Below are 70,825 nucleotides of genomic sequence, written 5' to 3' on the forward strand. Positions count from 1 at the left end.
CTTTAGGTTTAAGGTCCATAAAACCGCCTCCAGTTGTAAGATCCATAAGATATCTCCCAACATTTTCCTCTAACTGTTTTATGGTCTTAGACCTAATGTTTAGATCTTTGATCCATTTTGAGTTAACTTTTGTATAGGGTGTGAGAGATGGGTCTTCTTTCATTCTTTTGCATATGGATATCCAGTTCTCTAGGCACCATTTATTGAAGAGACTGCTCTGTCCCGGGTGAGTTGGCTTGACTGCCTTATCAAAGATCAAATGTCCATAGATGAGAGGGTCTATATCTGAGCACTCTATTCGATTCCATTGGTCGATATATCTATCTTTATGCCAATACCATGCTGTTTTGACCACTGTGGCTTCATAATATGCCTTAAAGTCAGGCAGCGCGAGACCTCCAGCTTCGTTTTTTTTCCTCAAGATGTTTTTAGCAATTCGGGGCACCCTGCCCTTCCAGATAAATTTGCTTATTGGTTTTTCTATTTCTGAAAAATAAGTTGTTGGGATTTTGATTGGTATTGCATTGAATCTGTAAATCAATTTAGGTAGGATTGACATCTTAACTATATTTAGTCTTCCAATCCATGAACACGGTATGCCCTTCCATCTATTTAGGTCTTCTGTGATTTCTTTTAGCAGTTTTTTGTAGTTTTCTTTATATAGGTTTTTTGTCTCTTTAGTTAAATTTATTCCTAGGTATTTTATTCTTTTAGTTGCAATTGTAAATGGGATTCGTTTCTTGATTTCCCCCTCAGCTTGTTCCTTACTAGTGTATAGAAATGCTACAGATTTTTGAATGTTGATCTTGTAACCTGCTACTTTGCTGTACTCATTTATTAGCTCTAGTAGTTTTGTTGTGGATTTTTCCGGGTTTTTGACGTATAGTATCATATCGTCTGCAAACAGTGATAGTTTTACTTCTTCCTTTCCAATTTTGATGCCTTGTATTTCTTTTTCTTGTCTAATTGCTCTGGCTAGAACCTCCAACACAATGTTGAATAATAGTGGTGATAGTGGACATCCTTGTCTTGTTCCTGATCTTAGGGGGAAAGTTTTCAATTTTTCCCCATTGAGGATGATATTAGCTGTGGGTTTTTCATATATTCCCTCTATCATTTTAAGGAAGTTCCCTTGTATTCCAATCTTTTGAAGTGTTTTCAACAGGAAAGGATGTTGAATCTTGTCGAATGCCTTCTCTGCATCAATTGAGATGATCATGTGATTTTTCTGCTTTGATTTGTTGATATGGTGTATTACATTAATTGATTTTCTTATGTTGAACCATCCTTGCATACCTGGGATGAATCCTACTTGGTCATGATGTATAATTCTTTTAATGTGTTGTTGGATACGATTTGCTAGAATTTTATTGAGGATTTTTGCATCTGTATTCATTAGAGAGATTGGCCTGTAGTTTTCTTTTTTTGTAATATCTTTGCCTGGTTTTGGTATGAGGGTGATGTTGGCTTCATAGAATGAATTAGGTAGTTTTCCCTCCACTTCGATTTTTTTGAAGAGTTTGAAGAGAATTGGTACTAATTCTTTCTGGAACGTTTGGTAGAATTCACATGTGAAGCCATCTGGTCCTGGACTTTTCTTTTTAGGAAGCTTTTGAATGACTAATTCAATTTCTTTACTTGTGATTGGTTTGTTGAGGTCATCTATGTCTTCTTGAGTCAAAGTTGGTTGTTCATGTCTTTCCAGGAACCCGTCCATTTCCTCTAAATTGTTGTATTTATTAGCGTAAAGTTGTTCATAGTATCCTGTTATTACCTCCTTTATTTCTGTGAGGTCAGTAGTTATGTCTCCTCTTCCATTTCTGATCTTATTTATTTGCATCCTCTCTCTTCTTCTTTTTGTCAATCTTGCTAAGGGCCCATCAATCTTATTGATTTTCTCATAGAACCAACTTCTGGCCTTATTGATTTTCTCTATTGTTTTCATGTTTTCAATTTCATTTATTTGTGCTCTAATCTTTGTTATTTCTTTCCTTTTGCTTGCTTTGGGGTTAGCTTGCTGTTCTTTCTCCAGTTCTTCCAAATGGATAGTTAATTCCTGAATTTTTGCCTTTTCTTCTTTTCTGATATAGGCATTTAGAGCAATAAATTTCCCTCTTAGCACTGCCTTTGCTGCATCCCATAAGTTTTGATATGTTGTGTTTTCATTTTCATTCACCTCGAGGTATTTGCTAATTTCTCTTGCAATTTCTTCTTTGACCCAGTCGTTGTTTAGGAGTGTGTTGTTGAGCCTCCACGTATTTGTGAATTTTCTGGCACTCTGCCTATTATTGATTTCCAACATCATTCCTTTATGGTCCGAGAAAGTGTTGTGTAAGATTTCAATCTTTTTAAATTTGTTAAGACTTGCTTTGTGACCCAGCATATGGTCTATCTTTGAGAATGATCCATGAGCACTTGAGAAAAACGTGTATCCTGCTGTTGTGGGATGTAATGTCCTATAAATGTCTATTAAGTCTAGTTCATTTATAGTAATATTCAGATTCTCTATTTCTTTGTTGATCCTCTGTCTAGATGTTCTGTCCCTTGATGAGAGTGGTGAGTTGAAGTCTCCAACTATTATGGTATATGAGTCTATTTCCTTTTTCAGTGTTTGCAGTATATTCCTCACGTATTTTGGGGCATTCTGATTCGGTGCGTAAATATTTATGATTGTTATGTCTTCTTGTTTAATTGTTCCTTTTATTAGTATATAGTGTCCTTCTTTGTCTCTTTTAACTGTTTTACATTTGAAGTCTAATTTGTTGGATATTAGTATAGCCACTCCTGCTCTTTTCTGGTTGTTATTTGCATGAAATATCTTTTCCCAACCTTTCACTTTCAACCTATGTTTATCTTTGGGTCTAAGATGTGTTTCCTGTAGACAGCATATAGAGGGATCCTGTTTTTTAATCCATTCTGCCAATCTATGTCTTTTGATTGGGGAATTCAGTCCATTGACATTTAGTGTTATTACTGTTTGGATAATATTTTCCTCTAACATTTTGCCTTTTGTATTATATATATCATATCTGATTTTCCTTCTCTCTACACTCTTTTCCATATCTCTCTCTTCTGTCTTTTTGTATCTGACTCTAGTGCTCCCTTTAGTATTTCTTGCAGAGCTGGTCTCTTGGTCACAAATTCTTTCAGTGACTTTTTGTCTGAGAATGTTTTAATTTCTCCCTCATTTTTGAAGGATAATTTTGCTGGATATAGGAGTCTTGGTTGGCAGTTTTTCTCTTTTAGTATTTTAAATATATCATCCCACTGTCTTCTAGCTTCCATGGTTTCTGCTGAGAAATCTACACAAAGTCTTATTGGGTTTCCCTTGTATGTAATGGATTGTTTTTCTCTTGCTGCTTTCAAGATCTTCTCTTTCTCTTTGACCTCTGACATTCTAACTAGTAAGTGTCTTGGAGAACGCCTATTTGGGTCTAATCTCTTTGGGGTGCGCTGCACTTCTTGGATCTGTAATTTTAGGTCTTTCATAAGAGTTGGGAAATTTTCAGTGAAAATTTCTTCCATTAGTTTTTCTCCTCCTTTTCCCTTCTCTTCTCCTTCTGGGACACCCACAACACGTATATTTGTGCGGTTCATATTGTCCTTGAGTTCCCTGATACCCTGTTCAAATTTTTCCATTCTTTTCCCGATAGTTTCTGTTTCTTTTTGGAATTCAGATGTTCCATCCTCCAAATCACTAATTCTATCTTCTGTCTCTTTAAATCTATCATTGTAGCTATCCATTATTTTTTCTATGTTTGCTACTTTATCCTTCACTTCCATAAATTCTGCGATTTGTTTTTTCAGTTTTTCTATTTCTTCTTTATGTTCAGCCCATGTCCTCTTCATGTCCTCCCTCAATTTATCGATTTCATTTTTGAAGAGGTTTTCCATTTCTGTTCGTATATTCAGGATTAGTTGTCTCAGCTCTTGTGTCTCATTTGAGCTATTGGTTTGTTCCTTTGACTGGGCCATATTCTCAATCTTTTGAGCGTGGACAGTTATCTTCTGCTGCTGGCGTCTGGGCATTTATTCAGATTTCTCTTGGTGTTGGACCCAGCAAGGTTGTAATATTTTTCTGTGAAATCTCTGGGTTCTGTTTTTCTTATCCTGCCCAGTAGGTGGCGCTCGTGGCACCCGTTTGTCTGCGGGTCCCACCAGTAAAAGGTGCTGTGGGACCTTAAACTTTGGAAAACTCTCGCCGTCCTGGGGGTTCGCTAGCCGAAGCGGCTTGAGCCGGCCCTCAGTCCGAACGCAGGGAGGGTTGCTGGTCGCCGCAGCCAGGGAAAGAGCCCGTCCGAATTTCCTAGTCAGCCCTGGGCAACAAGCGTGGCGGGAGGGCGCCAGCGGCAGCGGCCCGCCCGAGAGAGTGCACGTTCCCCGGGAGTCACGGGGTCACCGTTCTCCGCGGCCTGGGGGTTTCCGATCCAATTCTCTCAGTTGGTCCGGGGGCTGCGCGTGGTGTGGGCGCCAGTCGCCTTGGTTTCAGGGGACCACCTCTCCAATTCTCCCAGCCGGCCCGGGAAGGGGGAAGGGAGTAACTCCGGCCGCTTGCCACCCCGCCCGGTAAGGCCCGCGCGCCTCGGCGATCTCACCCGAGCTGCTTCTCTCAGCCAGCCAGCCGTTCCAGGATGGGGTACGCTGTCTTTTTTATCTCTGTTGTGGCTTTGGGCGCTTTCTGTATCGTTTCTACTCCCCTAGTAGGTGTCCTGGAGAAGAAACTAAGATCCGCGCGTCTTACTAAGCCGCCATCTTCCAGGAAGTCCCTTTCCCACAGTTTTGAAGGACAGTTTTGGTGTGTAAAGAATTCTTGGCTGGCAATGATCTCTTTCAGTATCTTAAATATCTATTACCGTTGCCTTCTTCCTCCATGGTGTCTGATGAGAAATCAGTTGCCGTTTCCTTGTATGCAGTTAGTCTCTTTTCTCATGCCACTTTCAGAATTCTCTATCTTTTGCAATTGATAGTCTGATCAGCATGTGTCTCAGAGTGGGTATATTAGGAGATATTCTGTTTGGAGTATGTTGCACTTCTTGTACATGTATATTTATGTCTCTCATAAGAGTTGGGAAATTTTCAGCCGTTATTTCCTCAAATATTCTTTCTACGTCTTTTGGCTTCCCCTTCTGCCTGTTCAAATCTGCTCTTGTATGACTTTGGTGCTTTAAAAATTTCTTCCATTGTGAATTTCATTCTCGTAATTTATGACTTTTTTATATTTTCAAATTCTTCTTTATGCTCACACAGTGTCTTCTTAATATGCTTTTCCTCATAAGCCACATTTTCCTTTATCTCCTTGAATTGATTATGAGAAGTGTTTGGACATCTTTGATTAGTTGTTCAAATTTTGTGTCTTCTCTGATGTTTTAATTTGTTCCGGCACCTGGGTCATAGCTTTCTGTTTCTTAGTATGGCTTGTAATTTTCTGTTGATGTCTAGGAATCTGATTATCTTCATGAGTTTACTCTGAAGGTCAGTCTTTCTCTCTTGCCTAGGCAATTTACTATAGACCTTTAGAATAGCCTGTGTTAACTGATCAGATTTTTTTTTAACTCTTCTTCATCTGAGTCCAGCTCTGGATATGCAGTGCAATTTTTAAGATTATACTTTTGGGATAATTGTTTCATTCCTAGAAAATAGTTTCATTTCCCTTGTTCCTTTTCTGAGAATCTTCATCTGTTCTGTTTTTTTTATTTTGCCTTTATAATTTTCTTAAAGTCCTTACATTTCCTCTAGCTGCTTTGGCCTGGAAGGGAAATTATGGGAGCAGGATCATGCCAGAGGGGACTTTCCCAAGTCAGTATATCCCAGCCAATGCACATCCAGTGACCCATGAAGTGGGAGTCAACCACCTCCAAAGACCCCGGGAGAGAGGATCAGGAATGATACCAAAAGCCTTTCTGATGGATCCCCAAAGCTGAGCTTTCCTGGCTGCCTAGCACATGGCATCCTTCAGGAAAATGTTGCGCATAGCCCGAGGAAGGATGGTGCTGTCACCTTTCACTCTGATGGGGCAGGGTTGAAACAGTGGCTGCAGCCATCCCTGTCGAGGGTGTGTTGAAACAGCAGCTCAGAGATGGGACTCAGTGATCCAAATTCAGTGATCTAAAGCTGTGATCAATACTTGGTAGTGTCTCCTCCATTCTTGGGGCATATCCCTCTGTCTGCAGTAACCAGCCAGGGACCAGACCTTGAGAGCAAGGGATGTGCACCAGCAGCCACATGGAATAAATAACTAACAGTTCTTTACAACAGTTCTCAGCCTCTTTGTCCTGCTCTTCTATGGATGCTGTGCAATGCCCCCCAGCCCCCAGAGCCTCAGAACACTTGTTTCAGACAGTTCTTGCCTTTCCTCTAGCTGTTTTAAAGGAGGAGTGAGTCCTGGACTGCCCTAGTTCACCATCTTCCCCAGAAATTCCCTCAGGATTATTTCTTCTTGATTACTTGGCCTCTTTATCACGATGAAAGGTCCCTCTTATCTGTGGCGATATTCCTTGTTCTATAATCTACTTTGTCTGGTATTAATATGGGCTCTTAACTATTCTTTCTTATTTGCTAATTTTTCTGCAACCTAATTTGATTCATGTGGACATTAAGGCAGAGTAAATCATATATGTTTCTACATATAGCTTAAGTAATATTTTATAAAATATTTCATATTTTATATTTCTGTTATCCTTTTGATTATTTGTTTGTTTTGATTTACTTTAATTTTGGCAATTGCAGCCAACTCGAAAAACATTTTTGTATTGAGAGAACACAAAGTTTTAAGTATGAAATTATTTTTATGATCATCTATGGATGATTATTGATTTTGATTTTTGTAGTAAAATTTTCTTATGAGATACCCAAACCAGTACAGAATATGTGAAGGAGTGTGACTATACTAAGGAAGTTTTTGTAACAAATGGGGTGGAGCATGGGGATCACTTCCTACATGCATGAGCAATGTGTCCGAAGCCCACCAAATTAAGGTAGGTTTGTGTATAAGTAGAAGAGATTTTTTCAGATATTTGCCCAAGAGTTAGATTTAATATGTAGCTGCTAACAACTCAAATTTACCAGAAAATACTAAATTATTTCCCACATTAGTTGTTTCAATTGCAGCTCTATAAACAGTGTCTAATACTCTTTTTTTACTCCCATCTTCTCTAAGCAAAGTATTGCCAGTTATTCATGTCTACAACTATACATGGATCTATCATCCATCCATTTATCTATCTATCTATCTATCTATCTATCTATCTATCTATCTATCTATCTATCTATCTATCTATCTATCTATCTATCTATCTATCTATCTACCTGTCTGTCTATCTATCTATCTATCCTCCATCCTCCATCCTCCATCCATCTATCCATCTTTCTACCTATTTACGCATCTTCCTGTGTACCTACTTACATATATACATACCTACCTACCTATCCAGGTACCTACACATTTTACTCCTTATAAATACATGGCTACAATGCGTCTCCTGTTGGGGGTTGCTGGACTTCTTGGATGTTTATATTTATGCATTCATTACATTTTGGAGAACTTCTCCTATTGTGTCTTTGAATTCCTTTTTCCCCTTTGTCTCTTTCTTCTCCTTCTGGAAGAAGAAATTATATATTGTTACACTCGCTAGTGTCCCATGGGTCTTTTAGGCTTTGTTCATGTTTTATCAGTCTTCTTTCTTTTTCTCTTTAGGCTGAATTATTTATATTGTCTTATCTTCAAGTTCATCCATTGTTTTCCTTCTGTCACTTCTAATCTGCTGTTGAAACCCTCTAAGGAATTTTGAATTTCAGTTATTGTGGTCTTTAATTCCAGTATTTCTGCTTGATTCTTTAAAAAATTTCTACTTTATGAGATTCTTCATGTTGTTCATTCAGTGCTTTCTTGATACCATTAGTTATTTTTCTGTGTTTTCCTTTAGCTTCTGGAGCATATTGAGGCTCGTCTGAAAAAATCTTTTTCAGGTATGTTCATAGTCTGTTTTTATTTTTTTTGCTGATGGTTTCTGAATTTTTGTTTTGTTCCTTTTGATGGCCCATCATTTTCTTTGTTTGTCTTGCATTATTATGTTGCACACTGTATATTTTAATATTTTAAAGTGTTACCTCTGGAATGTAGCCCTTTAGCTGTCTGCATCTAGAAAGTGATATGACAGCTATTTCCTCGGGTGCTAGGAGCTAACAAAACAAACAAACCAAAGCATCAAACACCTTTCACAGCTTTCGCAAACTGGCTTTTGATGCCTAGTGCTCTCTCTCTCCTCTATAGTTTTAACTTCTTATTGAGAAGATCAGTCTAAGGTATCAGCGTAGGGTCCTCACAGTCCATTACAGGAATTCAAATGCCTTCTCTATTCCTTATGCACTACACTTCTCCCACCCCAGGTGCGGTATTGTATGTCTTAAAGCCAATAATTCTTTGTCCCAGGCTGCTTTGCTTTAATTTTTTGCACTGCTTTAGTTCACCACAAGCTGCTTCTGCCTGTAGGGCAAGTTCTGGGAGGATGAACCAGAAATGAGTTTCCTGGTTCCGTCTTTCAGATCTCCACGAGATATGATGGCAGTGATACGCAGGCACCTGTGTACACACATAGGTGTTACTCTTTTCCCTCTGCAGTGGGGCCAGAGAGCCACAACAGGAGTGTAGGTGGCTCCACCCTGTGCCGGGGAAGGTGTGGGGGATGGACCAGCAGAGGCATCACAAGCTTCTGGTTTTAAAGTCTGTTTTCTTGATTCAGCACCTACACAGTTGCTGCACTCTTTAACTGTTTTCTGAAGTTTTGAGGGAGATAGCTGCTTTAGTTTGCTAAGCATTGCTGGAATGCAATACACCAGAAATGGAATGGCTTTTAAAAAGGGAATTTATTAACTCACAAGTTTACAGTTCTAAGGCCACAAAAATATCCAAACTAAGGCATCCAGAGAAAGATACTTTGACTGAAGAAAGGCCTATGTCTGTCACATGGAAAGTCATGTGACTGCCGGTCCTTTTCCCAGTTTCATAGCTTCCAGCTTCTGATGCCAGTGGTTTCCACTCTAAGTGTCTGTGGGCCTTCACTTAGCTCCTTTTGGCTTTGTGCATTTTCTTTAGTTTTATTCTGCTTGGAGTTTATTGAGCTTCTTGGATCTATGGGTGTGTACATATTTAAATTAAATTTGAGAAGATTCACCATTATTTCTTCAATGAATTTTCAATTCAGATATTGTATTTTTAGTGACTAGAAGCTCCATTGGGTTACTTTTATATCTTCTATTTCTTCATCATCCTCACGCCTTTTAGAGGCTAGCTTCCAAACTTTTTTAGAGCAAGTCCATAGCAGCCTTTATTTTAGGGCTAATTTACCCCCACTGTTAAAAGATTTCCTTCTGATGAAGCTACCCAATTCTCTATCCATATAAAGTTCTGCTCTGATTTGGGGGACATGAATTGTTCTCAGCTTTATGTAACATTGGGAATTATCCTTCCCATCCATTGCCAGTGGTTCTTTCCCTTACATTGGTGGTTTTCTCTCATACCTACATGTGCTGGTTATCAGTCAAAGACTTAAGGGTCTTAAGGAGATCCCCTTTGAGGATTTCCAACACTTTCTTTATGTGCAGTCCAGTGTTGTAGCTTTCAATTTCCAGCTTTCTTGACCTCCTTAAACTCTGGTCTCTGTGTCCTTAGCTCAGACAGACCACAGGCTATGTTTGGGTCTCCTTTCCCGCACTGCAGCTTAGATATTGCTTTCAGACAGTCAGCTGGTACCATATAGGGCCCACCTTGCTTGTTTTCCTTCCCAGTCCTATGCTGCCCAGTCATATGTTGTCCAGTGTGTAAAACTGTTCCTGAATGCAGAAGACCGCTTGCTGCTGAGAAGGAAGGTAGAAAAGGCATGTTTGTACATTATGTGGTTTAGTTATGGTGATTAATCTAAGTGTTTCATAAATTGAGATAACAGCTTTTCACAGCCCTAAGCAGATTCTTTTTGATACCAAGTTCTCGTTAATAGTCTCAAAGACTCTTGGTGTAAATTAAAATGGCTTCATTGGTTGGGCCAATCAGTATCCCCTTGGATAAACACATCTCAGCTGATTTGCTGGAATCTGTGCTTGGGTGGCAGAGAGAAAAGCATCATGGAGAGTGGGCCACTGACATGGGGCTCAGAACTATTCACCAAATCGTCCCACCAGCATTTTCTGCTGAATAGCCTAGGGGACTCAGATTAGATTCAAATGTGACCTGGGCATTTTGGGAGAGAACACCACTATGCTTCTTCCTTCCTTCCTTGTGGCTTCTGGTGGCTTTTGCTCTGCTCCTCCTTCCTTTCAGAGCATAAGAGGTGAAATCTCTTTGAGGACTGGGTAGACCAGCCCAATCAGTGAAGCTCACATGCTTTGGGAAGATGACATGGCCAACTTCCTTTATCAGATGTGCTCAGCTGGTGCCAGTTGGTTTCAAGTTTTGGAGCCTCAAGAACATTCTAAAAGGGAGCCACTGGAACTTCTGGGGGAATATGAAAAATCTTAGCAGTGACTTGGTTTCCCAAGAACCTTCTGAGTCTCCATGTTTCAAAATAATCACAGAGAAGTCAACATCATGAAAACGTCAAGCAGTGTCTCCAAAAGAATTTTCTAAAGCTTCTCTATGCTTGATAATATCCAAATGTTACTTGCAGAGTTCATGCGGATACTTTAGGTAATGATGTTATTTGTCCTAAACAGCCATTTTTTTTCTGTTGTAATTTTTATTTCTCCATGTATGGTGTCATGGTCAGGTTCATGTGTCAACTTGGCCAAGTGGTGGTACCTGTTTGTCTGGTTGGGCAAGTGCTGGCCTGTCTGCTACAGTGAGGACATTTCATAGAATTAAATCATGATCACGTCAGCTGCATCCACAGCTGATTCCATTTGTGGTCAGCCAAAGGGGAGTGTGTTCTGCAATGAGTGATGCTCAATCTAATTACTGGAAGCCTTTTAAGGAGGATTCAGAAGAGACAGGCTCTCTTCCTGCTTCGGCTGGTGAGGTGCTCCTATGGAATTCGTCCAGACCCTCCATCGGAATCGTCGGCTTCACAGCCTGCCCTGCCCTCTGTGTTCCCATGGTCACGTGAGACACTTTTATAAATTTTATATTTGTGAGTGTTCCCTGTTGATTCTGTTTCTCTAGAGAACCCTAACTAATATATATGGAAATAAAACTAGACAATTTATTGGATTGAGGGGATATGGGAAGAGAGAGAAAATAACTTATTTTATATTCTTGGTCCTGAAAAATAGCATCTCTGATATTTCTTAAGTGCTTTAAGAGTTAACACGCCATCTACACTACCTTGGCTTTCCTGCTGCGCAACCAATCATGGTGAAATACTTGAGAAAACTGTGGTCTGATGTTGAGCCCTCCCCGTAGTCATAAACACTGACACCAAGCACATTCAGCATTTTGGTCTAACGCAATTTGTCTAATGTCTTCATCATTTCATCACCACAAAGCCAAATACTAATTTGGTTCTAGTTTGGCTTTTGGATCTACCTGTGAGTGCTGGGCAAGTCTTTGCACTCCTTTTGTCGGCAGGTGTGGAATTTCTCATCAAAGAATATTAGTTAAACGTGAATACTGGCTTGTGCATTACATGGTGGAACATCTATCCTTGGGCCTTGGGTTCCAGAACCCCCATTTGTGGGACCCAGCCCCCTCAGCTGCCCTGTACACAGGTGTCGGGAGACCAGAGGGCCCCCTCCTTGGAGTCTGAGAGCTCATCAGTGTTGTTTAAACAACCAATTAAAAAGTGGAGGAGCAAGTTAGAAACAACTTTGTCAGCCCATTGCAAGGTATTGTAACTGCAGCTGGGAAACTAAGATAGGGGTCACATTGGTTGTGGGGGCAGTGAAGAAGCAGTGGCAATAAGGGGGTAGGATTGACAGTGGGGGTGCAGATGAGTGATGGACTCATGGATACCTGGCACATATTGTGGCCTGACAGCTTTGGAAGCAGAAGATGGGGAGTGTTTGGGATGGTACCCACTATTCCAGCTTGGTGAACAGATGTCTGACAGAGCAGGAGCCAGGAAGAGGAGGAAGGTCCTTGGTTTGGGGAAGACCCTCTGATAAGTCTACTGTGAACAGCTGCTGGAGCTTCATTTTCCTCCACTCTTCTCTGTAGAGTCAGATACAGTCACTCCTCCACCTGGAGAGGGAAGCATCACAGTCTTGTGGAATGGAGCATTCCCATCTAACTAACCTCAGAAGTCTGAATCTGGCCCTCCCCTATCTTCTTGTTCCTTTGTCCACAGGAAAAGGTGGACCAGGAGAAGCTGAGCGTCTTTAGCCTGTGCTTGTCCCCTTGAGGAAGCTGCCATGCCCTTTAAACTTCAAAGCTTGCCCTGGAGACTTCTGAAAGCAAATGGGGTGCTCCGTACTGCCCAAAAGGTTTTGTCTACTTTCCAGGAACTTGGACATGGGAAATGTCAATATGTGTGGCTCAGGTTAGATGGAGCAGGCCACTGAAATCACCTGCCCTGGGCAGGTAGGTACCCAGGACCAGGTGTGGATGCTTCCCCAGCACTGGGGAAAGTGTTGTCCTATTGGATAAGATAACCCACAGGACCTAGAGTTTAGAAAAGTGAGAGAAGAGTCAACAATTCTACAAATTCAGAGGGAAAACCAGAAACAAACATGGGAGACCTAAGAGAAAAGAACTCATTAAGGAAGGCAGACATGAGCCCTGTCATCCAGGAGCACTGTCATCAAGGAGGGGAAGAAGGGAATCCAAAGACAGCAATGAGCCCATCTGAGCTCAGAAAGTGTGTATGTAGAGACGGGACCGGGGACAGAAACCAGGAGAGGTGTGAATGACACAGAAGCAGCTGGGAAAGCAGTGTGAGTGTGGCGCCCAGAATAAGCCGAAGCTTGAGTGAAATGTTGTCATCAGTGAAAAGACATGAAACAAAAACTGTACTTGGATCAAATGATCAATGTGGACAGGTTGGGTTCTCTGCTGGGGGATGTTGATCTGTCACCCACCCTTGTGTTGGTCCAAGCACCTGGTTTTGTCATGCTGTAAACCACTATCCCTGGCCATACCCATCCACCTCCCCTCCTCACCGCCCCCGTGGATATGCCCAGAGGCAGGCAGGTCACCATGGCAGGGGACGGAACAGTCAGCCTGGCCTGTCGACACCCACCTGTAGGACCCATCTCCGGGCAGGGCTGCTGGCAGTGCTGGGTGGTTCAGAAGCCTGGCCATACCTTTGCCTTCCGTAGCTTTTGGTCTGGACAAGGTAGTGCCTCTGAATGTCCCTTGTCCCCAGAAGAGCCAAGAAGCCCCCCTTCTTCCTCCTAACCTGAAGGAAAAATCCGCTCAGATGTCCTCTGGGCCGAACCCTGCCCAGGGAAGCCCTTGGGCACGCTCTTCGGGCTAGGGGCATGAACTCTGCAGCATGTTTCAGTGCAGCTGCACCAGCATCTCCCAGGAAGCTGTTAAATCTCCAGCCACCTGGAGAGAGCGTGGGAGAGCCTGAGAGCGTGAATTGGAAGTGGGGCCGAGAACTGCACTGCGAACTAGTGCCCTGACAGGCTACCAGGGGAGGGACACCCAGCAATCAGGTGGCGGCAAGCCCTGGTATCTGTGCTGGTGCTGTGGCATGACCTCGCTCTGTACACCTCAGGCTTCATTTTCAAGACATGTGTCTAACTTTCCTGGGTATCATCTTGGCCAAATTGTTTGCCCACTGGCAGGAAATTTGGGTTTGGATAGAGAGCTGCTCTCTAAAATGCAAATGGTGCACTCACAGCAGCCAGCCAGTTAGACTTTGGATCCAAGGCACTGACTTCTTGGAGCTCCAAAGTAGCTTGAGGTCTCAAGGATATACCTGACAAAAGATCTGACTCATCCCTGATTTAGGTAAGGTTTTAGGCATCTACTTGATCACCTCCAGTGACAAGGAGCTCACTACTTCTCCAAGTCATTCATCTCACGTTCTGACAGCTCTAGTCATTAGAGACATCATTGTTATGTTAAGTGTAAATCAGCCTCTCTGCAACCTCTATGGAGACAGGAAGACATCTGATGCACCTCTGTAAATCTTCTCACGTCCAGGCCAAACTGGCCAGATAGACTTCTTCAAGCTGCATGCATAGACAGGTGGCTGAGGGCTCCTGCGGAAATGGAGGACCTCCTGGTTCTGGATGTCCAGGGTGGGGTCTGAGATTCTGGGTTCCTAACAGGCTCCCAGGTGCTGAGGAAGAGGCTGCTCCATGCCCTTAGCACTTAGAGCCCTGATCGTGGGACTTAGAGAGTCCACCTAGAAGTGGGAGAGGTCAGCATTCCTTGGCTCACATGGCCATGGGCAGTCCCGTCACCATCCAGTGCCCTTTTCCCTTTTCAGTGAGACTGGGCTAATGAGTGCACCTCTTTCAGTGGTTTGTTTTGAGGACTGAGGGGCTGGCACATAGGAAATGCAGTACAGGATGAGCTCTGGACACTTTGTGCTGAACAACCCCAGGACCTTTGGTCGTTCCCTCCCGTTACTCCAGAGTTATGTTCTCCCTGGGACACACCTAGATGGGCCATAAACCCAGAATAAAACCCCAGTGCATGGAACAGAAGATGATGACATGGCATTTCCCTGCAATTTTCACCATCTGCAGTCAGCTAGAAAGCGGGCCTGCTGCAATGAAGGACGTTTGACTTAATCTGCTGGTGCTTAAATGAGATTTAATTGGCTGGTGCTTAAATGAGAGAGCTCAACGTAGCACAGCCCAGGCATTCCTCATCTCAGCACTCGCAGCTCAGCCCAGACCTTTGGAGATGCAGGAAGAAATCACCCCGGGGAAAGTTGTTGGAACCCAGGGGCCTGGAGAGAAGACCAGCAGAGACCATCCTGTGCCTTCCATGTAAGAAAGAACCTCAGTGGAAAGTTAGCTGCCTTTCCATTGAAGAACTAACAGAATAAATCCCCTTTTATTAAAAGCCAACCCGTCTCTGGTGTGTTGCTTTCTGGCAGCTAGCAAACTAGAACAATAATTCTCACCATTATCCTATTAAACATAGTGGTGGAAATAGTGGTTTTTCACCCAGATAAGTGAAACATCAGTTCAGAGGTGGAAGGAGATATCTACAGAGGTTGATCTGTGAGGCTCCCTTGTCTCAGCTCTTGTCCTGACTAGAAATCCTTATGCTCACATTGGTGCATGTTTATGCGGCAAATGAGTTTCTCTAGTGTTTAATATGTGAAGGTTTTTTTATGGAATAAACCTTGTGCTGGGGGTATCTGGTTCCTTCCTAGGTGGATGCATGGAGGCCATGCTCTGCAGGAAGCCCCTGTCCCCCCAGGCTGATTCAGGCTCCATGAACACCCTTTTAGGTTAGTTAGGATGAGGGATTATAACTGCCTAATGCTCCCTTAGATTTAAACTCCTTGAGTGCAGAGACCAGGTCTTATTATCAGTGTATCTTCAGCCTGCTGTGAAGGGGCTGGTGTAGATCAGGGACTCTGCAAATGATTGTGGGAGGCGGGGAATCAGGGAGAGTGGAGAAAAAGAGGAAAGGGGGGGAATGTGCTGGTTTGACAGGATTACATGCCCTAGAGAAGCCATGTTTTAATCGTGATCTGTCTTGTGGAGGCAGCTGTTTCTTTTAATCCCTATTCAGCACTGTAGGTTGGAAGCTTGATCAGATTATCTCCATGGAGAAGTGAAATGCCCAGTTGTGCAAATTAACCTTGGATTAGAGGGAGATGTGACTCCACCCATTCCAGGTGGGTCTTGGTTAGTTTACTGGAATCCTTCAAAAGAGGAAACATTTTGGAGAGAACCATGAGATACGTCAGGGCCAGAAAAACCACGAGAGCCCATGCAGCTGGAGACTTTTGGAGATGAAGAAGGAAACCACCCCCCTGGGGGAGCTTCATGAAACAAGAAGCCTGGAGAGAAACCTAGCAGACGTTGCCATGTTCGCCATGTGCCTTTCCATTTGAGAGAGAAACCCTGAACTTCTGGAGTGACGGTCACCTCTTGTTGGTGCCTTAATTTGGACATTTTTATAGGCTTGCATTAGCTGGGATATTTTCACAGCCTTAGAACTATCAACTTACTACTTAATAAATTCCCCTTTTTGGAAGTTGTTCTGTGTCTGGTATATTGCATTCTGGAAGCTGACTTGGAAAGATAAGGGAGGAAAGGAGGAGAGAAAAAAGGGAAGAGAGGGAAGGGGGAGAAAAGAGAGGGGGGAAGATGAGAGGGAGGGGGAAGAAGAGAGAGGGAGGAGGCAGAAAGGAAGAGAAGCAGGAAGGAGGTACAAATAACCACACAACCCCCTCCTGCCCACACTCCACTCCCCAGTGACAAACAAAAGAAAGCAGAACATCGTTTTGCAAGTTTTGCAAGCGAGTTGGACTTGGCTGGGTGTTGACTATTCATTTTTGTCCTCTGGGGCTTCTCTGCCACTTAGGAGCATAGAACTCTTTGTTGCAACGGAGCTGAGGCCTCCAGCTGACTCTTGGGGGAACCAGGTGTCCAGGAAGGGAGCAGATGTGAAATGCCTGGTTCCCTCCCCTTTGCATCCACAGGGGCAAAGTGGACAGGAGCTGACCTTTACCTCCAAGTATCTCTCTTTATGTTTTTTATTTTATTTTATTTTTTGTATGCTGTATGGTGGGGGTCTCATTCTTTTTCCGTGTTAGTATCCTGTTATTGCAGCACCATTTGTTGAAGTTTTTGTTTGCTTGTTTGTTTGTTTTGGGAAGTGCATGGGCTGGGAATCAAACCTGGGTCTCCTGCATGACAGGCTACCTCTGTACCCCCTCTCTTTATGTTTTTAGCACAATCCATAGCCCTGTCTATATTGCTTCTAATAAAGAATTATGGGATAAGTCAAGCTACTTCCCCAAACTTATGTTTTCTGCTCACCAATTGTGCTGGTTTGAAGTTGTGTGTGTCCCAGTAGAACATGTTCTTCAAACTAATTCATTCTCAGGGCTGTGGACCCAGTATAAGTAGTCTTTTGGATGAGGCCACTTCAGTTAAGGTGTGACCTGCCTCATTCGGGATGGGTCTTAAATCCTATTACTAGTGTCCTTTATGAATGGAATGAACACAAAGAGAGAGAAAGGAAACCATGGATGTAAGACACTGAGATCAAGGAAACCTGGAAGAGAAGGAAAAGGCCAGCAGAGTCACTGGCAGAGGAGTCAAGGATTGTCGGCAGCCAGTTTTTGGGAAGAAAGCATCGCCTTGATGATACCTTGATTTGGACATTTTCTCACCCTCGAGTTCTAACACAATAAATTGCCTCTGTTTAAGCCAACCCATTTCATGGTACCTGCTTTGAGCAGGCTAGAAAACTAACACACCAAGGTAATATTTTTCCTGGAGCGGGGGGGACGTAATTATACAACATTGTTTCACGGAAGAACTCTTGGTTTATCAGGCAGTTCTTTCTTTGGAGTCCCAAGGAATTTTAAAATGAGGCATTAATTTTCATATTCTAGTTAAGATGAGAACAGGGTGGAGAGGATGCCTGGTGACGGGTGACAGCATTGAGAAAATAGCTCTGCTCCCTTTGTGAGTGCCAGCGAGTGACTTGTGGGAATCAGGTTCCGGCCTCGGTTCCCAGGAATCTGAACGGCACTGGGCTGGGACATCTGTGTCGTATCTGCATGATGAAATTAAGGTACGGCTGTGCTTGCTGGGGGAGACAGATCTATATAGACCCTGAATCCCAATCGTGATCCAGGATACGCCAAGAGCCGCTGTGTATGCTGTGAGTCTCCCCGTCTCCCCAGCCTCAAAACTGGACAAGGAGGATGCATTTCCTGTGGTCCTCTGGGACCCGGGCTGGGTCCCCTCGGTGGCTGGGGCTCTAGACGAGGAGGGAGGAGCTTTTAGTTCCGGTGTTTCACCCAGCATGAGAATTCAGAGACTTCTGCAAAAGTCCCCAGGGTAAGGGCGTGCCTGACCTTCCAGCTCTGCTTCCTACACGTCCTTGCAGGTCTCCCAGGCCAGGGTCTGGCCGTGGTGGCATTCTGTTGCCCGGGTTTGATTCACATACTGCCCTCCAGGTCCCAAAGGCCAGGGGCGTGGGGAGCATAACATTTTCTTTTGAGGGCAAGGCCAGGTTGCCTGCGTCATCCTTCCCAGCTAGGATGGGGTCTTCCTTATCTCTGCCTCTCCAGCAACTAGCAGAGGGCCTGGCCCCCAGGAAGCCTCAACAAGGGTTGAAAGCATGAGGGAGGCCTACTGGGATTGGGGCTGCAACAAATACCAGGGGCATCTCTGCTCAGACCTGGAAGCTTCCACGGACCGCCAGGAAGGCCCCCCATAAAGAAAAGACAGGAGTCCAGGGACAGAATCGCATCTGTAAACTTGTCTCACTTTGTAAAAGGCAGCTTCTTCTTTATCAGAATGGAGCCCCCAGAAGAGACTGTCATCACATACAGAAAAACCGTTCTATTCCAATAAACCTGTCAATAGGGCATCCTTCTGCCTTCCTCACTCTGGGGACGTCCGGGGCTAAGCCGGCTTTTGTCCGCGGTGACCTGGAAACTGGGGCTATGTTGGACATTGCTCTGTGACTCTGAGTTAGGGTCGGGAGTGGATCCTGTCTGTGCCGTGACTGTGTGTGGTTGCGTAGGGTTGTTCTGTGATAACTCTGCAGTCAACATGCCTCTGTGAGCTGGACCCCCAAGCACAGCCACTTTTGGGTGCCATGGGGCTCTTGCTCACTGCGAGGGTCTGACCTTGGGAAGGAGTGGGGTGGCTATCTTTAGGAAACAAGTACAATGGTGTCCTCTGCCACACCGATCATGGTGGCAGAGGCAGGTGTCCAGGAGAAGGTGGGGAGGGGAAGGGGAAAGCAGTGGTGGAGGGGGGGGGTAGTGTGGGAAAGGACACTGAGGGGGCATTTCATGCAAGCAGCGCCCCTACACCCCCCACCGGGTGACCTGCTCTGGAGCAGGTGGGCGGGGCCCAGGGGACCATTTGTGTGTTTTCTTCTCAAAAATCCCAAGTCCTTTTGAACTCTAGGGTTGCAAGGGCTACTATGTGGGGATGTGTACGTGTGTGTGTGTGTGTGTGTGTGTGTGTGTGAGTGTGTGTACATGTCCGTGTGCCTGCATGTGCGTGCATAAGGCAGTCTTTATTCTGGGGGAGGAGGGCAGGTAAGCTCTTCCGGATTTATTCGTGGGGAGCAGGGTGGGGGTTCGACTGCTATAATTTTCAAGAAACGCCTTCCGTGGCGAAGTCCTCTAAGTCATTGGTGGATTTGATTTCCAGATTTGGAGCGTCTCCTCCCTCTTCTTCTGGGCCATGCAGAGGCCCGTCAGGTGGCTGGCTTGCAGAGTTCTGGGCGGCATCCTCGTAGGGCCCCGGAGCCCACTGCACGGCGTCGGTGTCGCAGAGGCTCCGGTGCCCGCCACCTGCCCAGGGGATGGGAGGACCCTGCCTTAGGAAGGTGGGGGCTGAGAGCTGAGAGGAGCATCTCAGTGGCATCAGAGAGGTCACAGGCAAAGGCTGGAAGCCGGGGTACAGCGTGCAGGGTTCGCCAAGCTCGTCTTGGGAGGGTGGCTCAGGGGAGCCCCCCTCTGAGGATGGAATGGACACCTTGACGTATTTGCCCGTGTCCGGGTCATAGAAGGTCTTGATTTTCACTTGGAGTGGCAGGTCAAAGACGAAGTACTCTCCAGACTGGGGATCTTGGAGGACCTTCTGAGTGGCAGGGTAAGGGGGCAGGGGTGTGGCTGACAGGGCGCCCCCAGGCCACCTCCTGATGTGCTCGGAGAAGCCGGACACGGAGTGGCGGTGCACAAGAGGGGGCAGGGACCGGACCACGGGGAGGGTGGATGGGGGAATCTCTCGGGGGGACCGTGCCCCAAGCTCCGTCCACCCCAAGTCCTGGAGATGGGGCCTCTCCGCCCGGGGCTCGCCGCCTCTCTCTTGCACCTGGGCCGTCTTTCGTCTCTTGCTGGCCAGCTTCTTGGCTCGCCGCAGGGCCTTTTCGGTTTTGGGCGGGACTGCCGGAGGCTTGCCTGCTGCCCGCTCCTGCTGGGCATGGGGTCCTGCCTTCTCAGGGGGGCCCACCGAGCTGGTGACCATGTCTGACAGTGGGCCTCCTGGGGACAGCGCCCTGAGGTCCTCTGCCGACGCCTCGAACTGGGGGTCTCCCGCCTCCCCTTCCAGGGCGTGCGTCAGGAGCTCCCGCCTGGTGAACTTGGCAGCATCGTGGCCGGCCCAGGGGCTGGCGTGGGGAGGCTCTTCGGGCAGCCACCCCGGTTCTCGGGGGGCCTGGGGAGCATTATCCCAGATGCTGCTGGCGGCTGGGGAGCAAGCGTCACTCTCTTCCGGGGAGCTGGGGTCTGGGGAGGTTGCCATCTCTCCGGGGACCCATTTCCTCCCCGGGGGCCCTGCTCTGGGCGCAGATAAAAAGTTGCTCTGGCAGCCCTGCATCTGCTCTGCCCTGCCCGGCCCTGGCTGGTATTCCGAGTCTCCTTCCGGTAAAGCAATTGTGGGGATGGGCCTGGGACCCCTGGGCTTCCTCTCGCTTGTGGGCCACCTCTGGCCATTATTCTCCGCACCCGCCCCTCCCCCATTGCCCACCAGTGGCGGAGACTGGAAAGCCCCCGTGGTGGCTGGTTGGAGGGGCTCCCTCCTGGCTGTGCCCTCCATGTCCCCGTGGGCTGCACGCTGCAGCTGGGCACCCTGCATGCTCGCGGGCAGCAGGTGGCTGGGTGTCGGGGTGCAGGGCCTTTCCGGGCTCTCCGGGGGACAGACATGGTCGCCCAGCCTTGGTGATGCCTCTCCTTTGTGGCCCCCTCCAGGCGAGTCCTCGGATGACAGGGTCCTCAGGAGGGGCAGCATGATGGGTTTTATCACAGGGGTGGCCCGCAGGGTATTGTCTTTAATGGCAAACAGGATGAGCCTGTTCGACGTGGAGGATGGCAAGGACGGAAGGTCTTGGGTCACATCCTTGTGTCCCCCGGCCCCCGGGCCTCTGAAATCAGCTTCTTCTGCACATGCCTTCTCTTGTCGACCTACACACAGACCTTCTGCTGCTGGCAGCCTCTCCCCGCCGCCTTTCTCTTCCGCGCACGTGTGCCCGTCACTGAAGCCATCTTTTCCCAGTGCTTTCTCCTTTCCGTCCCTGTGACTGTCGCCAGCGCTCACGATCATCCTCCTGGGTTCCCGCTGGCTCTCAGCAAACCACGGCTTCTGCTGATCGTCGAACGAGGCGAAGGATTGATCCGAAGAGCTGGTGCTGGACTTGGCCTTCATCTTGAGGCTCGGCGTGAAATCAGACTGGCTGTCGCTGTAGAACACGTCTTCCTCCTCCGGGGAGAGGGGCCCCGGCGAGACCCTCTGCTCGCGGCTCTGGTTCTGAAGTCCGCCTGCCTTGTGCCCCGGCTCTGTCTCTTGGGAGACGGACCTAGAGAACCCGTTCTCCAGCTGGGGTCCGGCTGACGCCTTCAGCGTCTCCGCGGGCTTCCCAGACGCAGGCTCCGGGCCGCAGATCTGCAGGGAGAGACGCTTCCGGAGACAGTGGCGGCCCGAGTCGGGACGCCAGCCTGAGCTGGGGGGACTGACCCCCGAGAATCCCTCGGCATTGTCCGCATAACTGTTCGATTCGGTGGGGTTCCCATTGACAATGCAGGGGGCTGCGGTGGCAGCTGGAGGCGAGCTCGGCGTACGGTGGTTACCCGCAGGGGACGAGCTGGAGTCCCCTCTAGGGTCCTTCTGGATACCAGCCCATGACCCAGGAGGGGCCCCGGCAGGTTTCTCCTCTGTGATCTCATGCGGAGGGCTTTCCTCCAGCCCGTTGGGCAAGGCGACCCCATTGCTAACCATCTCCTGTTTGTCCTCAGCCTTCCCCCTGGTTATCTCGTCAAGGCCTTTCGAGAGAGGCAAGGGGCTGTACGTGCTTTTAACGCACCTTCGCACGTCCTTGAGGTTGAACAGCAGGCCGAGGGCCTTGGATTTGTAGCTGTCTCGTGAGTGGCACTCGCTCAACTCCTTCTCCTGGTACCCATTGGGCTGTCCTGGGGGGGAAGGGGCCAGCTCCGCCACCTGGCTGTCCGGCGAGTCCAGGACAGGCTGGGGAGGTATGACGGGCGTCAGGAGCTTGCTGATGCTAAAAGGAGGGTCGCAACGCTCCTTGGAGCCCTCGGGCGTGGCAAGGAGATTGCCCTCTGGAAGCTGCCCCTGGGGATTCTGCTTTCTCTGCAGAGCTGGGGCCCTCTGGGGGATCTGCCTCTTTTCTTCTGCAGCTTCTTGGAGATGTTCATTTCTTCTGCTGGTCTTTGATTTCCTCCAGGGCGGCTGGATCGGCTTCACCTGAGGGTCAGCCTGTGAGCCCGGAGCGTGTCCCTCCGTGCCAAACGCCTGGGCTCCTGCATCCCTTGGCTCCCAGGGCCCAGAGGTGGAGAGAGCCGCGGCGGCCAGTCTGCTCTCCTCCTGGCAGCCGCTGGCCTGGGTTTGGCCGGGAGAGAGGTTGCCCGCGGCGGGGTGGGTTTCCCTTAAAGAGGGCTTGTCCTCTTGGTGTCGGGCAGCTTTGCTTTCCGGGTCCGTCTCAGCAGCGTCCTTTCTTTCCAACAGCCTTGGTTGGTGGACCTTCCACGACTCAAAGGCGCTGTTCTCGCTGTGAAGAAAGGTCCCTTTGTTGACCCACTCGGGACCTCGTGCAGGCTGGGCCTGGGCCGGCCTGCCGGGAGGAGGGTGGCACTTCGGCTCGAAGGAGCTGGAGGCCTTGTCAGGTGTTGGGAGGAAGCCCCCGGAGCGGTGGCCTGCCACCTCTGGATTCTCGGGGGACTCCTGCTCCCCAGGCTTCCTGCCAGACTGGTGGCTACTCGGATGGGGGTTGGAGACTTCGGGGGGCACCCTCCTGACAGTTAAAAAGGCTGAGTCGAAGCAGAAGTTGACTCCACTTTCTGGAAGAGGAGCGAATTTGGGGGGGTTTTTCAGAGGTGGGGGCTTGCTGGTGATGGGCCGGCCGTCACAGCGCTGGCTCTCCGTCCTGTCGAAAGATTTAATGAGTGACGACACTTTGGAGACAGGCTTGGTGCCACTTCTCAGGCCCGGCGCCCGTGCCTCCGGCTTTCTCTGGATCGGCGTCAGCAGCGGGCTGCCTTTGGGGTACCTGCCCTCTCCTTGGACGTACTTGGGCAACTGCTGGACCGTGGCCGCCCAGCCGGCGTGCTCCGTGCCCTGAGCTGGGAGCTGGCTCCAGATGCCGCCTTTCCGGTGGGCGTGAAAGCTCCCGGGCCCCTGGTGGGCGATGTCTGGGGACGCGGCCAGGTCGGGGTCGTTGAAGGACATGTCCTCCGAGATGCACAAGCTCCGGAAGGCCCTGTCCGTGAGGGTGCTCACCTCCCGGTCCGCTTCGTCCAGCACGCTCCCGATGCTCGAGGTGTCGCTGAACCCATCTGCACACTTCTTGTTCCCCTGCATTGTCCGTCCGCTCCGGGAAGTGTGGCCACGGGCTCCTCAGGAGGCTTCTGGTGAGTGTTGGGTGCAGCCGTCTGCCTTGAAAGCGAGATCCGTTGACCAGGTGTGGATGCAAAGTGTGAATTTTTCTATTTTCTCTGCAAAAGAAATAAGTAGGGGAAGTGAAGAGGGCATGCATCTTGGTAGCCCCATGCAAGATCTGGCGGGTAGTGGCGTCTGAAGCTTGGGTGCATGAAGCCTGGTGTTGGGCAGCTTTCCGGCCCTTTGCAGACAGGGCGTTCCCTGGTCATCGTGTGACGCGGCCCCCCCACCCCCACCCCAATGAGCTCCGTTTATTTTCTGCGTGCTACTGAGCACTGCTTAAAATTAAATGCAGTCCTTTGCACCTAACTTGTCTCTTTGTTAGACTACAAGCGCCAGGAGCTTAGGACCCAGCCTTCGGGATTGTCCTTCATCTCAGATACACCCTAAGAGGGCAGCGCCCCTGTCGTCTGTGTCACCCAGGTCCCCTAACTCTCTGGCTTCCATTGGGTTGGGCCCAGAGGAGGCACGGGCAGGAGTTTGGAGGGAGGGGCGTGAGCAGCCGCGACTCTGCCCCCATCCCTTCCCTCCCTGTGGGGATGCAGGGTCTTGGCAGCTCCACCATCCTCTATGGGCTCCAGAGACTCTGCCCCTCCTCTGCCCTGAGCTGCGGTGGGGGGAGCCCCTCCCCTGCCTCAAGCTGCAGTCGGGGGAGCCCCTTCTCTGTGTGAGTGACGCCACACCCCCTACTTCTGCTTATTCCTCTGCTGAGACCCTTCATGAATTTCTCTTCCAGGTCCTGTCTGAGGCCCTGCTTCCTTCTGCGAGACCTCCAGTAGCCTGCCTGGGGGGACCCACACAAAGGTGGGCAAAGTGGCAGGTGCAGGGCCAGGTGTGGGACCAGCTGGTGGAGAGACTTCAGGGGGCTTTTGAGGCATTGACCCCTGCTGGTTCTCAAGCAGTCAGACTTGCTTTCACGAATGAAAGAACTGAGCGGGGGCTGCTGGAGAAAGGAAGGGACCCCAAGTTCTAGCAAAATGAGCTAGCAGAGGAGGCACAGCTGACGCGCCCTGGGGTGCCTCTGCTTTTGTGAGCTTTGACCCTACCTTGGAAACCAGGCTGCTTACTCCCCAGAAAGCAGCTCCTCGCTGCCATCTGTGCCTTATAGAAGGTCGCTCAAGACGGGGTGGTATTCGCCCGTGTGCTGGGTGGCGGGGAGACCCCACTACTGGTTGACCTCCCTTTCTTCCGCGTCTCCTCTGCCCACCTCCACCATAAAAGCTGTAGACACTAAACACTGGTGTTCTCAGGCTCCCACACAGCCCACGTGGCCGTGTGATGGTTCATTCGCCAAGGTGGAAGTGGACAGACTCCTGGGAAGATGCCTGCCTCTGATCCAAGGGGCCATCCCCACGGGCTCCACTCTGTCCTTTCCTTTCTCCTCGCTTCGAAGGCAGGCATGAAGCCTGGAAATGAAGCATTCACTTTGCACCCCCAAGGGACAAGCAGTGAGAACTAAAGGCTAAAGGCGGCGAGTGGACAGGACAGTGCTGGCCCCCGATGACAATGGGGACAGATGAGCTCAGGCCAGCAGCCGCCTCTCTCTGGGCTTCCTGTTCCCAGGGCTGTGGCCGCCTTAGGTGAGGGGTCCTAAGATTGCCTGACCACTATGATGGCGATGACTGAACTCTGAAATAGCAAGGATTTCTCCACTTCCATGTGAAGGTGGAAATAGGGTATTTGGAGATGTGAACTTAGACTCTCAGAGTCCCTTAAACATGCCCAGACAATCAAATACACACACCAAGAGCAGATATTAGTTGTTTTTTGTTTTTTTTTTTTGGAACACTCAGCTTCCTTGCCCTTCCTTTGGGTGAAAACGATTCCTTGATACCTTTTGAGGAATTTCCTTTCCCTCCCAGGGTGTCCAGTCTTGGGAGGGCTGAGAATCTGGTTGGCTGCCCAGGGCACGGGGACAAGGGCAGACCTGAGGCCCAGGCCAGGCCCATGGTCCTGTTTCTCCTGGAACTTTGCATTCCCTCTGGGGTGATGCAAGAATGGAGAAGGAGGTCAGAGCATTTTCTCTGGCTTTAGGGCTCCTGATGTGTTGGGAGATGTCACCTGACCCTTGCCAGTCTGGATCTTGGGCTTCTCATCGATTCCACAAGAGTCCCAATTTCCTTTTAATAATTACCCGTTTTGACTTAATTTGTCCAGTTTCTGTCTCTGTTGCTTGCATCCAAAGAACTCTAGCTGACTTCGGGTGTGCTTTGTCATGTCACACAGCAGTGAGAAATGTTCACTATATTCAGAAAATAACCACCTTCCTTCTCGCTCAGCAGAAGGGAGATCTCTTCCTGCTAACTTTTTTCAGATTCTTTCTTTAATTTCTCATTTGGCTTACCTGCAGTCAGATAGGCCAGGCATAAAGTTGGTCTCCCTCCCCCCCAATCCCTCCCCCAACCCCAGCTATGGGTCCCCAATGAGATCCTATGGAAGTTTTTGGATATTGGCTTTTGAACCGATTCCATACCTGTCCGAGGAGCTGGGGCCTGAGTGCCTGCCTCACTGGATTTTAGGATATGTAGGTCCGAGACTTCTTTTCATGCTTATATTTGGTGTCGTCACTGCCCATCTTGAAAGAAGAAGAAAAATAATTTTGGTGGAGCCCCACTGACGCCTTGGCTCCAGGGTGCTGTTCAGTGCATAGAATGGATGTCTGCTGAATGCATGCATGAGTAAATGAAGCAAGAAGGAAATCATGCCTGAAAGAGGCATTTTTAAATGTCAACAACAAATATCACACAGGTGGTCTTTAATTTACTTCTTCAACCCACACTTGAACTCAACAAAATTTCAAACATAGGCAGTAAGGGTGAAAACCCAAATAATATCCATTTAGATCATTTCCGATGGTCAAAATTGTGTCTATTTCCAAGTAATCTTCTGGAACCCATTTTAAACCTCTGGGACTTCTACTGCAAAAGGAATTTTAAGCAAATCGGTTCAGTTTTGAATTATTATTATTTTTGCTAATAAGAACTTAGCAAAGCCAGTTTTCCCACATGAATTCATAACACAGGTTTTGCAGTAAAGAGAATGGGAGGGGCTAAACTTGAGTCCACTCAGCAGTGCTCGATTTATTGTTGGAAAGAGACTTGAGTGTCTATTTTGACAGCCAAAAGAACCAAAAAGCTGCCCAGGAGGATTTTACGAGTGCTAAGAATGATGTGTAAACTAATTAAAATAGATCCACTATGCAAATTTTAGATACAGACCATTTGTTGCCACGAGGGTTTCCTAGCTTGAAGCACTTGGATATTAATCTTGTCTGAGGTTGTTTATTAATAATATTAATAAGCATAATAATGCAAATTTGTGGAGTGCATTTCTTTGGAGAATCACAACAGCGCTTTGTTTCTATGACCCTATGGGGGGAGCCCATCCCTGAGGCCCCATGCTGGCTTGGGTGCCTCCTTGGGGTCCCATGGTGCGTTGGATTGACTTTCTGGTAGCTCGTATCGCATCATTGCATATCATCTCTCTTAACCTATGTGGTTCGGGTTGGTGATTATGTTCCTTTTTCCTCAACTAGAAGGCAAGTCCTTTGACCCAGGCAGGTAGTCTGGTCTGCCTTTGAATATGGAACCATCAACATAGAAGCTCAATCAACGTCTGCCTCCATGCTCTGAATTGAGTAAGAAAAATCCACACCCTAATCTTTCTGTGGGGTAAACTGAGGCACAAAAGAAAAAGGAGCAAGGAAGTAGAAATTCTATGGAGAAAAGACCCCTCACCTTGGGTATCAAGGCTACTTGAAGAATTCAGATAGATCCCTTGCATTGCTCACGTGTAAATCTATTCCGCAGTCTGCGGCTCCACGACAGAAGACGTGGGGATGAAATCAAGCTGATGACCACGCATGGACAGAGACTTTTGGTGCAGAAGGAGTCAGCGGCATTCGCTTTGTGAGGATTTTGGAACCCTGTCATGTTGTGCTTGAGCTCTTGCCCACCCCCCCCAGTTGCTGCATGAACTTGCCATCACTCTCTCTGCAATGCCTCCCAGAGGCCACCCCCCCACCTGCTTTGCTCATTCCTTTAGACCTTTTGGAGAAGCCAGACTGAAATGGTGACGAGCTTGGCTTGCTGTTCAGTGATGAGGGTACAGTTTCCTTCAGGTAATGTGAGTGAGGATAAACCGCGGGTTGCCAGGTTACAATTAAGGTCTTGGAATCTGTTCTAATGACTCCATAGAAACAAAAACAAGGACGTAATCATTTCTATGTACGTCCAAGGCCTTCAGAAAACAGTTTATTCTCTCAAATGTGTCCTTTCTCCTCCTTATCCCACACTATTTCCTTCACCAGTTTCACTCTGCTTTGAGTCCCCTCCGCTCCTCCCCAATATATCTTTTAATCCATTTGCTCCTTGTCAGATTTAACCTCTGATGCAATCGAGACTATTGGCCCCTATTTTCTTCTTGTTAAAAATTTATTTATAAGTTCCCCAAATTTCCAAACACTTTATATATACACCAAGCAAGAGCAACCTTTCTCCACTCTGCCCATCCTCTGGCAACCTCTAATCTCTACCCGCAAATTTACTATTTCTAGATAGTTCTTAAAAGTGAAATTACATAATACTTGTCCTTAAAGGTTTCTTTTTTCAAGGTTTATCTATGTTGCAGCATGTATCCGGACTTCGTTCCTTTTTTTACGGCTGAGTGATATTCTACTGGACGCATACACCACATTTTGCTTGTCCATTAATCGGTTGGTACACGCTTGGGCTGCTTCTCCCTTCTGACTATCCCGAATGGTGGTGCTGTGAGCAATGGTGTACATGCATCTGTTTGTGTCCCTGTCTTCAGTTTCTTTGGGTGCATTTGGGTTCTTTGAGTGCAATTGCTGGGCCATCTGGTGACTCTATGCTTAGCCTTTTGAGGAACCGCCATATTGCTTTCCGCAGCAGCTGCACCCTATCTTCCCAGGCCACTATCTTCTTGATATATGTTCCCTCTCTCCTTGGCTTCCTGGAATCACAACTACTTCTTCCTCTCTTTGGCTGTTTAACCTCTTGTCTTCCTATCCTTGGTCATGAAATGTAGGACTTGGTAAGAAACATTCACGGTGGGGGTCTCTTCTCACCTCACCCTGCCATCTCTGCAGAGGTGGTCCTGTGCTCATCCCTGACTTTAGTGGACAGCTACAAACAGCCCAGCCCAGGCTCCAGGCTCGCTGCCCAACTGTCCACTGGACATCTCCACGCTCTGAGTTTGCCTCCTCTTCCTCCTTCCTGTGCCTCCCCCACTCCAATCCATTTCCAAGTCCCAAGAGTTCATTCTTTTAAAGGTCTCTGGCACTGGTTCCCATCTCCACTGTCATGGCGTGGGCCAAGCTGTCATCACCTCTCCCTTGGGAGCCTGCAATAACCCATGTTCCTTCTCTGTACTGCACACAGAGCAGCTTTTAAAGGTAAGATCTGCTCAGGTCCACCAGGCTTAGACTCCCTCAATAACTTCCCAGTTTTCTAGAATGAAAATCAATTTACCTAACAAGAAGCCTCCCTTTCCATCCTCATCTTGGACTATTTTCTCCCTCACTTCTGACTTTTCAGTCACACAAGCCTTTTTCCAGCTTCCTCCTGCCCCAGTGCCTTTGCACATGTTTGCTCTGCCTGGAGTTGTTTACCTCCACCTTTTGCCTGTTTCTTGGTTAACTCCTACATACGCTTCAGAATCCAGTCTACTTGTCCCTTCAATAAGGAAGCTTCCTCAGACCATTTTAAGTCCCCCTGATATATGCTACCATGCCATATGCCTGCCTTTTGCAGCACTCATCATAATTGTAATTAAGTATTAACTGGGTGATTTGTTGTTTAATGTCTGTCTCTCTTACTAGAGGGATTTCTACACTGTTGTTTATCTGAGATGCAAACAACTTTTTTTTAGTATAAGTATGTCCCAAATAGTGCATGGGGTATACTTATGTTTTAAAAAAACATTTGTTGTTTATCTGAAGTTCAAATTTCACTGGGCACCCTGTATTTCATCTGGAACCGGAGGGCCTCACCAATTTTTAGGGCCTGAAGTTGATCACAGTGTGAGAGGCAGCCAATGTGGTGTGTTCATATTGGAATGATATCTGTGACACCTTGACTTGTGTTTGTATATCACACTGCAGTTTATAATGCACTTTGACATCCACAACCCTTTTTCTTCTTCTTTTTTTTTTTAGTTTTAACTAGGGAAATTGTAGGTTTACAGAAAAATCATGCATAAAACAGAATCCTCGTATGTCAATATCCATAATCACGCGTCTCATGACCCGTGGGAGGTGGGTTGAGTAGGGTTTATTGTCACCATTTTCTAGGTGGAGAAATAAAGGCTCAGAGAGATGCAAGGATTGCTCAATGTCACACAGTATGTAAGTAGAAGAAGACCTGGGGCTGGGACTCAGCTCAGGCTCGCCCCTTTGCCATCCTGTGCTTTCTTGAGAATGGCGCCCTGAACCCCTGGTCCACGGAGTCCAGCTCAGATGGGTGTGACCTGGTACTCTGCATCCTGTCACAGCCAGGGGGGTGCATTGCCAGCTCTGCTTATGGGCTGGGTGGAGCTCATGGAGGAATCTGTTGAGTGTGCTCAGCTTGTTTTTTGTGACAACCAGAAGCCTGAGACCACGGATTCCACCAGTAGGTGTGGCCTGTTTGGGGAGGGCTCTGGCACTGTGGGAGGTTCACAGGGAACCAGGCATGCAGAACTGGGAGGCAGCAGCACCTCTCCATGCCTGGGCTGCACTCCCAAGCTGCTAAGGATGCAGCTTCTAGCTCCTTCTCGCTCCTGCCAGTCCTTTCCACAGGAAGCCATTGGGTTGGGTTTGCTGTTGGGTTTGACCACTCGCCTGTATGTGGTTTTGAGCCCGAGATCTTTGGGTGAATTTAATTACTTTAATTGAATGGTGTTTTCACTGTTCAGGAAAGGGGAAGCAGGAAGACAGTGGGGATGAAAGGGCTGGCTTTATCACACCCAGAAGGCTCTAACAAATTGCAATTGATTCCACTTGTTCCTCTTTCAGGTCATTTTCTGAGACATGGAAGTGGGTGGCCTGGAGGAGTGTGTCTCTGAGGTTAAATGGGACAGCGACGTGTCTTGCACGTGGGCAGGCGAGAGGCCAAGTGCTGCTCTGTGCATGGTCGGTCCGCCCAGCATGTAGGGCCTCTGCTACCCACTGCTATTCCACGTGGCACATTCTGTTATCATGACTTGCTAGTCAGGCTTGAGTCAAGCGCTTGACCTCTCTGTGCAATTGCCACCCATCCTCCCATTTGGGCTGCTCAGAGGGAAAGCCCTTGTCTGCATCCTAAATCTTACGAGGTGGATGGTGGCATGGTGGTGTTGAGGTCCTCACTTGGGGGAGGGGAGCAGGCGCTGGGGGAGAAGGGTGTCTATCAAGGCAGAGGCTCCACACCAAAGCTGCATGTGCCTGTGCTCATTTATCCCTCACTGAGACTCTGCAGGCCAGCCTCTCCCCACTTTACTTTACTGGGGAAACTGAGGCTATCTGGGCCAACAATTTGCCCCTTGTTCAGGTCCATAGCTGGGGCCGGAGCTGGACTGATACCCTTGGTTTTGACCCCAGAACCCTCTTTCCTTTGCGTCTTGTGGTGGTGCTTTCACTACTGTTCCCCAATGTGCAATTGCTGTGCCCTTACAACCACTTTTGACTTTGGGAAATCAGAATTAAAAAAAAAATGTTATCAAGATACATATACAACACAAAATTCCCCTAAAATGGTTAAAATAGCACTTTCAGCTGCACAATTCGGTGGCATTCATCGCACCCACAATGCTGTGCTATCACCTTCATTACCAAAACTTTTCCATCACCCCAAACAGAAGCTCTATCCCGTGAGCAGTGACTTCCCATTCCTCCCCCTTCCCCTGCCTCCTGCTAACCTCAAATCTGCTTTCTGTCTTGGTGAATTTGTTTATTCTAGATATTTCATATAAATGAAATGATTCAGTATTTAACTTTTTGTGTCTGGCTTATTTCGTCAAGCATAGTGTTTTCAAGGCTCTTTCGTGTCACATAAATCTGAACTTCATTTCTTTTCAGGGCTGAATAATCTTCCTTCTGTGTATATACTATAGCTTGTTTGTCCATTCATCTGTTGATGGATGTTTGGGTTGTTTTCACCTTTTGGTTGTTGAGAATAATGCTGCTATGGACATCTGCGCACAGGTATCTGTTGGAAGTCCCTGCCTTCAATTCTTTGGGGTATATGCCTAGAAGTGGGATTCCCAGGTTGTAGGAAATCAACAAGTTCAAGTTCATTATATTCTACTTGAGGAAGGCATGGGATCTCATAACACAAGCTTAAAGCTCTTTCATGCATTCATTCATTCAACTATTCATTGAACACTTGCCATGTGCCCCTGCTCCCGGTACTGCAGGCACTGTCATGGGCAAGCCCTGTCCCTGTGCAATTGGACAGGTCGTGGCTGTGAGATGTCTGCTTTGTCAACATGTTCAGACCTCAGATTGCCTGGTGCTGCACGTTCCATTTGGCCATTTGACCCTACTGGTCTTCTGCTTGGCTCCCTCTTATAGACGAGGGAGGCTCAGCCTGCACCCAGCTTCTGAGCAGTGCTGGGACCCAGGGGCTCTGTCTGTGTTAGACGCTAGGCTGGCTGGTTTAAGCGCCCATGGATGGGAGGGTATCTGGCCACCTGTTACTACAGGCCAGAGGAGGGTCCCTGGTGCATGGAGGGAAAAGGCAGGCATGTAGGAAGGAAAGATTGTGGGATGGACTACCTTTCTGGCTTCCTCATGTGGGGTAATAATATCTGACCAGGGGTGGATTCATCAATGCAGCACCACTGGCTCTTGGTGGGGGCGAAAGAAGGAAGGCCCTGATTTGCAGTATTTTCCAATGTTCATGGCCAATTTCTGTGGCCCATTTCAAGCTACTGACCTGAGTTGCTGATGGCTGGTTTGGGAACAGGGGTGCATGCCAGCTCTCCCGTGGCTCTAGGTGGGCTTTGGCACACCCCGAAATCCCAGCAGCCTGCAATCTGCACTTGAATTTGCTTCAGGGAGCATCTTTGGGCGGGTACCTCACTCTGCAAGGTCAGGGTGTGAGCCAGCAGTAGTCCATGCCTCTGCCATTTCTGACCATTTCTGCAGGAAAATCCCTCAGTTCTCAGGTGTCCTGGTGACCAGATGGGCTGGAATCGGTCAGGGCAGTGTCCCTGGATGCTTTGCTCCACAGAAGCCATCCTCCACCAGGAGCTCTCGCTCTCGCAGACCCAGAGGGCCCGGCCACACAGGCAGGTGTCTTCCTGGCAAGGACTGCCCTGATTTACCTTTACAGAAGCAACCAGTTGGTATCAAAGACAGGAGCAGAGAACCGCAACCCCAAACAGCTCAGCTAGAGCTGGGGACTGAATGACGCCCTCCACAGAGGCACGATCAAGTCCCAGCCCCCCAGCCCCACGTGCCACTAGGACCTTTGAAGATGTTACTACTGAAGTGTGGACTCTTCTGTTGAGTAGGATCTCTGAAGATCCCACTTAGATGAGGCTGGATCGGATCAAGGTGGGTCTTCATCCAAAGACCTTATAAGCAAAGGAAATAGGATACAGTGGAAGGAGCCAGAAGTCAGCAGAATCCAGAGGAGCAGACCCAAGGAGAGAGGGACATCGCTGGGTGAGGGAGATTGCCAGACTGCTACGGACTCTGGGGGGAAAGCATGGCCCTGCCCACATGCCCTGAAGTTGGACTTTGAGACTCGGAAACCAGGAGACGAGAAATCCCTGTTGCTGAAGGCAGCCAGCCTGTGGGACTTTTTAACCACCCCGGGCAAACCACGGCGGTGCCATTTAGGATACTTTAGGGGCATTGCTGAGAGGTGGAAAGCTGGGAGAGAAGAAGGACTCTGAGTGGGACCCAACCCAAAGCCCAGGGGCCACGCCCACTCTCGGGCCAGGCTGGAGGACAGCCACCCCTACTCCTTCAGAAACATGGGGGCCTCCAAAGCAGAGGGTCCCGTTGGGAATGTGGGTGCAGTTCTTGGTGAGCCTCAGTTTGCCCATCTGTAAAACGGAGCTGGACACGTGCCTGGTAGAGTCGTTAGTGGCCGTCTCTCAAACTGGCCACTATTGACATCGCCAAGGCACCCTGGGTGCAAAATTGCCCTGAATCAAGGAGACAGTGTTAGTCTAGAACCTGGCACATCATTCATTTGTTCATCCATCCATCCATTCATTCATTCACGTATTTGTTTATTCATTTACCCTTCCATTTTCCCAACAGGAGGATGGTATCAGATGGACAGCTGTGGACAGTGGAAGACATTGGGGACCTGAGTTCAAGTCTTAGTCCTAAGTAGAGTTTCTACCCTGTTATTTAACCTCTACCCCTAAAAAATAAGAATAATGAAAAATAATCCTGCTCAGCCTACTCCCCAGGACTGCCCCCACACTGGAAAGGGCTGTGCAAGGGTAGTCATGACTTGTGCCCCAAGCTGGGCACCGCTTGAGTGTCCTGGATGCTCAGAGCCTCCAGCTCACCGGGTCCTGGCTGCACCCCTGCCGGGGGGTGCCTGGACCGAGAGGAGGCCCAGGACACCCTGCCGAGCGGTTACAAGCATCCCATCCTCCCCGTGTCTCTCCAGAGCAGATGATTTCAACTTATGTTTCCCTCAACCCAGAGTAAGAAATAACCTTTACTGCATGGCATAGAATGTGCACAGAAACATAGAAAAATGAAGAAGTTCCTGAAACAAAACTTACTGTTCTTGAATATACCACTTTAATATTTCTATTTTCTATTTCATTCTATTCCATACCATGACATCCTATCCTATTATACTCTATTCTATTCTACCTCATTCAATTCAATTCCATCCCATCCCATCCCATTCTATTCTTCATTATGAAACAATATGTTTGCAATTTAACCCATGATTCCATGGCACCCCCAGCAGTGAACTCTGGTTTGCAGTGTTTTTTTTTAAATGGTCCTAGAGCAGACACTCCAGGCATCCCAGATTGTGCCTAATTTTGTGCTGTCCCAGTCACAGCGATGCTGGATTGTCATCTATATGGGGGAATGCAGCCATGAGGACCAAACACGGTGACGGGCAAAGTCTACCCAGGTTCCCGTGGGGGTGAGGAAGAGACCTCCCAGGGTGGCAGGTCCACGGGTGCTGAAGCCGGTGTGTAGAAGCCAAAAGGTTAAAACAAGACCTGCAGATTTGTTGGGAGCAGTTGGCATTAGGGTGGCAACAGGAAATTGAGGAGATTGTTATCTGCTTTGTTTGGGACAGTCCGGAGGAACAAAATGTTCATTTACCCCCAAATGGTTACCTTAAGTATGAAGAAAGCTAAGTACTTTGTTTCTTCAAGAAATGCATGTATGCCTTTTGTTACCCTGCAGTAAATAAGCAGTATCTGGTTCAGAATAAAGTTGTCTGTTGTTTGTTAAGGTTAAGCTTCAGACCCCCTGATCCTGTCTGTCTGTCTCTTTCTTTCTCATCATTCCTTAATATCCTTCGAGATCTGTCTCATAGGAAGTAACGCCGGTGCTGTGTCCCCAGACCCTGCACAATGTCCGGTCAGCATGGACTGTGCATTCAATGAGAGAACGAATGAGTGAATAGGATAAGCACCTGCTATAAGATAAGCACTTTATATAATCCAACATTATTAACTCATAGGTATTATTATCATCTAATTTGATACATCAATCTTGGAAGGTAGGAATTACCCTCATTCTTACAGGGAAGGAATGTGGAGTTCAGAGAAGTGGTGCTGGGGCTAAAACTTGGGGCTGTGGGCCCCAATGCATAGCCTTCTTTGGGGAAGTCAGGCCACCCCTGGCCACCCCATTCCTGCACTTCTGGTTCCTGGTTCCTCTTCTCAGGTCTCCTTGGGGGTCCCCCTTGGGGTCCCTGGCTACAGGAGCCCCTTTGAGTCAGTGCACCATCACCCCTGGGCTTCTGTAGCCTGGGAGATGAAGACTTAAAGACGGCAGCTTGCTCAACAGCTTTGAATTCAGACAGACTTTGGACAAAAAGTCCTTAAGTTCTCTGCGCCTCAGTCTTGTTCTTGTCAAATGGGTAAACTGGATCCCATTCCTTTGGGGCCGATGGAAGGCAGGCTCAGCCCCTCGTGGGCCAAGTGCTGGGGCTGGGATGCTTGCAGCGGGTGGCTGGGCTCCATCCTGGAGAGCCTTTCCTGGAGAGGAGGCTTTTGGAGGATGGAGCATTTGGGCTTGTCAGGAGTGGGGTGCCCCTCAGAGACCCCTCTCTGCTCGTTCCCTGGGAAGACGGACAGGCAATGTGGAGAAGGGAACCCAACCTCTGGGTGGGCATCAGGAGGAGGCTCCAGGCAGGACTCCCCAGAACCACAGGAGGGCATGGGGGTGTTGTGGAATTCTCCACCCCTACTCTGGACCCAACGGCGCTGCCAGACCCAGTGACAAAGCCTGAAAAGCACAGCTAAAAGCACCCATTCATTGAGCTGCTTTTACCTGCCCGGCACTTTACACCTACACTCTCCTTCAATTGTCACAACAGCCTAGCACTGATGCCAAAGGAAGCCGAGACGGAGAGATCGAGAGTCAGAGAGGTGAAGGCACTCACTCAAGGTCACACAGCCAGGGATTCAGACTCAGGCCCCACCCACCCTCATGCAGTGAGGTCAGGATGCAGAGTCCCCGCAGCCCTCTCTCCAGATACCTTCTCCTCTCTCCCACGGCCATTCTCTTCCCGACAGGAAACACTTGTGGGAGGATGCAGGAAGAAGGCATCTTCCCTGTCTCTGGACTGCAGGGGCGGGAATCATGTCTAGGGTCAGAAGATGGTGTGCTCCCTGGCGGGGGGGGGGGGGGGGGGGAATATCCTGAGCCCCAGCACAGGATGAAGACCTGCAGGCTCCCGCCATCTCCTCCTTCTCTGCTGGAGGCTGGAGAGGAGACAACCAGTGCACCTTTCTCATAAGCTAACCAGCTCCAAAAGGGAGTGAAGAGCCTCTGACAACATCCTGCCTTCTCTTGCATCTAGTGGAATGCCTAGGAGGCAAGAAAAACTCATGGCCACCCAGTTTATCCTTCTAAAATTTAAAACTGAACAATCCACTCCTCCAGCAGACAAAGGAATTTAAAAATAACCTCGAAAGCTCAAGCTGATGTAAAAAAAAAAAATCAGCTTCTTGGAGAATCTCTTGTGGTGTCTGAGAACCATGGCCAAGCCCTGTCCTCTTGTCTTTTCCTAAGTCGTGACCTTCAGGTACCCCAGAACCCCCCAGACAGCCTGTTCAACATGGCCTGCTGGCCCCACCCTTGGATTCACTAGGTCTGGGTGGGGCATTTCTAACAAACTGTCTGGGGTGCCAGTGCCACTGGTCCAAGGTCACACTTGGAACCCTTGAAATATAGGAGATTTGTACCACATGCATCCTCATCCTGCCACTCTCCCCACGGGACCGTGCAGGCTATAGAGGGCCCAGGAAGGGGAAGGAGATTGCTCTCACTGGGCAGGGCTTGCTCAAAGGCAGCTGCCGGTTCATGCACAAGAACCTAGTAGGGTCCGGCCACACTTGCTGGGTGTGGCCCCAATTCTGAAACCTCTTTGTGCTTTGGTTTGCTCATCTGTAAGATGAAAGTAACACCAGGACTCGCCTCATGGGGTGGTCGTGAACTTGTGCAGCAGCTGGTACCTGGTAACTAGCTGTCATTGCCATGCTCATGGGCTGCCTTGCTTAATCCAGGGCCAGGGGCCAGGGTCTTGGTGGCTGCCAGGTCGTTAGGGTTTGCTTTGCATTTGTCCAGCATGAAAGGGAGCAAGCGAAAGTGGCTTCCATGGCTTGAGACCCTCCTCCCCCATACTCGCGCTCGTTTGGGGTTCTCTGCCTTGGGAAACCGCTCCCTGCCCTCCCTGCTCAGGGTACGGCTCAGCTGTTCATTTGCACCTACATCCCACAGCAGCGTCAGGGTTGGTGTGCTCCTGAGCGACACATGTGCATCTTCTGGGCAGAACTGGAGGGTGCAGATCCCTGAGCCTGGCAGGTCCTTGCCCCCGAGCAGGAAGCAGTGCAGGGAAACCTCACATGCGCAGTTACGAAGTAGATGCTGGGTCTTGCCCTTGAGGTTGAAGATTCAAGTCAGGTAAATGCACTCCCCAAGTCTGAGCTCCGCTTCTCTGCACTTGCAAGGGTGGGGCAGAGCTAGGGTTCTGGGCTGATGTCAGTGCGCTCTGAGCTGAGGGGCACAGAGGAGAGGTAATGATGGGGGAGTGTCCTGACGTCCCGGTGGGGTGAGGTCTGTCTGCTCTGCAGCTGAGCCAGGAGAACGAATCTGCTGGACCCTGAGGCCCCAGGGTTTGAAATTCATGCAGGAGAAGGGGAAAAAAAAAATCGCAAAATACAATAGTTGAGTAGAGAAGGCTGCTGTCACCTCTGTACCTGGCGCTGCCTGCTTTTGATACATGTGTTCGTTTAATGCTGACAATTTGGGTGCCATCCTCATTCCCACAGGACACAGAGAGAAGCTGAGGACCAGGGAGCTTGCTTTACCAGAGCTGCCCTGTCCCAGGCCTCCAGCCGGGCCCCGTGGGGCTGTGCAGAATCGCCACCGTGGGGGAGGCGTGCGGTGGGGGTGAGGCTTCCTGAAGGCCCAGGAAAGGGGTGAAGCACGTGGCCTTCTGTTAGGCTGCTGGGTTCCCTAAGGGTGAGGTGGACTCTTTGGTGAACTTGTGGGATGCTCCCGTGAGCTCTGGGTGTAGGAAGGCAGTGAGGGTAAGACACGGGCTTTGGGCTCAGATCCTGAGTTCAAATCTCGGGCCCTCTTTAATGGTGCACCCTTGGGTGAGTTACCGAGCCTTTCTAAACCACAGTTCTTGCCTCTACCAAAGGGAACCATAAACCTACCCAGCCGGCTGATGGCCAGGATAGCATGAGATGGTCTCAGCAACGCCCCTGCACTCGGAGCACAAACAGTGACCGCTGTGATGGGGACAGGGTCAGCAAAGGTGAGGTGGCCCTTGCCAAGTGGGGTTTTAAGCCAGTGGGTCTGAACTCTGACCTCTTGACCTCTGAGGCCATCAGGCTTGACCTTCCTCAAAGTGGGTGCAGGCAGAGCCAGGAAGGAGGTGATGCAAGTGGCTGGGCTGCCCCAGGACAGAGCCTGTCAGGGGTGGCTCCAAAGTAACCGCAGGCCTCGCAGGCCGGGCTTCGCTATACCTGGTCGGAATCCAGCCTCAGACAGGATGCAGCCCTGCCTCCCTGCTGATTGGGGAAGGTGAGTGCAGCCCTGCCTCCCTGCTGATTGGGGAAGGTGAGTGCAGCCCTGCCTCCCTGCTGATTGGGGAAGGTGAGTGCAGCCCTGCCTCCCTGCTGATTGGGGAAGGTGAGTGCAGCCCTGCCTCCCTGCTGACTGGGGAAGGTGAGTGCAGCCCTGCCTCCCTGCTGACTGCTGCATCCAGTTGGAGTCTCGGGAAATTTCTTCAGAGTACTGCAAGCAAATCAAAGCTTTTCCTCTCTCCCTCTTTCCTTTCTTAGGCTTCCGGGGAAAGCCATGAGGGGTGAAGGGCTGGGACTAGAAGGAGAGGTTGCACTAGAAGGGGCCAATTGCGGCAGGGATCAGAGGCCCTAGGGAGCCCTGGCACTGCTGAAGCCTGGGGGTGCCGCCTCCTCTGGGCAGGATCAGCACTTCTGTCCCACCCATCTGGGCTGGAGTGTTGGAAGTCTGCAAAGCTGAAACCGGGGGGTGCCAAACAAGGCACCCCACTCTAGCAGCCCTGCTCCCCGTGTTTCTACCCCATGGTCAAGAGAATGCCTCCAGCCCCCTTCCTACTAAGTAAGGGGGCCTTCCAAGTTCCCGAAGGAAGCTTTTCATGGTTTATTGGTTCCTCTGATGCTCTTGCTGCTGAATTCCCAAGTATTCCAATTCTCGCTCTCCAGTTGCCCACGACAGATTCAGAAGAGAATATACTCTGCAGAAACTGGCCTTCAGGCTGCCACTTGCGAACTGAGGCCAGCGGGCCTCATGCCCGATCATGCCCCAGCTCTGCCTCGACCTAAGCACGAGGAGGCCACCCATTATTCACGCCAGCATGTGTCTGACACGCAGCCCCTCTGGGGAATGTTCCAGAACAATGCTTATGGCTTCCGTCGGGGATGACACATCCCAGCACTATTGCACACACCCCATTTTTGGGCCTTGATCCATTCCCCTTTTCCTCTACATCCCCCTGCAGCCCTGCTGCTCGTGCCAGGAGCAATACAACAGAAAATACGGAGAGGGTTTGAGTTTTTCCACCTCACTACATGAAAAATAGGAGTTAGTTCCGGGATGCTGGATTGGCTGGATTTGGGGAAGCACTGTTTGAACAGTCGAACGGAGATAAAACTAAGACCACTCCAACCTCTTGGTGCCCTTGGGCCTCCGTCAGGGTGACCTTCTCTGGAAAACTCTTTGCTTCTCTCCAGCAATTCTGTGCAGATGGAGTGAAATCCCAGGAGCCAATAAGGAAGACGGCCCAGCTCTGGCTTCCACCGCAGGTTTTGGTTACCAAGATTTCTGGCACAGACTGGAGGACTAAGGCTATTTCAAGACGTGGAACTTCTCCGCTCTGTCAGCGTCTTCAGGGCTTCCTGAGGGTCAAGAAAAGGAAAACTCCAAGATGCTGGCCCTGGTGAAGACCTCAGAGTGGATGCTCACTGTGCAGAGGGACAGTGGTTTTCTCTGGTTCTCCATGTCTCCGCACAGCTCTCAGGGGTTTCCAGGGAGTCCACGCGCCTTTGCCTACAGGGTCTCAGCCTTTCTCCAGCCCTGCCCTTCTTCCTGAGCTGCTAACACAGTCGCTCATCCCTAAAGGTCTTCTCTTCACCAAAGGGAAGCACAGTCGCACCCATCCCGAAGGCCCTGGGCAGACGTGCTCTGGACTTGGGTCAGCAGGAGGTGTCTATTTATAAATCACCCCGATAAGCACAATCTGCCTGGCCCTGGACCACACAATCATGCCGGGTGGCTGGTGGCTCCACACCCAGTCTCCCCATCAAAGCACCCCGATGGCCAATGGAACCTTTCCTCTACCAGCCAGATTTGAAGATGGGCCCAGGGTAGGGTCAGGGGACCCAGGGACAAGCTACGGGCTCCAAAGGGCCCAGCCTACAGCCAGAGCTTTCATTGCCTTTTTTTGGGGGGGGGAGGGGGGTACCAAATGGACCCATCTCTAAGGGTGTTCTTGCACTGAAAACTTTTTCTGTAAAGGACCACGTAGTAAATGGTTTCATTCTGGGGGGCTGTGGTGTCTTTGCCCCCATCACTCGATTCTGCCACCCTAGCCTGAAAACAGCCAGAGACAACGTGCCAGTGAACACGCGTGGCTGCGTTCCAATAAAACTTTATTTACAAAAGCAGGTGCTCAGCCCACAGGCTGGAGTTCACCAACCACCGTTGCAGTGGGAGCATGTGTGTCTGAAAGGCGGCTCTCATCTGACACACACAACTGTGTAACCCACTCTCCGGGATCCTGTAACGGTGGGGGGTGTTTTCACATCTTAAATAGTAATCTTTCTTGGAGTGATGGCGCTTCCCACGGTTTTCAGGACTGCTCTTTGCAGAGATTAGTTCTTCTCCACGGGAAAAAGACACGCTTTTAAATTCAGTCACGCCTGCCTTGCCTGGTTGGGGAACCCCCGGGTGTGTGAGAAGCTGGCAGTCTGAGGAGGGGTCACAGCTGCTTTCGGAGTCCCTGGGCCCAAATTTTCCAGGAAGTGATGTTCCTCCTTGTTAATGAGCTGGGAAGCTCTTGTGTGGGCTGGTGCTGGGGTAGACCAGACAGCCGGCGCCCTCGCCTCCACCTGCCAGCCGAGGAAGCTGTGAGCGTGCCAGGGCCCCCCTTTGGCATCTCAGTGACCTGGGGACACACGCAGGCCCCGCCGTGGGGAGCAGGTTGCCCTGCAGACGGCACCCAGGTTGAAGCCCTCGTGCGTGCACCAGATCCTCTGTAGGACTAAGCCCCTCGCCAGGCGCACGGCAGTTCTCAGCAGCCCCCTCTTCCCCCCCGCAGACCCCATGGGAAAAACCAAACACACGTCCCACTGCTCCACTGCCCAGCGCAGCCCAACACACGTACCCGACGCGGGACGGTGGCACGTCATCCACTACATGCCCAGCCCCCCGCCAGCCCCGAGGGCACCAGCCAAGGGCCCCCCCACCTGCTCCCCTACCTTCCGCGCTCCGCCGCTCTGCCGGGCAGGCCTTTGGGAACCGGGCAAGCCCCCCACCGCGCCGAGCAGCCCCGCTCTGGCCGCAGTCAAACTTCTGTTCCCTTCCTTGGGTGGGCTGCCCAGAGACGGGAGAGGGAAACGGAGTCAAGAGCCGAACTTCTGATTTTCCGAGGGCAATCCCTGGAGCGGAAAACAGAATGCACTGGAAGCCCGTGAAGCGGACCTAAACAGAGACCCGGCCGGGGAAACCAAATGGTGTGCTGGGGAAGAGGCAGGCAGCCGGGCCCAAACACCCGCGTGGTGTCAAGTAACAGTCAGATTAAACAAACAGCCCAGCAAGCTATTTTTACCTCCAGACCGGCCGGGGTGGGGTGGGGTGGAGGGGGGGGTAAGAGATAACTTGGAGGTGGGAGGGGGGAGGAGCCAGAAATTGCTGGCTGCTTAGCGGGACCCTAACCATCACCCCAAACTTCCACCCCGAATGATTCCTAAAAGCCATGTCGGCGCTGTGGTGCAAATAAAGACCTCTCAAGGTGCAGAGGGAAACGTTTAGTTTAAGGAGATGTTTCAGGCATCGCAGGGTGTTACCTCGGAGCCAGCGCCCGGGCCTGCTGATGTCCTGGCCCAGAAATAGCCCATTTCATCATCGGCCCGGGACAACCGCAGCCCGCATTCCTCGAGTAAGGAGCCGGGCACCGCTGCTGTCCTTTGGAGCGAAGTCTCATGCCCAGCTGCGGGCTGGGGTGAGGCCAGGCCCGGCTTCAGGGTGAGGATGGCAGAGGGACATGAAATGACCGGCGAAGGGGGCAAGGTAAGTGCACTCTTTATGGGCCTGGTCCCAGGCTGGCCGGTGGTTTGCAAGGTCCTTAGTATGGCTGGGGCGGGGCCCCGGGCTGGTTCCTGCTGCAGAGCCGCCTGCCCAGGGGCTGCTGGCTGCCTGGGGTCGGCACCTGCTCCCCACGATGCCTGCAGACCCTAGATATCCCCCACCACCTGGTTGGCCCCTTTCCCTTACCCCAGCGGGCCTGGGGAGTCCACTCAGCTGCCAGGATTGAATGCCAGAGGTTTTTCTCTCTTCCCAGAGCCATACTCGAGTGCCCTGGCCCCCTCCCTGACCCTGGGGTCTCCTCAAGGGCAGCATTTCTCCCTAGTCCTAACTCGGGACCTGGTATGACCCCAGTTGGAACCTTCAGCTGCCAGCCAGGGTCACAGGGCCCAGCCTGGGTCCAGGTCCTCAAGTTCTCGGAAGGGACAGCCCCTCGAGGCCCTGCAGCAGGACAGGTTAGAGAGACACCTACAGAGATGCCAGGTGGAGGGTTCGAGGCCCTCCTCCCCTCAGGGGGCCCCTGACTTGCCTTTGGCCCTAAGAACTCCAGGACAGGACTCCGAGGTGCCCACTCATAGCTCAGTCCTCAAGCGGGGTGGCGGGGGCCCAAAGGGAGCCCCTCAACTTTATCCAACCCCACCTACCTCCATTGCTTGTCCAAAGCAGGCACAGTGAAAACAATCAACTTTAGCATGTAAAAAAAAAAAGATTAAGCACATAAGATCTTGGGACCCACCCCATGGTGCCTCATTATTTCCCAATTCACGTGCTTTCAGGGAGCCTCAGTGTACCCATCTGTGAGATGGACACAGTGCCTTTGCTTTGCAGGGCTGTGGGAGTCAAAGGCGGTCACGGATGCACACCGGAACGTGGCACAGCGTCCCGGACAGCAGTACTTTTTGTGCTATTTTCCTGATTTTTGCCATATCCTCAGCCATCTGTGCTACCCATTTACCTACTATTTTTCCTTAAAGAAATTTAAGTCAACCTTAAATTTAACCTAAAGATTTTTAGACAGAGTTTCATGGTAAACCCCCATACCTGTGACACCGCAGATGTCATGTTCCAGTTAATCTTTTTGTCCTAATACCCTTTGAAACAAATGTTTGACCAGTTGACGGTATCATCCATGTTTGACCCTGAATCACTTTGTCCCTGTATTTTAAGAAATGGTGCATGATTGAATATCATTTTTTAGAGGAGTTTGTTCTGGGGCGTGGGTGAAATGAGCTGAGGCCCAGTTCTGTGGGGCCCCTAGTTTTTCTAACTGGCTTTCCTCTCCTCTCTGCAATGCATTTAATTCTTCGCAGGTGGAGAGTATGACCTCATACCTTGTTTGGGGCCTTGGAGACTGGGAGCTCTGCTCTGCGACGGGAGCCGATGGTGTTTGCTTGAAGTGGCTGATTGAGAAAAGGAAGCCAAGGTGGCAATGGGGAGCATCTGGGGTAGGCTGAAGCGAGCAGGGCAGTAGCAGGCTGCTTGGCCAAATTCGTCAGCACAGGATGGAAAGAGAACAATAAAGCACAGCTGACCCGGCAGGAGCCCAGCCTGGGAGCAGGCAGCCAGCCAGATCGTTGCCCGATCCCATCTTTCCCCAAGAACCTCTCCTACCAGCCCCAGGCTTGACACCTTAAATCTGTGCGGGAGGGCTGCAGCCCGGACCACTTCCAGCACAAGGCATGGCCAGGGAACTCGGGGGTCTGCGTGGGCTGGAGCTGGCATCTCCCCGAGCAACTGGCCCGGGCCAAGTGGCTGCCCTCTCCCAACCCGGGAGCCGTGAGCTGCGTGGAAAGAATGCGGATGAAGCCACGACTCTAAATGTGGACTGGTGGACGCTATGTGAGCCGGCGTGCTCCCTTATCGTCCAGAAAAACAAGGCCCGCTTGGCCGTTCTGCAGGAGCATAAATAAAGCTGTCCTCAGCCTCTGTGCCACCCTGTCTTCATCTCTGCTCTGACTTCACCGGCCAAACTCTCTGCAGAACCGCTGTAACGTTGTAGAGTTGTAGAGGGCAGCGCCAAGGTCCCGCTGCCTGGGGGAAGAGGGCCGGCGGCTGCCTTGGCACGTGGGAGGATTGCTCACTTAATTTTGCAGCAAATCGATCCCCTTCTACCTCTGCGTTAATTAGGAATCGTCAAAGGCTGGCGATGAGGTCCCTGTGACATGGGTCCATCAGGCCAGTTTCTGTTTCTGGGTGTCTGAAGCTCACATCTCTGCAAACGACAGGAGGCAACTTCCCGAGTCCTTCTATCTTGGGGCCTGGTTGTGTGTCAGGATTACTCCTGAGGGATTTCCTCACTGGGCCTCAGTTTTCTTTAGGAGTCATTTTGCTAAACTTCTCCACGAGGCAGATGCCTTGGCCTGGCTTAGCGGTGATAATTGATAATAATAATAATAAGATGAGCTAGCACATACAGAACCCTTGTTCTGCACCATCCTTACATCAGTTAACCCTTCAGGTCACCGTAACTCTCTATCCTGTGTGCTGACACCATTTTGTTCTATCCCCGTAAGTCTCTCCTTGCGAAGGAGCTGGGGGAAGACAAGGTAAGGACACTGATACTTCCTGAGCACCCACACGTGGTAGGCCCTTGGAGGAGCTTGCTTTTGGCACTGTCAGTCTCTCTATCCCTGTAGGGTGGCAGGCCATGCTCCCACTTTACAGATGCAGGAGCTGAGGCTGGAGGAGGTCCCGGGAGCACTCAGAGTCTCATGGGAGACAGAGGCAGCCTGTCCACTCCCAGCTGTCCGTCCTCCCATCCCAGGCTGGGAAGCCAGCTTCCTCCTGCTCACCAGTGCTCCTTGCCTCTTCCTGGAGAGACGGTAGAGTCCGGTCAGGGCTCCTCCTGGGCTGCCCACGTGTTACGGGATGTGAGGGGATTCTGTGCCTTAGCCGTTGGCACAGAAAAGGGTGTCCTCAGGGCTGGTGGCAAGATGACACATCCCTGGAGGAGGAGAGTGGGCCTGTCTCCCAGCTGGCCCAGCCCTCGGTACTCCCTTGGGACTGGGATCTCCTTCCTGGGAGCACGGGGTTTGCGCCCTCTGAAGGGATCCTGTACGGTGACATGTGCCCGGGGCCTAGCTCAGACGGTCTGACTCGGGGGAGAGCTGTGTGTGTAGGGCTCACGGTTTGGGGGCAGCCCCGAGCCAGGCTGGTGGTCCTGAGCCCCCTCCCACAGGCCGCTGCTCTCCCAGCGAATGTCACAGCCGACTTAGGGTCACCCTGGCCCAGAGCCTCTCCTTAGCCTTTTTCTCAGGATTCTTTGCTTAGGACTATACTACAAAAGGTTTAAATGACAGGCAGAGAACCCATGCTGCGAAATGAAATAAATGCAGGTTATGTAAACGCGAACTGAATGTGAACAACTGCGGGGTGAGAAGCTGGGGGAGGAGGTGGAGACAGGCTCCCCGGGGGGCCTGGGGGTCGCCGTGGGTCACCCCAGGGACCTGGAAACCCACCGGCAGGAGTTCTGAGGAAAGTGTGGTGCCGTGCTTTCTAGAGCAGGAGCCGACAGACTTATTTCGCAGAGGGCTGGACAGTGAGTGGTTTCAGCTTTGCAGGCCCGACCGTCTCTGTCCACAAGGATTCAGCTGCGCCATTGTAACCCCAGGCAGCAGTCGTAGACAATAGGTACGCCAATAGGTGTGGCCTTGCCCCAGTGAAAACCTTATTTATGGACACGGAAATTTGAATTTCGTATAATTTTCCTGAGTTACAAGATAGCTTTGCTTTGATTCCCTCCCCTCCCCAACAATTTATTTATTTTTAAATGTTTATTTTAATGTATTAAAACAAATTTTCCTCCCCAACTGTTTACCTATATAAAAAACATCCTTAGCTCCCAGGGCTACACAAAAACAGGGTGCAGGTGGGATTTGACCCACGGGTCATAGTTTCCTGGCCCCTGCCTAGGGCCACTCTGTCCACAGCTGGAGCCACTGACCAAGGGCGGATATCTGAACAGTGCTGTCGGCCTAAGACACCTGTGGACATCAAAGACTTAGGACCAAGCACAAGATTTGTAAAATATCTCGGTCATTTTCTGTACATGTTGACATGATAATATTTTGGGTTTGACAAAAATCGTAGTAACATGGTTTTCACCTGTTTCTTTCAACCTCTTTAATGTAGCTGCTAGAAAACGGAAAGCTGCGTGTTGGCTGACATTCTGTCTGTCACATGGGGCTAGACAAGGTCCTGTGGCTCACGGGTTGTCTCCCTCCCTGCCCTTTGGGCCCATGGGGCCAGTCCCTTTCCGGAAAGGCACATGCTCGTCATAAAGCATCTCAGCTGCTCGGCCAGCATTTGCTCAGAGTTCAGACATTAGGCAGAAATGTTGACAAGTGTGTTCCCACATCACTAGCCTTGTTGTTCCTGTTTACTTCTACTATTATCAGGAAAATATTGGATCTTCAGAAATTAAGCTTTCTCTAAGGAAAAAGAAAAACAAAAGGACGGCCGTTACCACTTTCCAGGCATCTCCTATCTATACACAGTGTGTATTTTGATCCCCATGACCATCCTGGGAAAGAGGCATTCTTGTCTCCATTTCTAGATGCACAGTGAGGTCAGAGAGGTGAAGTAACTTCCCAAATTGTGTAACTGACAGCAGAGCTGGTTTCAGACTCACGTCTCCCTGTCTCCCCAGACTGTACTTTACCCCCACCGTGCCATCTCTCTGAGCTGCTTTGGAAGGACTTGGCCTGACTTTCTGGAAAGATTGCTTCTCCTTGTAGGGCCAATGGGTGAGAGTGGGGATTGCACAGAGCAGCCTGGCCTGTGGGGAGAGGGGATTTCCAAGACAGGGCTGGAGTACAAAGGCTGAGTGTGTCCTCTTGCAGCTATTCCCCTGGGGCACCTCATCCTCTTGCTCCTCCTGGGAGCATCAGGGAGAAAAGAGCCAGTGTTTGCTTCATTCTCCCACGCCCACCTCTTTGTGACCACCCAAAGGCACGAGGGTAGCAGGAGTGCTTTAATCTCAGAAACGTGGTAAGAATCTCTAGTCTCCAACTACACATGCGGCTCAATCCAGCCTCAGGGCCTTTGCATGTGCTGATCCTCCGCCCAGACTGCTCTGATCTTTACATAGCTGCTTCTTTTCCCCTGTTCAAACCTCGGCTCAAGTGTCACCCCCTCAGGGAGCCCTTTCCTGGACGTCTCATCTAAAGACCCTCACCCCCGACCCGGTCAGCCTCCATCATGCTATTCTGTTTATATACTACACGGCACTTACCACTAACATAAATCACCTTTCTTATTCATCCATACATTTACACTCTCTTATCCCCTCCAGAATGCAAGCCCCATCCGCCTTGCTCCCCACTGTGTGTGACACAGAGTAGGTGTTCATCAAATCTGTGCGAGTGAATGAATGGGGAGCATCGGAGATGGCGGGGGGACTCCTTTCTGCCTTGTCCTCTTCCTGCCATTATGGATTTGGGCTGTTGGGATTACCTTGGAGCAGTGGGTCTCAAATTACCTGGGCAGGTTGTTAAAACACAGATTGCTAGGACTGCCCCTCACCTCCCCACCCCTTGCCCTGCCTCAGAGATTCTGATCCAGCAGGTCCCTGGTCGGGGCTTGAGAATTTGGCGATCCAACAACTCCCCAGGTGATGCCGATGCTACTGCTGTGGGAACCACACTTCGAGAAGCTTTGGGAGACAGAGCACCTCCTACTGGACACACTGCGCCAACACTGCCCTTCTACCACTACTCACGCCAGTCAACAAATATCACCTGGGCTCTTTCCATGAGCCAATTCTCATTTGTAATCTCTTTTCATCCTACATCACTGAGGCAGATGGACAAGCCAGGAGAGCTGAGGCCGAAGGGCGAAATAAATGGTCCAAGTTCACAGAAACTAGCAATAGGTGTGGCCAGGACTTGAATTCAGGGATTTGGACACCCAGTCTATGCATGTTCCGTCCTGCCAGGCTGCTTCTCTGAACCTGCTTCCTGGAAGCTTCTGTACCTGGACTGCAAGTGCCAGGTAGACACACATAGCTGTTTCCATTCCTCACTTGCGTGATGCTTGGCAGAGCTACGGAGAACCTGGAGGGCGTGGCCGGGGTCTGTAGATCCAAGTTGCTAAGATTGTGGACTTCAGAGTGATAAGGGCTCTGCTCCCAGATCGACAAATTGCCAGTTGGGCGTATCACTTGATTTCTCCAAACCTTGCTCTGGTACTGCCTCATGCGGTGGTTGTAAATATTAAATGAGTGGCTGCACGTGCACAGACAGATATGTATAGATAGGTAAGACAGGCAAATGAAGCTGCCTGATTACAATTGTGGCGGCACTGGGTGTGTCATGGTTGGGGTGGAGAATAAGGGCAGGTCTGTGTTGGTGAGAAACCTGGGATCATGGGATGAGGACGTGATGAGCAGGGAGCAAGACGCTGAGTGCTGCCTCACAGCTGAGTACCTGGCAGCTGTGGAATGCAATGAGGACCATCTCTGCAGGACATGGGAGAGAAACAATGGTATGGAATGCAACCATTTATTTAAGAAGGAGAGGGCACAAATGTGCATATATTTGTTATATTAAAATAGATATTCTTATATTGAAATAAAGCACTGGAATACGAATTTTAAAAAGTACAGCATTTACCATTGGGGAAATGGGGGGTGGGGGAGATGGACCGGGTGGTGGGAATGGAGATTGGAGCTAGTTTTCCCTGAACCTATCTTGTTTTGTAGATTTGAGTTGGGATTCTGCAATTCTCTTACAGAATTCCGAGACTAAATTAAATTCAAAAGTGAAAAGAAAAAGGCGGCCTCTAAAATTTGAGGACAAAATGAAACAAGCGAGTCTAATGTGTAGGTGGCATAATTTTGCAGAGGGGAGTCTTTTCAAAATTATTTAAAAATCCAATAATTTGACTTAACATTCATAATGGGGATACGCCCTAACATAAAATTAATTATAGAATAAAATCTCAAACTCTTCTTAATGGTCATTGTCAAAGACAGTACTGGTATGGTATATCTGAAATATAGATACAGATAAGGCAAATTAGTATTTGCTTGATGTCATTAGAAATCAAAATATTTTACTGTTAGAGAACAGAGCTGCAGATACAAAATCAAAATGAGTGCCACCTTGTAGTCAGCGTCAGGGTATTTAATATTTGAATATGAAGGTGGACTCTAGCTTTCTCTTAAAATAAAAGGGTATTTCCTAAAGGAAAGGTCTAGAAAAGGCGACCACAACAGTGAGCATCCACTGGACCCAGATTTTTGTCTTCAAATGTTGTTTCTCACTAAAAAGAACAAACAGGCTCTGGACCGGTGGCTCATTCTAGGTTTGAAGCATGAAACATGTGAGAAGAATCTGGAACACTTGGTCGCATCAGGAAGGCTAGCCGGCCTCAGAGTCCCCCAGCATTGAGGCACATTGAATATGCTTGCATCCATAAGTTAGTAAAGACACTGAAAAACTCAACTCCACCAACCCCCATGGTCCCCACTGGAGGACATTGAAGGTACAGCTTCCTTCTTCTGAAAAGGATGAACGAGTTCTGCATTTAACCTAACCTTATGAATGATACCAGTTAGCCCAAGATAACCAAATAATGGACGAATGAAAGCTTCACCCGAAAATGAAGGAGGAATGTGAGAATTAGAATATTATGAGTTTTCAGATCGCCAATGAAAGAACAGATCAAAATAATGGTCAACAATGGGCCTCTCTGGAAATACACACCCCTTAGGAGGTATTCTTGCTAAAATAAAATCAAACCTAAATCAGAATAAGCCTCTAAACCAGGCTAGAACTACCAGATGACGGGAATTACAGGGCCAGCGGAAACTGTGAAATGACACGGTGAGAATTCCGTCAGCAAAAGCCAGAGTGTGGAAAATGCGACAGGGCAAGTGAACAGATTTGTAAACAAATTAATAGTTGAAAATGAGGCAGATGAAACCTACAGATAAAAAGTGCACTTAAGAAACACATCTATGGTGGGCCACGGTGGCTTAGCAGGCAGAGTTCTCGCCTGCCATGCCGAGACCCAGGTTTAATTCCCAGGGCCTGCCCATGCAAAGAAAAAAGAAAAAACAGAAACACATCACTCAAATGTCTCAGATAGATCCTGTTTAGATCCTATAACAAAGATTTACTTAGGAAAATTTGAATGCTGACTGGATGATATTAAGATGATTTGATGATAGTAAGAAAATGCTGCTGCTATTTTTAGTAATGATAACAGTATTCTGTTAAAAAAAAAGAGGTTACATATTTTAAAGACACCTACCTAAAATTCCATGAATGAGATGATACGATATCTGGGACCTATTTCAAAGAAATACAGGGTAAGGGCTGGGGTGAAAGGTTGGAGTATTTATTGATAAAACATGGTTTTTGAAGCAGGGTATTTGTTATACTATTTTCTGAACTTTTTTTTATAGTTGAAATGTTTTAAACTTTTTTAAAAAAAATGGGCGAGGAGGTCAAGAAGAGAGGGTCAGGGAGAGAGGGAGTGAGAGTTGGAGGGAAGGAGAGCAGCTGACATTTGGAGAAGCAGAGAGAGAGTCAAAAGTGGGCAGGCAGGGCTGTGCCAGGAGCCAAAGTTGGGTGTCAGGCTGTCCCTTGGACCACGTGGCAGAGGAGGTGGACAGGGCCTGGCTGGCTGGTCCCACAGACTCCTGTCTAAGTAACCAAACTTAGGGTCATCTGATCTAAAGCGGCTTCATGGAGCCTATGTGTCTAAAAACATTGGCACGGACACAAAATAATCAGAAACAGCATCCAACTTCAGGACCAGTTAATAGATTATTGCAAATGTGTACAGTAGAACTCTAGCCCCTTAAAAATTAAGAAACAAAAGAAAACTTAAACTGGGAGGAAATACTTAGCAAGATGAAATCACCCAGCAAAATGAAGTTCACATATTCTATGTTAAAACAACAACTGTGAATATATATTTATGTTAAAAAAGCCTCAAATAATATATTGCCAAACATCAGGTTAAAAATTTTGCTTTTCAGGCAGAATGTGTGTGAGTTTACTTGCTTTGCTTTTTAAAAAATAGCAATGCCATTTTCATTAAGACATCTTATGGCAGAGTGAAGTAAACCATATTTACTATTAATAAGCAATCATGGTTGCACCGACTTCAGATGAGAAACCTTGAGTCCATGTTTTTAGGGAGACACTTTCAGAACCCCCACTCCACGTGGCTTTCAGCTGTTTTTTCCTGCAGGGGAGGGTGAGTGGCTAATTCCCACCCACCCTTGACTTAAGGCTGGAATGAATGAATGGGGGTGGGGCTAAGAATACCCCCTCCGCAGGGGCAGTTTCCTGGCCAGCCCTGCACAGTCTTGGGGTGCTGTGGCTGAGTCTGGGCACACAGCACCTTGTTGGAGCCTCTACGGGCACTGCCTGGGCTGTAAATTGTCACCTTGGGGCCCAGGAGAGCTGGGGGTGCTCCCCTCTGCCAATGGGCCGCCCACCTTGGGAGTGTTTAATCACATCCCAGCTGCTGTGCTTCCTGCCAAGATGGGGTGCATCGAGGTCCCCTCCCGTCCCTACACCCCTGAGCTGCCCCAGAGGATGCGGGTCTGGGTCCCCTGTCTAGTTGTAGAGCATGTTATTCCCCTGGGGGGACAGGGACTGGCTCAGTCGCTGGGCCAGGGCTCTCTCTGCATGCTGCGATGAGCGAGTGGCTTCACGGGACCCTGCCTCCCCTCTGGGTCTGGATCTCCGAGCTCAGTCCCCTTCCCGAATCTGGAGTCCAGGCAATGGGGCAGCCTCCCAAGGGCCTTGCACACGTGCACTGGTGGCCGTTCCCTGGCAATGGCCTCCCCATCCCTTTCTCTTGCACTCGTTCTCAGCACAGCCCCTAGAGAGAAAGGAGGGCAGCCTCATTAACCTACACTGCCCAGCCCAGAAAGCTGGTCGCAGGAGGCCACGTGGCCAGCTGGTGGACCTGGAGCCCCAGCGAGCCCAGCTCCTGCTCCCTCGGCTTCCTTGCCCCTCCCTGGTTTGCGTGGAGCCCCTGCGTGCTCCCAGTTTCTGCACGCATGTCCCCAGCAGAGGTCACCTCGTGCAGCCCCCACCCAGATACGACCCAAACAACTGCATGCAGGTTTTTTTTTGTTGTTGTTGTTCTAAGAAAAACTTAGCAATATTGAAAAGATTGGGAAGTTTTGTGGCAAAATCTGTATTTCTTGCTTTCTTTTTTTAAGTGGAAGTTTAGGTCACATGGGTATGTGTTTCCCGCAGGGTCAGGTGGGGCTGCCCCTGGAGATAAGGCAGGTGCCCCCTTCTGTTTGCTACCTGCTCACTTCACTCATTGACATGACCTGCCAGGACTCCAAATTTCTGAGTGTGCAGCTAAGGTTGTGTGGGAGGGGTGTAACTGCATCACAACAGAACAACAGAACACATTTGTCCCCTGGTCTCACCTGCAGCCAACCAGGGACCTCCCCTGTGACGCCCGGCCCTGCCACACCCTCTCCACTGCCCAGGGGCAACCTCAGAGAGGCGGGTGAACTGGCTGCTGCATGGAGTGGAATTAAGCCTTGACTAGGACATAAACCAGGAAACGTTCTGTTGCATTAATACTAACTACGGCTTATCTTTAGAAGCGGTTACCTGCTGGGAGCAGATAAGTCTTCATGAAATATGAAATCCACCCAAATTTATTAAAACCGCCCATGTAGCTGTGGGAACGCGAATGAAGCACCCGCAGGATTATTGTTGCATTATTTATTTATATCCTGCCATAGACAGACATGATGTAATCCAGTAATTAAGATTGTTATGATTGAATATTTATTACGCACCTACAATAAGCCAGTCACTGACCCACAGAAGATGAGTCTTTACCCTGAAAAGCCCCCGTCTGGCTGCCGTGGGGGGCCTGCTGCCTCTCCCGGGGAGCAGGGGGGCGGCTAATGGATCTCGTCTTCCCCGAGCGAGCCTGAGAAATGATGCTGATCAGGCATGGGGCCCGGTGGAGGCTCATGCTTCAATCTGAATGAAATGAAAACGATCCATCCCCTGCTTGGAAGAGAGGCGGGCACGCCGAGGGGCGCCCCAAGGAGACGCCCCAGTCCGGGACCAAGGCTGGCCCACTCCAGGTGCGCTGGGACAAGAGCTCCGTCTGGGCTGCAGGGGCATGAAGTGCTGCCAGCTTTGGGCTACCACCTCTTGCTCTCCCCTGCTCTGGAATTAGCCCTGTTCCTGTGTGCCAGAAGCCACCATTTGCTGGGTCCCTATGGGGTGCTGGGGTGGGGGGGCTACAGTGGGGAGATACGCCTGCGGAAACCAGCTCCAGCACAAGGCCTGTGGGCCCTTCGTCCCACAAGAATCTGACGAGGCATTCAGTTGCCTTGTCCCCCTCTGCGTCCCCGTTCCTGGCTTCTTGCGCCTCCCCCACACCGGGAGACTTCTTGGTAGAAAGGACTTAGCCGCTGGTCCTTGCCAAGCTTGCCGTGGAGACCCTTATTCTGTGCCCTCTGGCTCCCTGCTTGTCACCTGGTAACCGTGTGCAACATGAAAGCATGAACAAAGGAAAGCAAGAGCTGAGGGGGGGAGGGGGTGACTCACGACCCCAGACCATAGTCAGATCCCAGCATAGATACAGCAACTCTTGGGACCAGCTTTCTTCTCTTCCAGTTTTTCCTACAGGTTATGTCTGCATTCTGGAAGACAGTGAGTGACTGTCTCACAGGTTCTGTGGTGCCCTTGGTGGTTAATGTTTTGAGACCTGACACACAACGCCATGCTTTCCTTAGAGCTAGTCAACTCGAGAGCGAAAGGGGAGCGAGTCGTTTTTTAAAGTTTTAAAATGTCATTTGCAAAGAAGCATCGAAAGGTGAACATCTCGCGTCTTAGCCTTGGCCATGAATTGCGTGCACCTGCAGGGCATCAAAAGCTGCAGGCGCTTGGGTCCCTCCTCTTGCATTTCTGATTTCTTTGTGAAAATCCATGCTCAGCCAGTGCATGGACCAGGGGGACCTGAGGTGCAGATAGGCTGGGAACTGTCCTTGTGACTGCTACTTTCTCGGTGCAGGGATGCCTTTGGGTCGGAGGTGGGACGTGAGCTCCTTGGTTTCCTTTAGGTCTTTCCTGAGGCTGGGTGATGAGGGCACGCTTGTGAAACCCAGCTCAGGGCTTCTTCCTCCTTTGACACCAACCTTGGAGCCACTAGAAAAATCTCCTCGGAAGTCTTGCTTCCAGGCCTCGTGGACGTCTTAATTGCTAGGTTGGGGGGTGCCTCTTCTTCAAGAAAAAGATGCTGTCTCTTGTTATTCACATCTCCTCCAAGTTAAATCAGAGAGAACAGGAACTATTTGCTTTTGCAGAAAATGCTGGGGTGCAGAACTTTCAGCTGCAGCGTTTCCCTCAGTTCTCCAGTGATCAGACTCACCAGGGCATTCCTTCAGATTCCTTATCATGGAACCGCTTGTTTGTAGGTCTGGGTTAGGGGCCCAAAATTCTGTTTTTTTTTTAATTTTTAACAAGCACCACTGATGATCCTTATCTTTTTTTTTCTTTTACATGGGTAGGCACCAGGAATCGAACCCGGGTCCTCGGGCATAGCAGGCAAGCACTCTTACTTGCTGAGCCACCGTGGCCAGCCCTCTTTTTTTTTAACATGGGCAGGCACCGGGAATCGAACCCGGGTCCTCTGGCATGGCAGGCAAGCATTCCTGCCTGCTGAGCCACCGTGGCCCACCCTGATCCTTATCTAAAAATAGGAAACATGGTCTTGAAGTGTGTGGGGTGGTGGGTAAGGGGTGCAGCTTCTCTCGGGCATGCCCCCACTATATCAGGCGGTGTCCCACACTGTGTGAATTCTTAACCAGAGGTTCGCCAAGTACATGGAAATCGCCTTGAAGATTGTTAGAAGCGGAAATTCTTGGGCCCCGCTGAGTCAGAGGCTCTGGGGGTGGGCCCCGAAAGCGGTGTTTTTACCAACCCTCCAGGGGATTCCCCTGCAGTGACCGGTGTTAGCACAACACTTTCACAGGTCACCGTGTTCAGGCCTCACGTGTCATAGGAGGGGAAACTGAGGCTCAGAGGGGCAGTGCGACTTGTCCAAAGGCAAGCGGTCAGTGGGGGACAGAACTGGAACTCAAGCGCAGGGTTCTAAACTGCGGATCCAGGAACTCTGTTACCACTTCCCCGGAGAGCACCGGAGTCTGTAAAGACACCAGCCTGGTGTCGCAGCCTCTGAGCAACTTATCCCTGGACTAACTTTACTGCAAGGGATGTGCAGAGCCAAGAAGAAAAGGTATGAAATATATGCCATATGTTTTAGTTTACAAGCTGCTGGCATGTCATATATCAGAAACAGAACCACTTTTAAAAAGGGGAATTTGTTAAGTTGCAAGTTTATAGTTCTAAGGCCATGAAAACATCCATATTAAGGCAAGACTATGAAAATATCCAAATTAAAGCACTAACAAAAGGTTACCTTCACTCAAGAAAGGCTGATGAAGTTCAGGGTTTCTCTCCCAGCTGGAAGAGCACATGGCGATGTCTGCTAGTTTTCTCTTCCGCTTTTTGTTTCATGAAGCTATCCTGGGAGCATTTTCCTTCTTATTTCCAAAGGTTTCTGGCTGTGTGGGCTCTAAAGCTTTTTCCAAAATAGCTCCCTTTTAAAGGGCTCCAGTAAGCAACCCCACCTTGAATGGGGGAAGACACATCTCCATGGAAACCAACTAATCAAAAGTTACCACCCACATTTGGGTGGCTCATATCTCCATGGACACAATAAAAAGCTCCCACCCAGCAACACTGAATGAGGATTAAAGGACATGACTTTTCTGGGGTCCACAACAGATTCAAACTGGCACACCATAGATATGCGCCTTTCACATAATGAAATGTGTATTTGGCCTGAAGAAATCGGAAGCAGGGACACAAACAGATACACCAATGTTCATAGCAGCCTTATTCACAAATTGCCAAAAGGTGGAAACAACCCAGGTATTCATCAGCAGATGAATGGATAACAAAATGTTTTTTGTCATTGCCACATGAACAATGGAATATTACTCAGCCATAAGAAGGAGTGACGTGCTGAGGCATGTGACAATGTGGACAGACCTTGAAACCATGATGCTGAGCGAAATAAGCCAGACACAAAAGGTCAAATTCTGTATGATGCCACTTAATGGAAACGTTTAGAAATAGAGAGAATGTAGATTAGAGGTTATCAGGACATGGGGGTTTGAGAGACGGAGGAGCTGTTGATTGAAGCGTTTGTAAATTTTGGAAAATTTTAAATAAAATTAACTTTAAGAACTTTTTAGAAAGCACCCAGCCATGTCAGGGGAGACATGAGTAAATTATGCTGCAATGTGACAAGTATGATTATGGTTATTTTACAGTAACTACATAGCCAATATGTCAGTCTTTTTGCAGCTCCAAATAAAACGATTTGTTTCATTTGGACAGTTTAAAAAAGAAAAGAAAGAGAGTATATTTGGCTAATAAATACATAAACATACTTAAACCTAAGGACCCTTCACGCCCAAACCCCATCAAAGAAAATTCCAAAAGAAAATCCTTCTCTTGGCCAAATTAGGGTTTAGGATTCTAAGTTACAGTAAAAAAGAACTCTTTAAACCAAAGGCTTCCATGACTAGGCACGTCAGTCATGAAAACGATGACACCACAAGGGAGGTGGTGAAAAGGGACCCTGGAAGCTGGCACTGCCATGGCCACATTTTAGATTTGAATCAGGATAGAGTCCTAAGCCCTGGCCATGCTCCATGGGAACTATTTTAAAGAGATTGCGATGGAAAAGCCAGCTCAGCCTGGCGTTGGGAGGAAACCTTTAAGAGTGGGCTGGGCTTGAAAGAGGGGACTTGGAGGCAGGCTTAGGACTTCGTGGAATGTTTCACACATCTCAGGAATGTGGGCTGCCCCTCCAGCCCCACCCAGGTGAAAGCGGACGGAGAGGCAGGAAAGAGAAAAGAGAAAAGAGCTGGCATCTGGCTTCCAATTCCAGCCTCGGCCACTCACTAGCTGCATGCCTGCGGGTGAGTTGTTTCTCTGCACTCAGCCTCAGTTTTACGATCTGGAAAGTGGGCATAAAAATATCAACCAGGCAGTTATTGGGCAGAATAAATAAGACAATGAATATAAAGTCCTTAGTTCCGTAGGTGGGCACTGTGTGCAAAGCAGCTCAGGGTGAGGTAAGGTGTATGTGGTCCTTTGAAGAGGCTTCCTTGCACAGACCCTACTTCTTTGGGCCCAGGCGACTGGTTGAAACGACAGCCTGAGACAGTGCACCTGGCAGAAGCCATCACTTGTGCCCCTGAATGCCTCCTCCCCGAAGGCTGAAATAGTCCAGACTTTGAGCTATTATTGTCTCAATTCCCCCAGAGTAATTTCCTCCTAATTCGAACCCAAACTTCACTTTTTCCTTAAGCGCCATGTGTGGGCTCATCCTACAGCTCTCCTATGTGTACTCACGCTACCATCATTTGGTCATGCTGCTGAAGATGGGGGATGTGTGTGTGTGTGCATGAACCACTATGCATATGAGTGTGTGAGCGTGTGTGCATGGCTGGATGTGCGTGTGCATGTGTGTGGCAGAGGTAGGTTTCTGGAAGACAACAAAGAGCTGATCTCGACTCTTTTGGGGGCTAATTTCTTAAGGAATCTTTTTTAGCAGGTGTTATGATGTTTGTCACAAAATCAAAATAATGAGGCGGGTCCTCCCAATGTCTCCGGTTCTGGAAGTGCTTTAACACTGAGAGTTTGATATAGATTCAAGTGGGCCCTAATCAGTCATAGAACAGCGTCACGGAAAGTTCTCGGAGGCCATCCCACCTCTTCACTCTGTACATGGGGAAACCAAGGCCCTGGGAGACAAGAAGCCTTATCGAAAGGTACATGCTTGTGGACAGCCATCCCCCAGCCTCCTTACTCTGCAGCACAGCTGGGTGGGAGCGGCTTTTAGAATGTCCGACCCGAGGCGAAAGCAGGACAAATATTAACTGTTCTTCCCGGGCAGTGATCAAATGCGTGGAAGCCACCACCACTGCCCGGGGCAACCCATTTCCCAGCTTAAAGCTGCAAAGAGCACAAAAATGGGCTTACGGCACATCCACGCGTCCAGCCAGCCTTCCCCAGGCCCCTCTCCACCCCACCCACCCCCACCGTTCTGGGTACCAGAGACCCTCAGATACGGCAGACACAGGCGGGGTTCCCATCAGGCCCACACTCCGCCCCCTGCTGGCGGGTGGCGGCATTGCAGGTCATGGTTTTCCCTGGAAGCAGGAGTCCTGCTAAGTGGGACGAAGTGGAAAGTCTGCCTGGACGAGGCCAGAGGAGGGTCCACGGCCAAGGACCAACCTGCCTGAGGGAGAATGACCTTAGGAGGCTTTCCCAGAGGCTGGCTTGAAACCTGCGCTTGGGAGACCGGGAGTGGAGGAACCGCTGAAATGATCTTCCTCCCTTCCCCCTATTTGCATTCTTCCTTTCATCTTCCTTCCTCCTACCCTTCTTTCTTTCCTTCCTTCCGACCTTCCTTCCTTTCCTCCCTTCTTTCTTAATAAAATGTGTTTTTCCCATTATAGATTATTAGGAAAAATTTTCTAAAAGTAGGAAAAGCCTCAACTGTAGTCCTGCATGCCACCTGTCTGTCTGTCTGTCTGTCTAGTTAGGTTTTGCTTCTTGTTTTCTCCACATTTTTTTTTCTTACACAGCTATGATCACACCATCCGGATAATTTCTTTCTTTCATCACTAAACTTGATAAGCAAAACTATTCCCATGTTATTATGAATTTTTCAGAATCATTATTTTTAATTGCTTACTATTCCATGTTTTGGGATTTACTTAGCTTGGTTGTTGACTGTTTTGGGGGCTCTTTTAGGAAACGTAGCAACCAAGATTTTTATCGGCAAGAGGTATTCTTATTTAGACTTATTTCCTTAAGGTCCTTTGCAAACGTCTAATTCCCGGGTCAAAGAGGTAAGCATCACTAAGCATAATGACATGTGCATACATATGACCACCACTACCAGCAACAAGGAAACCTGTCTGTTTTTCCATAGCTTTGGCAGCACTGAGTGTTTTCGTTGTACAAATTTTGCTGCTATGAGCTGTAGGAAAGGGGCTCTCCTGTCAATGGGTGGATATGATTGAGGCCAGGTGTGGAGGTGCCATCTAGGGTGAAGCAGGGAGGACTCGGCAAATGGCCTGGGGTGGGGACTTTTCAGGCACCCCCAGGGCAGGGCACCCTTCCTGGAGACTTCCCAGTTACAGATGCTGGACACATGTGCCTCATGACCAGAGGAAGCAAACTTAGTGATGCAGGCTGCAGACTTCTCTGAGGAGGTGACAGAAGACGCTCTGTGGCGAGGTGGCAATAGAGGGAGCTGCTATGAGTCAGAGGCCTCGGATTCTTTGCGCCTGTGTTCACCAGGGGCATAGGCCTGGGACTTTCCTTTCCTTTCCTGTCTTTGTCTGATTCAGGTATTAGGGTAACACTGCCCTTATGGAATGAGTTAGGAGGTGTTCCCTCTGGCTCTTTTATCTGGAAGGGATTGTACAAAATCAGTACCATTCCTTCTTCAAATGTTTGGTAGAATTTGCCCGTGAAGCTATCTGGGCCTTTTGCTTTCTGTTTTTGGAAGTTTATTGACCGTTAATTCAATTTCTTTAATAGATCTAGGTCTCTTCAGGTGATCTCTCTCTTCTTATGAATTTCGGTAGATGGTGGGTGTTTTTCAAGGAATCAATCCATTTTATCCACGTTACAAGTTTGTGGACATGGAGTCATTCATGAGATTCCTTTATTATCCTTTCCATGTCCATGGCGCCTGTGTGATGAGCCCTCTCATTTCCGATATTAGCAATTTCTGCCTTCGCGCTGAGTATTTTGGTTAGCCAAGCTAGAGGTTTATGAAGCTGGGATTGAATCCCTTCTCTGCCATGCTATGAGACTTCAGGCCAGAGGCCACCTTCCAAGTCTCTCTGCCTTTTAGTTGCCAGTGAGGCTAAAAATGCTCCCCAGGCCATGCTCTTTTGGGCAATGAAAGGGATGCTGTCCCCACAGGTGGATTTCCAGTTGAGTTAGTCTCCAACTTTTCCTTCTGCTTCCCTGCTCCCGACACCCAGCAGCCAGCTCGCAGCCTCTGGCTTCTGGGCAATGCCGAGCCACTGGGCGCTTTGCAGGTGAGCTCTGGAGGAAGGGACTCCCACATCCCTTCTCGATGTTGGAATGAGACCGGGAGATGCAGGGGGTAATTGCACAGAGAAATAAAAAGGTGGCACTGACAGAGCAGACTCAGCGGATGAAGACGAGGCCCTTTATAGGGCAGAGGTGAGATTGTCATGGAAATGAGCAGCTCCCACCCAGAAACCTTCATTTCCTTGGACCACTTCCAGAGGTCAGGCCCAGAGGCGAGGAGTTCCAATGTGTCTGCCCTACAGACGTCGCAGAGACCCCAGTGGAGACCTGAGGCAAACTGCCCTCTCCTGAGTGTAGACTTGGGTTTCTTCATCCATAAAACGGGGACAAACTACGAGGATCGAGAGAAGGGGAGTTAACCTCCTGGTGTTTATCATGCTGCCCACTTTTCACATTATGTTCCCTTTGACCTTTTTAAAACCCGGGCGAGAGTAGAACATCATTATTTCAGACCGACATCTGCCCCTGTGAAGCAGTCCATTCTCTTCCCCAAAAAGAGCTCTGCACCCAGGGCTCCATGCATCCTCCCCACTGTGGCTTGGGGACCACGGGTCGGGAAGGACAGCTGGGTTTGTGACCCTTGCCAATATATTTCCTCATCTCCCGGTTGCAAAATGGGGCTAATTAATCTGAGTTTTGCCTCCCCTGGAGGGCTTTACGCTGACTCTTTCTCTCAGGCCAAAAAGCACTCAGTAAATCACGAAAACCCCCTCCCAGGGGAGTGGAAGCTCTCCCAGAGCAGAAAATCCAGGGTCTGCAGCCGGAATGGGGCGAGGCTGAGGCTGGGGTGGGGGGCGAGGGGGTGGGGGTGGTCGCTCCACTTCCCCTGCTCCTCAGCCCTTTTCTCTTGCTCCAGATCACATCTTAGGCCAAGAATGCAGCTAAATATAGCTGCTCCCCACACCCCCCCCACCCGAGCTGTCATCGGGCTGGCCTGGGTTGGGTGACTTAGTGTCAGCAGGGCCCAGGGACAGGGCGGGGATTTTGCTTGGAAAAGGAGCCCCTCAGCACCCGCCTGATTCTAAGCACTGAGACTGTACCTGGCAGACCACCTTGAGCGGCTGGCAGGCAGGTGGGCAGCTGGGGGTTGCAGGAGGGCTGGTTGCAGGTAAGGAGAGCTGGCCTTGCAGACCGGTCAGCTCCTATTGATGGTACAAGCAACGTTTCCTCCAGGAACAAGGCTGCGCAGCTAAGACAAAACGCGGCCCGTGGAGCAGGGTTGGCGTTCAGCGACGTCTCGCTGCCGGCTTGTAGAGGGGCTCCGGACAGGCTCTGCCCAAGGAGGGATATGGTAACCTCAGGTTCAACGTTTTGGTGCATAAACGAAGGAGGGCGTGAGAATCCCCACGTTGAGGAAATGCATAGGTGCTTGAGCCTCCTGTCTGGTCATCCATCCTGCTGCAGTGCAATGCAGATGCAGCGGACCTTGTTCTATCGCGTTTCACAGATTCCGCGTTTTTTTTAAGTTGAAGGTCTGTGGCCGTCCTGCCACGCGTCCACGGGAGCCGCTTTTCCCACAGCGCTTGCTCACCTTGTGTCTCTGCGTCACATTTGCAGAAGGCATGTACATAGCCTTTTCAGACATAACGCTATTGCACACTCGATAGGCTACCATAGCGTGTAAGCACAACTTTTATGGGCCCTGAGAAACAAAAGAATTCGTACAACTCACTTTAGTGCTCTGGTCTGAGGCACAAGGCAAGCCTGCGTTCGCCTCGGTCCTGCTGAGATACTTTGAGCAACTATGTGCTGGGAAGTCGCAGCTCAGAAAAAGGACAAGCTCAGAGGCGCTCGCACGGCGAGTAGGCGGGAGAAAGGGGATTAAAGCCACGTTCAATGATGCTGAGCGCTCCATTGTTCCGCCACTCTGTCCTTCCTCTGCCAATGATGATCCTCGTGTTTTCTTGGGGTTGTTTGGCCTGAGGGATCCCAACGAGCAGTCCAGTTGAGGGCAGACGGGCACAGTTGGATCGGGGCAGGGCTGAGGGAGGCAGCGAGAGCCTCAGGAAAGGCTGGGGTGCCCAGGGCTGCTGCACCGCCCCCTTCACAACCCTGGGTGCACCCTTTTATGTGAACACCCAGCCAGATTTGGGCACCCCGCTGCCTGTGCAGCTGAGTGCTCTTTGGAGGGTCAGCCTTGTCTCCAGGTTAGGCGGGGGTTCTCTGGGAGTGACTCTCAGGTATAACCGTACCTAGACTTAGCTTCTCCTTTGCAGGAGTAAGTTTCATCAGGGCAAGCCCCAAGATCAAGGGCCCGGCCGACTAAATTGGTAGTTCCCAAGGCTTGGAAGAATGTCAGGAATTCCCAGGTGGGGAAGTTTAATATTTCTCTCAAAGGGATTTTGCAAATACTTTTTTACTCTCTGCCCCAATTACTCTGGTGTGTATAGGGCCTCCTTAAACTTACGCATTCTGTGAGTGACTTCTCCAAAATTCCTTGGTGAATAGGGGTTCTGTCGGCCTCTCCTTTTCCTCATCCCTCAGATCCAAGCCTTCAGCAAGTCCTGGTGATGCAAGAGTCATAATCTATTCCAGCCGCCCTCTTCTTTCACCTCCTCAACCCTCCTCTGGCCACCCTCTCTTTCAGCTGATGACTGCCACGGCCTTCATGCTGACCCCAGTTCCAGTCCTCCCACGATGTTCCGTTTTCTGTTCAGCTTCCAGAGGCATCTCTTAGGAATCAGCCCTAGGATTCTGTCAGCCCCCCCGATGAAACCCACCATTGGGTTTCTGCAAACTCCACGCTGTGGCCTTCGAGGCTCACAATGGACTGACCCGGTCTGCTCTCTGCACTCTGTTTTCATCTGGAACCCCCCACCTGAGGCCCCAAACGTGATTTCCATGAAAGCAGGACCCTGGCTGACTTGTTCACCACAGGGTTCTAGTAACTGGCCCATAGTGGATGCAAAACAAATGCTTCTGGAATAAATGGATGGTTCAAATCCCCACACCTAACTATACTGCACTGCCCCGCTGGAAGGGTGAATAGAAGTTCATAAAAATAAACCATTTCAACTGAGCTCATTTCATGCTCATTTTCAGTTTTTACCATGTTAGAATAGATAGAAAGAAATACCTGAAACTGTTCAATTATAATCCAGTAATGCTGATATTTAAAGATGAGTGTATAACTATATAGCTTTCACAATGTGACTATGTGACTGTGGAAACCTTATGGCTGACACTTTCTTATCCAGTGTGTGGACAGATGAGTAAAAATAGTACAAAAAATAACTTAGTAATAAGGGAGTGATGTAAGGTGTAAGGGATGTTTTGGGTGATCTTTTTTCCTTTTCCTTTTTTACCCTTATTTTTATTTTTTTGAGTTGTTAAGATGTTCAAAACTTGTGGTGACAAATGCACAACTATATGACAGTGCTGTGAACCATTAATTCTATACTTTGGATAATTATAGGGAATCTGCATATATCTCAGTAAAACTGCATTAAAAAAGGTTTTTGGGGGGGCTGTCGTGATGAGGCTGATTTCCATAGCTAGTATGTATGGACCTATGTGCCAGACACAGCCTGATCCCTACGCATTGACTGTTTTGAAGGTGACACCATGGCATGTGAGGGGAAACTGTTGCTTTGTAAACAGTTCAAGGTCACAGCTCATAGGAGCCCATACTGGGATTCGAGCCTCAGCATCTTGGCTGCTTCTGAAAATTCATCTCAGCAAGAGGGGCTTCTCCTCTGGCCATCGGCTCTGGTGATCAGAGGGAACTTGGCTCAGGGCCTGTTGCCGAGAGATTAAGGCTGTATGCGAGCATCTGCCATAAGCCTTCCTCTCCAAACACAGGCCTGCAGTTCCCCTAAGGTGTTTTCTGGAAGCGAAACGAACCGTCCAAACCAGCTGTCATGCAGGCAGGAGACGGGCCTGCCCTGAGGAAGGCATCGTTGTGCAGGGCTGGTGCCCGGGGGTCTGGGTCCCTCTGCTGAGCGCAGAAGGAGCTGGAGACCCTGTCCCGAGGCCCAGAAAGACCATTGAACCTGTTGGGAAGTTTCTGTAGGACATGGGGGGCTTTCCCGCATAAAGACCCACGGGAGGAAGCCACGCAGTGGCTGCTGGATGGCTGGCCCCTGGGAAGGAGGTGAACGCGGGTCTCGGTCCTTTATTTTACACTGACGCTTCTGCCCGGCATCTCTGTAGATGGACCTCCAGGACTGCTTCATTGAGTCCTGTTCCTCAAAATGCAGCGAGACGTGGCATCGCAGGGCCCTCCGAGGCGGTCGGCCCCACGGGTGAGCGGACATGCACATCTGAGCACCGTGTGTGCAGCCAGCCTTGCAGACTGCGAAAGGGTCCAAAGAGAGAGAACGGCATTCGAGACATTTTTGGCAAATAATGACCTGAGTAAAACAAGCAATTTACCCTGTGGTCTGGGTAAAAGGAGGAGAATGGGTTTCCTTGGGGCTGCTCTGACCCAGGCTTGCCGCACGTGTCTTTGTTTCATCCTCAAAACACCCGTGAGTCAGGTGTCACTCTCCCCACCTGGGAGGCTTCGCCACCGGCCAACCCAGCTGCCCCTGGTCTCCGCCCCTGGTGTTGGCACCTCTCATCCCGGCCACCATGCATTTGGAACCCCCCATGTCCCCACCCACTGTGCTCCTTGAACGCTCCCGTGGGGTCTGAGGGCCGGGCTTACTGCTGGAATATATTGCCACATTAATAACTTGAGAGCACTTCAGGCTGCATCAGAATAGTAAATCAGGGCACGACAGGCCATATATTCAGCGCAGAGAGCTGAAGTACCATTTTATTACACGTGCCACGGAATTAAAGGCTTAATTTTCTTTTAAAAGATGGCGATGCATCATTTCCTACAGCCAGGTACAAAACAGTTAGCGGAAATGATTTATCCTTCATTCCACTTAAAAATAGGAACCCGGAAGCCCAGGACTTTGTTCTCCGCTAATGATCTCTGCCCGGAGGGCCCTTGAGATTTTTACCTGCATTCTGGCTCGGAGGATGGGGCTGCACCCTGGGCATAGTCAGGGAAGAGGGGGTGATGTTTGGAGGTTTTATAGACCCCTAAAAAGTATGTTCTTGAAGTTAATCCATTTCTGTGGGCGTGGACCTTTTGGTGAGTAGCATCTTAATTCAAGATGAGCTTTGATTCTCTCCCTGGATTCCTTTACGAGGGGATGAAATTTAGAGAACAAGACAGAGAGAAAAACACAGAAGCAGAGAGAGAAAGTCTCAGAGACAGAGAAGTCACTGAAGCCAGAAGCTGGAAACAAGGAAACCCAGAAGAGAAGGGAGCCACATGGCAGGGGAGCCCAGTATCGCCGGCAGCCAGTTTTCAGGAAGAAGGTATCCTCTCGATGGTGCCTTGGTTTGGGCATTTTCACAGGCTCAGCTTTGGAAACTAATAAATTCCCATTCTTAAAAGCCAGCCCATTTCCGGTGCATTGCACTTCAGCAGCGTTAGCGAACTAAACAAGCAGGGTGAGGCGGAAGGGGTGGTGGGCTCTGGCCGTATGTGTGATTTAGAAGGGGGCTTCCTGTTCTCGTGGGCTCAGAAGGCAGACAGGGGTCCCCATCCCAGCTTGCCCCCATGCTAGCTCTGTGGTCAGGAAAGTCAGCTCCATGAGCCGGCCTTCCTACCTACTGCACGGCATTTTTGTGGGGGCTGTTGGAATTTCTAACGAGATGATAGCAGGAGAGTAGCCCTCCAGCATATGCATGCTCATTCGACTTTCGCAAGAAGAATCCGTTTTAGAACAACTTTTTTCTCTTGCTAATAATACTAATGTATACCCACTGAGAAGAATTTGGAAAACATAAACTATGGCGAAGAATAAAACAAAGAACGCAGTAATCAGGTTGCCTACAGTTGATATTTTCCCCTTTGTTTTGGCATACTTAAAAAAAAAATCTGATTCACAGACATTTGCAATTGTATATTCTGATATTGGTTTCCCCCTGGATATCATAACGTAAGCATTTTCCCCATTGTCCGATATTGTTCACAGGCTTCTTTTTTTTCACATGGGCAGGCAGCTGGAATTGAGAACTCCGCCTGCTCAGCCAACGTGGCCCACACACAGCCTTCTTTTTTACGACTGCATACTATTTCTTGCTGTAAATGCACCTAATCTATACTCATCCCCTGTTGTTAGATCTGTAGGCTCTTTCTTTAATGAATGCTCCACAAAATACTTTTCTGACACCTGTAAGAGGCAGATTATTAGCCCATTTTATAGGGCAGGGAACCAGGCATTAAGGACCTTCGGTGCTTTGCCCAGTGGAGTAGGAAGCACATTTAATTTGTGTATACAGCCTTTTCCATAAATGAGTCACCTTTCCACATTTTTGCACGAATGAACTATCTGTCCATGGTCCTCGCACTCTCCTGTCTGTCCTTCCCTGAGAGGCAGTCCCTGTGGTCCTCATTCTCAGTTCCAACCCCACCAGCACGTGGGGTTACCAGGCCACATGCCCACCCCTGTGCGGTCTCCTCACCCACCCATGAGCGCTGGGGCTGTGACCCCAATTGTGCTGTGGCGTCCAACCCCCTGGTGTGGGGGGTGGAAATCCTCAGGGCTCCCCAACAGATGCCTCCAATCCCAAAGCCCCATTTCGACAAAGACAACCTCCTCCAGCCCGGTCCTGCCAGCATCTGGGCTTCTCTCCTTTCCCAAGGAACCCTGAGCTGGTCCGTCCTGCATTTTGTAGGTGTACCCCCACATCCTCCTCCCCAAGCACTCGACGTCCCTGTGGAGCCGAAGCTGCCACAAAGTTCCAGTGAGGGTCAGCTAGACTGCAGAGATCCGACTCCGAGGGGGACACCGCCCTGTCCACTGTTTTGCAAATCTGCTTCACACATGAGACTGGTTTGCAGAGTTTCCCGGGGACGGACAGGAGCTTACGGCTAAGGCTGGGGGCGCTGCCTCTTAGGGCCCCTGGCTGGCTACGCACCCCCAGTTTCCTACTGTGGGCCTCAGGATTCCCCCTGGGAACCCCACCCTTGGGTTACTCTCAGATCACTTCGACTGAGGGTTGTTCAAGTCTGCAGCCAGGTCTGGGTTCAAATCCTGCCTCTGTTTCCTCCAGCAGCTTCTCAGTGAATCATATAATTGGCCAAGTGGACCAGGGTGCCAACTGAGCCGCCAGGCAGACTGAGTTTCTGTTCTCTGGCTGCGTCCCCGCAAGGGCCCCTGGACATCCAAAGAGGAGGGGTGAATTCAGGTGCAACACGGCACTCTGTGATGAGGTGGTGGCAGCTCTCAACCCCCAGTGGATAAACGAGTCACGGGGGCTTGTCCAAGCACAGATGGTGGGCTTACCCCAGAGTCTGTGATGGACTCGGGCTGGGTTGAGACTTTCTGGCCAGGTCCCAGGGGACACTGCAGCCCTTCTGGGACTGGGCTCAGTGTAGGTGTTCTACGCTGAGCCCACGTCCTCCTGAGCTGTCGGGATTCTGGGGCCTGCAGAGATGACCAATAGCCGTAGGCCTGCGAGCTGCTCCTGCTTTGTTGGCCCCCAGGGGCCCGGCTGGGAGGAGGCCCCAGAACCTCAAGGTCAACGCTGAGTTGCAGCCGCTACCCGCACCTCTGCTAGCATGCTCAGCCCGCTGCAAACTTAGGGTCAGAGCACGCCCTTATCAGAGGCTTTTCTCCCATGCTGCCCTGAGTGGCAGCCTGACAGGGTAAGCTGGAGGTGATGGATGCCCACGCGTGTGCGAGGAAGCTCTGCAACCAGTCATGCATGCAAAAGGGCTCCTGGGCACGTGGGGCACGCCTCTCCCTTCTGCCTTCCTCGTCAGCTACTGAGGAGGGAGTGGGAATGTGTGTGTCTGCATGTGAGCATGTGGATAAATGTAAACGTGTGAGAATGTGTGTGCATGGATGTGTGAGTGTGAATGGGTATTTGAGTGTGTGTGAGAGTGAATGTGTAAGTGTGAGTGGGTGTTTGAGTGAATGCATGTGTCTGTGTGTGAGTGTGCCTGTGAGTGTGGGCGTGGGCATGTGTGCTGGAGGACGTGGCATCTGTTGGCTCACTATTTCTAGTGGGCATGTGAGGTGCACACTCCTGCCGCAGAGGGTGCTGGGTGCTGACACGGAGCATGTGGGTGGAGGAGGTCTCTGGGATGTGTGAATAGGGTGGCCTGGGTCCTCAGCCTCAGGGTTGCATGAAAACCCACTTTTCCATCCTCCTCGGAGCCCCCAGCGCTGTGGGTGGAGGCCAGTGCAGGCCAGTACAGTGGCTGTGTTGCCAAGTCTGGGAGCAGAAGGTCTCTGAGCCTCCTGCAAAGGCAACCCAGCTGCAAGCATGCAGCGTAGGTCTGGGCGGGTCTGCAAGCCAAGCAGGGGCCGCTGGGGGGCTGTTACACCAATGCGGCTGGGTGGGAGGGCCTAGCTGGGGGTGGCAGATACAGATACAGATAGGCCTTGGAAGGGGATTGGGGTGGGGGGAGCAGCAGCAGGTCCAATGGCAGGTCTCGAGCACCAAGCAGACGTAGAGGAAGAAGGTGACTAGAAGACCCCACACCTGTGGATTGGGAGAATTGAGCAGTGGAGGGAGGTGTGTGCTGGGGGAGGGGGATGGGCTGCCAGCTGGAGGAGCAAAGCTCAGGCCATGGGCAGAGTGAAGTCATTTCCCTTAGGGCCTGGAGACACCTCTCTTCCCCACTGATGCTTTCCCTCCTCTCCCTCCTTTATGTGAGTGTACATACTGGGGTCCTGGATATCCAGGAGGAAGAGAGCACTTCCTCATGCTTCCCTGGGTCTCTGCGGGCTTGGGGGCTCTCACTGAGCACTTTCTGCTGAGTCCAGGGTCTCAGCTGCCCTGCTCTGTTTGTGCAAAGCTGGAGCAAGAGGGTGGGCAAGGGTGACATTAATCGAGCACCTACTACGTGTCGGGCTCCGGGTCAGGCATTCACCTGGTAGCCCTGAGATGCAGGGGTGATGGCACCCATTTTAAAGATGAAGAAACCAAGAGGGAAAAAGGACTTGACCATGGTCAAGCCTGGGGCCAAGCCAGGTGGCTCCGTTAGCGGAGCTGGTGGGTCCTTCTCCATAGCTAATTCTTGTCGCGTGCAGATTCTAGGAGCTTGACCCCAGGATGCCATCGCCAGACTTTGGCAGGCAGGGAAGACAGAGTTTGATGACTGATACAGGGGTTTGGTTTCTGGCTCTGATCATCTGGACCTGGACCCAGAGCTGGGAGTTGGGGAGGGGGGTCCCCTGGGCCGCCTGGGCTCATAACAGGGCACAGCAGGGCAGAGCTGTGGCTGGTGCTGCTGCCAAGCCTGCAAGGCCCCCTTGGCCCCCATCCTGGCAAAGACATGGAATGAGGGGGTATGGGGTGCCGGCAGAGGGACCTTAGGGTGCAATTGGCCTGTGGGCATCTCAGCTGTGTGGGAACCCTCCGGAGATCCCCCTGCCTTCAGAGACCCCTCCTTGCACGAGAAAGCAGAGCCCATGTGCGTCCCAGCCCTGCCCTGTGGAGTCCACAGTTGGGCCTGCTGTTCAGCTGGGACACAGTGGGTGCCCCACAGCTCTGGTGGACGTCCTCAAGGAAAACAATGGCAGCAAAAACAGTTTCGAGGACCTGGACAACGAACCCAGTTTCTCTGGATGGGGACCGAAGCAGTGGTCACACTTGTTGCTCTGTTAAACGTCCTTGGCGACTCTACAGCGGCCCTTGCTCTCCCCATTGGGCAGATGATGAAAGAGGCTCAGAGAGGCTGAGTGACCTGCCCAGGGTCACACAGCTGAAAAGGGGCTGGAGCTGGGTTTCCAGGTTTCCTAAGGCTTGCCCTTCTGAATCTGAGCAAGAAAAAGCCTACCACCATTTTTTCCTACACAAGGCCACTCGGTCAGACATTACTCGTGCTTACATCTGTGCAAGAATCAGAGTCGAGCTTATAGTGTGGTCACTCACTTAGCCTGGAGGTGGGCACCAGTGCAGGCCTCCCAGCTGGGTCAGAGGCTGGCCCCATCGTGGAATAAAGTGCCTGCTGCTGCTCAGGACCCTGGGGCAAGGACCCTTTCTCCTATTTTTCTCAAAGGAGGCTGCTTTGGAGTGGCAGGCCGAGAATGAGCCTGGCCCACCCCATAGCAGGGCCCCTGTCCGCCCACATCTCTGGTGCTTCTGCCCAGTTGTTCACCCTCCACGGGACAGCCTGAGGCTGAGACACCACTCAAGCGTCCATCCC

The 70,825-nt window shown here is 50.0% G+C and overlaps 1 protein-coding gene across 1 annotated transcript; it reads right to left on the reverse strand.

The window, feature by feature from the left end:
• Positions 1–17,189: 17,189 nt before the first annotated feature.
• C13H10orf71 (chromosome 13 C10orf71 homolog) lies at positions 17,190–41,972 on the reverse strand. Its single transcript, XM_077124646.1, has 4 exons — positions 41,671–41,972; positions 25,967–26,068; positions 18,249–23,549; positions 17,190–18,213 (listed from the first exon to the last, which is right to left on the reverse strand). Exon 3 carries the CDS (start codon positions 23,413–23,415, stop codon positions 19,195–19,197), a length of 4,221 nt encoding a protein of 1,406 aa, XP_076980761.1. The 5' UTR covers positions 23,416–23,549; positions 25,967–26,068; positions 41,671–41,972; the 3' UTR covers positions 17,190–18,213; positions 18,249–19,194.
• Between the last annotated feature and the right edge of the window lie 28,853 nt (positions 41,973–70,825).

The sequence above is a fragment of the Tamandua tetradactyla genome, chromosome 13 (assembly GCF_023851605.1).
Source record: "Tamandua tetradactyla isolate mTamTet1 chromosome 13, mTamTet1.pri, whole genome shotgun sequence".
NCBI lineage: Eukaryota > Metazoa > Chordata > Mammalia > Pilosa > Myrmecophagidae > Tamandua > Tamandua tetradactyla.

Excerpts from the sequence above, each read along its gene's own strand:
- C13H10orf71 (XM_077124646.1), bottom strand. The coding sequence starts at position 23,415 with ATGCAGGGGAACAAGAAGTGTGCAGATGGGTTCAGCGACACCTCGAGC.